Genomic DNA, 57,559 nt, shown 5'->3' with positions numbered 1-57,559 from the left:
ATACCTCTGGACAGTGGATCACTGATAGTCCAATATGGATGCTACCTTTCTTAACCCTTCTTCTCCTTTTCTTAATCCTACTAATTGCATCCATCCTTATAAACTTCTTGTCTAGATTTCTTTAACAATAGATACAGAAGATTTCTAGCCAGACTTTTAACCAGTTACTGTTACAGGATTACCGGCCCCTAGCTACAGAGTCAAAGGCCTGAGGTACCCAGTTTCACCCTGACTATGAAGATCAGGATTGCCCCAAGGACCTCAGCACCCCCAATCAATACAAAGTAGTCTAACAAATATGTCACTCCCTTTTCAACCCCATTGGTTTATTAATAAACCAAAAGGGGGAGATGTAGGTGAACAGGGCCAAGGAAAACACCCTGACCCTAATTTAGGAACAGGGCTTGAAATCCCACCAATCCCTGAGGTCCATGAGCACAGAATCCCACCAGTCCTTGATCACAAAAACACACCAATCTCAAAGCCACCCAAAAAAGCTCTGCCCACTCCCAGAACCCTATATAAGCTCTGTACCCTGTTCAGTTTGCTGCCACCTCACTCTAGAGGCAGTCACCCTACCTGGATTTTTTCCCTCCCAATAATCTCTTGAATGAGGTTTGGGTGATTATCTTCCTTTGCTGAAGCAGAGCAGAACTGTAAGACTTTCACTGGGGAAACCTTCCCCAGTGGGGACAGAGTTGATACACTGGGGAAACCGTCCCCAGTGGGGACAGAGTTGATACACTGGGGAAACCGTCCCCAGTGGGGACAGAGTTGATACACTGGGGAAACCGTCCCCAGTGGGGACAGAGTTGATACACTGGGGAAACCTTTCCCTGGAGCAGGGCCGCAAGTTGCTCTGCTTACAGGGGTTCTGCGGTATTCCTTGGCTCCTGACTGCCAGGATCCTTCTCCATCCCAGTTGCAATGCTTACATGATCTGCATGATAATATTCACCTCTACTTTCTCTTTTCCTCTTCCTGCCCATCCCCTCCCTCTTTCCAACTACAACCTTATACTTTCATGGTAATTTTTGTGTGTGTATGCAAGCACATTCATGTTTGTGTGTCCCAAAGAGTTTCATGGGGTTTGCTTACAGAAGAAGCAATGGCAAGAATTTATTTACAAGAGCATGGGAAATCTTACCAGTGGCTACACCAGTGAAGAAAACATCTCTCCCTCACTAATATTTAACTGTATGCTCATGGATGGACACACACATGCACACATACACACACACACACACACACACACGGGGAGAGAGAGAGAGAGAGAGAGAGAGAGAGAGAGAGAGAGAGAGAGAGAGAGACATGATGACTTAGTCCTGGCTCCCCAGTCAGTAGTGTTCTCTCACTGGCCTAGAACCCACTGAGTGATATGGGATTCCCCTCTGTATGCTGTGAATGTGTTTTATTACCATTGATTAATAAAGAAGCTACTTTGGCCTATGGCAGGGTCGAATATATCTAGGTGGGAAAACTAAACTGAATGCAGGGAGAAAGAAGGCAAATCAGGCAGATGCCAGCAACCACCAAGAAAGCAAGATGTGAGGTAACAAACCATGAGCCTCATGGTAAAATATAAAATAATAAAAATGGGTTAATTTAAGATGTAAGAGTTAGTTAATAAGAAGTCTGAGATAACAGGCCAAAGAGTATGTAACTAATATTAAGTCATATTTTATAAACTGCTTCAGAAACAGTCAAGCCAAGAAAACCCTGTCCAGGGGGGACCAGTGGGTCCTAGGAATTTACTGATCTCTTCCTTCTCAGCACTAGGATTACAAACCAATGTCATAACACCTGACTTTTTTTTTTTTTCAAATGCGGTTTTGAATTTAGAATTTCATGATTCGGAGGTAAGCATTTTATTTTTTTACTGAGCCTTTTCTCTAGCTCTAAAGTTCCATTTAATTTCTTCTTTGTCAGTGACAAAGATGGGGTTCGCAATGTCTCCAATGTTCCCAGAAAACTCTGCCCTCTGACACCAAGTTACGCTGGTGCCATAAATCATGGTGATTTCTGCTAACTGGGAAGCTGAAAGGATCCACCACTGTATTCATTAACATATTATTAATGGGTAGGTGAGATGGCTCAGTGGATAAAGGTGCTTACCACTAAGCCTGATGACTTGTGTTCAATTGCGGAGACCCCTATGCTAGAAGGAGAGAACCAACTCCCATAAGTTGTCTTCTGACCTCCTAAAACTAAATAAATGTAGTAACAATTAAAACATTGCAATAGCATACGAATATATTTTAAAACCCAATTAGCTTTTTATTGATTCTCCTATCTCTTCTTCCCCGCTCCCTTCCCCTCCCACCTCTTCTTCCCCGCTCTGTTCTCTGATTTCAGGTCACATGCTCTAGTTGTCACACTCCCTCGGCACTTCTCTCTCTCCTTTCCTGGTCCCAGTCCTAGTGTCGCAGTCTATACCACACTCATAGTCACATGTGCATATTAAATGTTGGGTTTCACATGTATAGGAGAACCTACAGTGTTTGTGTTTCTGAGTCCGAGGGAACAGCAATCTTTTCCAGACCCATGCATTATCCTGCAAATTTCATTTCTTACAGCTGAGTAAGATCCCACTGTGTATATAAAGTACATTGTCATTCATATTTACTGCTACATTTCTCACAGTAGCAAGGAGTTGGAATCGGTTTAAATGCCATCAACAGAGGAAAGAGGACCAGCGGGTGGGTTGATTCGGAAAGGAGCTGGCACAAAGTTGCCCTTCAGGAATGAGCTTTATTATAGAAGGTTACCATGTGATGGGAGCCATGAATCACACTCTAGGGAGGGGCCATTAAGAAAGTAACAGCTCATTGTATCTGAGAAAGCAGGAGTGGAGTCTTCAAAGGAGGAGTGACTGTCTGTCAAACCTGGAGAGGAACTGCATTAAGAAAGATAGCATAAAGTAAGAGATGGACAGCCATCATGGACAGGATGGTGGGGAGGCCCAGAGCACGAGAGCCACCTTTGAGTCTGCCATTCCCATCATCTTAATGGACATCTAGGAAGATGGAAGGAAGTTTGGGGGTGCTTGAATGAATGCCAGCAGCACGGGGAAAGTCTGAAGGTACAGTGGTCCTCTGGGGACCTAGTAGCATTGGGGACTCCCAAGGAACCATGTGGTCATCTTGGCTTGGTCAGTGGTCCAAGCAAGCATGGGTCAGTTCATTGTGTGGATGGAAGCTCCCAGAAGGAAAAGGATGGGTGCCTCAGTCTGCAGAATGGGCTACACCTACCAGGGAAGGTTCCCCGCTGTGGTGGTTACTCCTCAACACGCTAACATCTAAAAGTCCCTGAGAAGATGTCCTTCTGGAAGGGAGCTTCCAGATTTTGTTATCTAGGGTGGGAAGACACATCCCAAATATAGACAGCACCATTTCATGATCTGTAGTCCCAGACCGAGGAGAAAGGAGAGAGGGAGCTGAGTACCTACATTCATCTCTGCTCTCTGAGTGCAGTTGCAATGTGAGCTGCCTTGCTCTCCTGCGCCGTTGCCTTCACCTCTGCGATGGAGCTGCACGTTCAGACTGGGAACCCAAGCATAACCCTCCCTCCCGAAGTTGTTTCTGACAGGTGTTTTGTCAGAGCCAGAAAAGTATGATACCAGTCAAAGGGCTCAGCGGAGGTTGGGAGGAACTGAGCAGATGCACGGGAAGTGTGCAGGGATGGGACCGAGGCTTAGGGAACACAGCAGCTGTGACACCACAATGAAAAGGAAGCTGTGACATCACAATGAAAATGCTATGATTTTTTTTCTTTGCAAGGAGGGCAGAGTTGATTAAGGGGAAGCTCCCAGGTCCGGAATGTATCCTATATCTGGTAACAATATTAAGTTACCCAGATAGAGGGCAACCATGAAACCTGAGCAACAGGAAACCTGAACCGCTCCCCATCCTGGAAGCAGAATTAGAAGGAAGAAGTGACACGAATCTATAGAGGGTGAGGAATCTAACCAAGAAGCATGGGTGTTTTTATTAACACCTCAAGGCCAACAAACAAGGAGAAAGGACATGGACACAAGTCAAGTTCATCCTCCTGATACTGGAATTTGGGATGCTGAGGCTGAGATGAGCTGGCTTTCATTTGGTGGTGCATGATGAAGTTAAAGCTTTCTTATAGATCCAGAAATTTAGGGCATCACATCTGAGATCATCCCAGCCATCCCTAGAGAACTCTGTGCCATCTTTGTCCTTGACATTGTTGGGCTCCCCTTTATTCCAACACTGTGCAGGGAGTAAGTGTCTGTGGGGTGTGAACCTCCAAATGGGACATCTGTATGGTACCTACTGTCAAGGCTCTGGGAGCATCATGGAAGAAGGGGCAGAAAGACTGTATGAGCCAGAGGCTGGAGGAGGACATCTGGACACAGCTGAACTCAGGGCAGTCATGGTTGCTTGCACAAGATTGAGCTTGTTAACATTGCAGCATGGATGGGGGCTGTTCATGAGGTACTAGGATGGTTGATGGTTTCAGGGGAGGAAGGAAAGTCAGTTTTCTTTAAAACCGATATGATGAGCAAGCTCTAGCAGATGGCCTCATGCACATGAGTAGCAACATAATTGTACTCAGTGGGTTACAGAAAAAGGGAGGGGGCATGACATTGGGAGGGGATGAGAGATGGATTCAGTAGGAGTTAAAGAGAGAAGTGGGTGTGTGTGAATAGGTTCAAAATGCATTGTTTGCATGCATTAAAAATCAAATAACAAAACAGTATATAATTTTTAAATGTGGGCATGATACCTGGCTCTCTCTGTGTGTGAGTGTGTGTGTGTGTGGTGTATGTGCATATGTGTGTGCAAGTGTTTGCAACTGTGAGTGCACATGCAGAGCCACAGGAAGATATCAGGGATCCTGATGTACTATTTTCCACTTAGTCCTCTTGAATAAGGATTTCTTACTGGCCTTAGAGCTAGGCTAACAGTCAGCAAGCCCCAGGGACTCTCCTGTCTGCAGGCCTCATGCCCAATATTGGGGTTTTAGGCACATGTGACCATGCTTGTATTCTTTACTCATGGATGCTGAGGCACCTAAGTCAGGTCTTCACGCCTAAGCAGCAAGCACTCTTATTCCATGAGATGTTGCCTCAAACCCCATGACCAGCTTTCAAAATGTGCTTTCAAACTCAAGGCAATCATGTCTCTGACAGGCATTTCTCTACTCTAGCAGGTCACCTATCCCTTGGTGAGGAAGGTATTTAATACTGCCCAGCACATAGGATAGCAATTGTGCTTCAGGCAATCTATAAATCATTCAGAAATGTTCAAGCCTCAGAGAGTATGTGCGACCCCTCATTCCTATCCTTCTCTATTCAAATAGAAAAAACAGCATCTTACTCATAGTTTTGTCTGGCAAATGGTCTCAATTTGAGGTGACCATGCCAGATGTGTGTTCCAGACAAGGGTGGTGCCCCACCAACGGACCTGCTCCCCCTCAGTCTCTATGATGACCATTTGGGCCCCCACTTCCTGGCAGGCAGTGTTGGAGTTGTACCATTTTCATTGGGACTTGGAGAAGAAGTAACAGTTTCCATGGAAGAACACATATTCCCTGGGGCAGGGTTGACACAAATCATCTGTCGGGAGAAACACATCAGAAGGACATACTTAGAAGCCTACGTTCCCATTTCTCTTCAGCCTTTGAGGTCTCCAGAGCCAGGACCCTTCCTCACCATAGCACTCTAGGGAGTCCTTCCCCTCTGTGTTCCTTATCCTCTTCTCCACCCAGAAGAACCTAGAAGTCCTGAGCCCATCTTCTTCAGACATGGAGAAGTAGAGGCCTGGAGTTCAGGACAGAGGCCAGGACCAGCTTGACTGAGAGCACTGTGTGCACAATTTCTGTGAACTTACAGAGCCTACGGTGTGTATGGATGGCCCTTGTTAACACTAATGGCCCTGTGTAAGACTCCTGTTCGGATAGTGCTTGCTGTATGGATAACCCCTGTGAACATTGTATGCCTACTGTGTACACAACCCCTGAACACTGAATGCCTGTTGCATGAACGGCTCCTGGGAACGTGGATTCTGCACAGAATTCCTTTGAAAATTGAGTGCCTACTGTGTGCATGGTTCTGTAATCACCAAGCTCCATTCTCTATGTTGTATTATGATCTCAATTCACAGAGAAGGAAGTTGAGGCTCAAAGGGGTCTGATGATGAAAAGAGATTGGCTCCTCTCCTGTGGAGACCTGAAGCAGTGGATCCCATGTTTCTGGTTACTCACCGTGTACTTCAGTCTTCAGCTGCGTGAGCTCCTGGTAGATTTTGTCTTGACTCTGGGAGCTGGGGACCTTTGAGACTTAGCCAAGAAAGAAAAAGAAAGAAAGAAAGAAAGAAAGAAAGAAAGAAAGAAAGAAAGAAAGAAAGAAAGAAAGAAAGAAAGAAAAATCTATGTAGTTATTAAATCCTGCTTTTTGCCATGGCCTGCTCTGGGACCCTTGGGGTGTTGTGTCACTTTTAAAAGAAGGGTCCCATGTTGTCAGTGATTTCTCCCAGGTCCACATCCTAATCCCACCTCAGTTTCACAAGCAGTTAAGGTTTCAGACACATGTTTCTACCTGTGTCTAGAATACTTTCTGCCCCATGTCTTTAAACAATTTTTGATTTATTTTTATTCTATGTGTATGAGTGTTTTGTCTGCATGTGTGTATTTATATACAGCAGGTGCTTGTCTGATGCCTGAGGTAGTCAGAACAGGGTGCTGGATACCCTGGAACTGGAGTTATAGATAATTGTGAGCCACTGTGTGGATGCTGTGGATGCTGGGAATCAAACCCAGGTCCTCTGGAAGAACAACAAGTGTTCTTAACTGCTGAGCCAACTCTCCAGTCTTTGGTTAATAACATTCAAAGGCCAGGAAATAGACACCCAGAGAAGGGTGAACCACTAGGAAAATGGAACTGGAGCTCTTCTCTCTGTCTTTCATCTCCCCTCTCTTATAACAGAGATGAGGGAGGTGTCTCTGAGAAGTTCCTGGAAGCCATTGAAGGTTATATTACCAACATACATTCCCTACCTTTCTCATACAGATCCTAAGGCTGGATCAGAGAGCTGAGGGGCCCACTGTGACTGACCTAGGGCAAGAATGATCAGCAGAAGCCCAGCCAAGAACAGGAAGTTGGAGAGCAACTGCAGGACCAAGGGGTTGCAGCTGTGCTTACGATATTCTGTAGGAGAGACGGTTATTAGAGTGTTATTAGAGTCAGAGTGGCCCCTGCCTCAGCCTGGCCCCAGGACAGACTTACTGCCACCATCCTCCTACAGGGCACATGCGTCTGGACTCTCAGCCTCCATCTCCTTATGGCCCAGGATTCCACTCCAGCATCTACGTCCCCAGGACTGAGAAGTCTAATTACTCCAATTACCAAGAACCCATTTCTGGGAAGGGCTGTCTACTTTTCCTCAGTCCCTCACCATTATTATAGCTGCCAAGCTTTTGGTGGCAAAGTTTGGCTGTCATCCAGAGGCGACAGCAGAATCCCTGGTGCCACCGATCAAGCACTCTTCATCCTCTGGGGGAACAGAGAGTCAGTCAGAGCCTTGGGCAACTTTGAGCTGCTCCTCAGGACTCGCTTGCCGAGATCCCATAGTCCCAGCCCATACTCACCTGGGCTGCCCACTTGCTGTACCCTTGGTTCCATAGTGTCGTGTACAGTCACTGCTCTTGCTTCATGTCCGGAACAACTGAAGAGCACATCTTGTATTTGTTGTCCCCTGATGCCTGCTTCCTAGACATTCTGATGGGAAGAGGAAAAGGAACCGGATGTGAGTGTGGAAGAGCTAGAGGGAGGGTCTGCACCCCTGACTCAGCACATCTGGTGCTGGATAATCCAGGAAATTTTAGGAAGAGGTCTGGGGAGTTTGGGGTGCGGAGCAGAAAGATCATGCTGTGACAAACTGTGAGGTGCCTTTATCAATGCTAATAGCCTGTGGAGACCATCTTTGCTAACGCCCTTTCCTCTTGTGCTGAGAGCCTTAACCCACATTCCCGGTAGCTCAGCCCCCACTGACTTACACTTACATGCTTTCCTGGCATCTGACTCACTGTGGTTCCTCCTGACTTGGCTGTTCTGGTGGAATCACCATACTCTTGTTCCTGTAATGCCCGCTGCAGATGTGCCCACTTTACCCTCTGGGCTGTAGCACATGATCTGCTTTCCAGTGTTGCACAGCCAGATTATATGACAGGCCCACAGTCACACAGCTATTTGACGGCGATCTGCATTTGAACATAGGTGATCTGACTCTACAGCCCTCGGTGTAAACCAAGGAAAATAAAATGGTCCCAAAGGGGGGAAATTTCCTAAAGGTCAACACTTACTGAGTGAAAAAAGGCCACATATTTTTGTTGTTCTCCCAAACTGGAATAGTCTTCATAGGTAGCAAAGAAATCCATGGAACCTGGGAGTTTATTTTCTCCTTTCACTATGTGGGATCTGGGGGTCAGATTTGGGCCAGTAGGATTAGAGGCAAGTGCCTTTATCCAGTGACCATTTAGCTGACCCATTTCACTTTGTTTTTGAGACAGGTTGTTACTGAGCCTTGAACTCACTGATTCAGCTAGATTGGCTGTCCAGTGAGCCCCAAGCATCCTCCTGTTTCTGTCTCCCCAATATTGGGATTATAGATGTAATCCCGCCATGCCTGGAATTTTACTCTGGGGTCCAAATTCCATTCGTCATGCTGTGTGGCAAGCACAGCAACTGAGCCATCTTCCCAGTCCCTGATCTTTGCTCTTAATTTGAAATGGAGATGACTTTAATGGGTAGGACAGAGATTGACCCAGTGGCTGAGGTTTAAAAAGACTTCAATGTTGTGGGAATATTTGACATTTTGATTGGAGGGGTGTAGCGTATGAGTTTAGGTGGGCATGAAAGCCTCTACACTGAACTACCAGTGTGAGATAATCTCAGCATCAGATCAACCACGATCAGTGAGTATAGCTTCTGGTCTTTACTTATTTTATGAACTTAGAATTTTACGCTAACTTTTATTGGCTCAAAAACATAGCTCTCACCTTGAAGGGAATGAAATCTAGAATAAACTATCTGGAGTCAAATATGAGTGACCAGGTCCCAGGAGCACACATTCAGGTTGCCCTAAATACCACGTTCTACTGTAGAAATGTCACAAGAGATTTTATCAGTTGTAGAGCAAAGATGAGGTAGAGAACCACAACTGAAACAGGGAAGCCTCTGCTGCAAATTTAAGAAGTTACCCAGTGGTGCTCTTAGTTCTTGGACTGAAGGAAGCTAGAGGTCTTCTAAGAATGCGTTTTAAAACCTTGGTAGCCATAAGGCTGGTAGATCAGATACAGAGGTGAGAAGCAATGGTTTTCAGAGGAACTAAACATGGTTCAATTTTTTTTTGGCTCTAGTCTGTAACATCTTAACTCTTCACAATTTTGAAGTTATTTATTATTTGTTCTAGATTTGATTCTGTCATTTTGATAGAAAAGACCTGGACAAAAAGCAGTTCAGGGGAGAAAGGGTTAATTTCATCTTACACTTCCATATTATAGTTCATCATTGCAAGGAACTCACTGGGCAGGGCTCGAGACAACTATCACATCATGGTCAAGAGGGGAGGTGAATAAATTATGCTGGATTGCCTGTCTGTACTCAGCTCAGTTTTCACAGTCTTATAGAGGGTAGGATTCCTGACTAGGGAATGTGCCACCCACAATAAACTGGGTTTTTCCAAATCAATTACTTAAATAAGACAATCTCCCACAGACAAACCCACAGACCAATGCCATGTAGACAGTCTCTTGTTGAGATTCTCTTCTTATGTGCTTCTAGGTTAGTCAAGTTATGGTTAAATCTAAACATTATAGCTTTGTGTGCAGTTTTCTCCCTCCTGAGAACTGTAGTTCCCATTTTGTACCAGTTACAGATTTATAGCATTATGCCAAGGTAAAATGCAGATTTCTTTGACCCACGATCCTCTAATGTTGATCTTCTACATAGTAAAATGTGATAACAGTGTCATATGTGTCAATGCTGACTTTTTAAGAGGTAGCTATGTCTTGCGGCTAGAGAGATGCTCAGTGGTTAAGAATGTATACTGTTTATTTTTTCAGAGGATTCATAGGAGAATTCAACTCCTATACCAGGCAGCTCATGATTGCCTGGAAGTCCAGCTCCATGGGACCCGACACTTCTGACCACCACAGCACCTGAACTCACTTGTACATACCCCAACACATACAACATTAAAAATAAAATAAGTGTCTTCTTTTTAAAAGATATGCCCGCTGGTGTAAGAGCTGCATAACTGTTATGGGAGTAACCAACTATTTCTTACTGTATTGAAGCCTCCTCTTCAGGAAGGTACTGTAAATCTTGCTAAAAATCCAGAGCTAGGGAGGTCATAGACTCTGGGGAAAATCTACTATTGCTGTTTTGTTAAATGGTCATATAGTCAAACTACCTTCTAAATATGATTTTCAACAGGTTTAAGGGACTGGTCACCAACACTGCAACTTATGAAGCCACAACCACAGTCATAGCTGGGAATAATCACATAGCTTGTCAATAGGGACCTTCGAGATGGGGTCTCAGTAACTGCTGCCCCAGACATAGTAATAAAAACACTGGGGTACTGGCACACACACACAAACAGATCAGTGCAATAGAATAGAGGACCGAGATATAATTCCACACTCCTACAGCCATTTGAGTTCTTGACAAAAGGCCAACAACAGCTTCTTCATCAAATGGTACCAGTCAAACTCGGTATGCACATGCAGGAGAAGGAAACTCAGTCCTTAGTTCTCATTCTACACAAAATCAAATTTAAATGGACCATGAGCCTCAGCATAAGACATGAAACTCTAAAACTGCCCGAGGGAAAAGTAGAGAGTGCTCTTAAGAACACGGGTATAGGGAGAGATATACCTATATCTATATACCAGGACTCAGGTCACAGGAATAGGGAGGGGTACACCTATACCTTTATACCAGGACTCAGGTAGGTCATGGGTATAGGGAGGGGTACATCTATATCTGTATACTGGGACTCACATACGTCAGGAAATTAGGCCAACAGCTGCAAAATGAGACTTCACGAAATTCAAAAGCTTCCACGTGTCATAGGAAGCTGTTACAGAATGAACTAGCAGATTACAGTAGACAAAATCTTCACCAGATATACACATTCTATAGATTAATATCCAGAATATACAAAAAATTAAAAGAATAAACCTTAAGAAAACAAACCAATAAAAATGAACTATAGAACTAAACTGTCTTAAGAAACAAACAAATAGAACTCCCAAAACAAACAAACAAAAACAAAGACAAATGAACAATTTAGAAAGTGTCTCATTTCTTTGCCCACAAGAGAAATAAACTCTGAGATCCCATCTTACCTCAGTCAGAACTGCAAAGATCAAGAAAACAAACGACAAGAGAAGTATTGATGGGGATGGGGGGAAGGAAGACTTAGTCACTGCCGGTGGGAATGTAAACTGGTGCAACCACTGTGGCTTCCAGTAGGGAGGGTCCTCAAACAACTGACCATAGAGCTACTGTAGAGCCCAGGCACACCATTGCTGTGCCCAAAGGGCTCTCCTAACGCAGAGATACCGTGCATTCATCTTCATTGCTGCTCTGCTCACAAAAGTCACGAAGCAGAATCAGCTTAGATGTTCATTGACTGATGGATAGGTAAGTCAAATACGATGAAAATACACAGTGGAGTTTGTGTCGTTTGTATAGAACACGGTAGTTAGGAAATTCACAGGTAAATGGATGGAACTGGAAGATAGTGTACTGAATAAGGTGATCCAGCTCCAAAAAGACAGACAGCACATTTTGCTTCTCATATGCAGATCTTAGCTTCAGTTTTTAGATGTCTGTGTTTAACTCGTGACTGTAAAGACCAGGAAGCTAGGAAGGAGCTATTGGGTGGGGAAAGGGCACTAAAGGATGGGGATTAGAAGAACTCCCCATTAAAGTGTGTGGAGAGGGTATTGGTGGTAGGAAGGTTCACATAAGGGTCAGAGCGGAGGAGTAGAAGGTTAGTAGGGGTGGTGAAGTTTAGCCTAAGCAAAAGGAGGGTGGGAATGCCATATGGAATTGTAAAGGTTTGTAAGCTGATTAAAAATATAATGCAGAATGAGTTTGAAGGGGGATATCCAGCATGGGCATGTAATGGTGTTCCCAGACGTCATCGGTTGCTAAACAAAATTCAGTCCCAGGGATGGGACATGGAAATGGGAGTGGTGGGCCGGAAAGGTGGCTCAGGCACACTACCAAGCCTGACTACCCGAGTTCAGTACTTGGGAAGAAGAGAACATATTGAAGTCTTTTTAAACTTCAACCACTGGGTCAATCTCTGTCCTACCCATTAAAGTCATCTCCATTTCAAATTAAGAGCAAATATCGGGGACTGGAAAGATGGCTCAGTCACTGGTGCTTGCCACATAGCATGATGAATGGAGTTTGGACCCCAGAGTAAAAATCCAGGCATGGCAGGATTACATCTATAATCCCAATATTGGGGAGACAGAAACAGGAGGATGCTTGGGGCTCACTGGACAGCCAATCTAGCTGAATCAGTGAGTTCAAGGCTCAGTAAAAACCTGTCTCAAAAACAAAGTGAAATGGGTCAGCTAAATGGTCACTGGATAAAGGCACTTGCCTCTAATCCTACTGGCCCAAATCTGACCCCCAGATCCCACATAGTGAAAGGAGAAAATGAACTCCCAGGTTCCATGGATTTCTTTGCTACCTATGAAGACTATTCCAGTTTGGGAGAACAACAAAAATATGTAGCCTTTTTTCACTCAATAAGTGTTGACCTTTAGGAAATTTCCCCCCTTTGGGACCATTTTATTTTCCTTGGTTTACACCGAGGGCTGTAGAGTCAGATCACCTATGTTCAAAGGCAGATCACCATCAAATAGCTGTGTGACTGTGGGCCTGTCATATAATCTGGCTGTGCAACACTGGAAAGCAGATCATGTGCTACAGCCCAGAGGGTAAAGTGGGCACATCTGCAGCAGGCATTACAGGAACAGGAGTATGGAGATTCCACCAGAACAGCCAAGTCAGGAGGAACCACAGTGAGTCAGATGCCAGGAAAGCATGAAAGTCAGTGGGGGCTGAGCTACCGGGAATGTGGGTTAAGGCTCTCAGCAGGGAGAGAGTGAGAATGAGAGTGAGAGAATATAAAGTTGGGTGGGTAGGAAAGTGGAGATATTCTGGGAGGAGTTGTGGGGAGGGGAAACACGATTAAAATACAGTGTATGAAAAAATTTGGATTTTTTTTCAGGGGATGGCGAATACATGGTTTGTCAGTATCAGAAGTCTGGTCATCACTCAAGCTCAGGGCTGCAGAGGTAGGGAGGCACTTTGTTTATAGGCTCTGCCAGTTCCAAAGACCTTAGGGATACCCCAGAGCACCAACCCTGCTTCAGATAAGGCATGACTAGGTCTCCTTTGTTTTGGGATTGCTTCTTTGCTCTGAGACTTGCAGTTTCCATCTTCCCAGCAGAGCTGGATAGCTTTAGGAGGGTTAATGGCCTGCTTTCCTCAGGCTGTTAGACTTTAACGCATCTTAAAGATGGAGGTCCATGGTCTCACACAAGCCAGTCCCATGCATGATACCAGAAGGACTACCTGGAACTGACGAGAAAGAAAAGTACATCCAAGGTAACACATGGAAAAAGTGATGCTAATACGTTTGTTAAAAATAAAAAAGAGGAACCATGATGCTAAAAAGACCACAGCACTGTCTCATACCTGAGCTGTCCCAGGTGAGGAGTCTCATGTTGAAGAAGGCAGTTAGGCATTAATAGACGGACAGGTAACAGCTGCTTTCAACAGAATGCCTACAGCAGGAGAAACACATTCTCTGAGGAGAATTCTAGGAGATCCGCTCAGTAACCACCATGGCATCTCTAAAGAGTGGGGAGAGCTGGTGTTTTAATACTTTATTTAATTGTTATTTGTGTGTGTGTGTGCATATTCACACACACTCTCATGCCTGTGCACATGCATATGCAGTGGCATGGGTACCCCGTGTAAGTGCAAATGCCCAAAGAGGCCATATAAGCGTGATAGATTCCCCTGGAGCTGGAGTGCCATCATATTCAGGTGCTGGGAGCTGGACTCCACTGGAGAGAGCGACTGCTCTTAACTGCTGAGCTGTTTCTCCTGCTTGTAAGAGGATGTATTTGTATTCTAGTGCCTGGAAGTTAGGAATGACTCAGGAGCATTATCTGCTTCATGCTTCCGTGTGCATGATGAGCTTCAGAGACCAGGGAAGGCTCCCAGCCAAAGGGTTTCAAGCAGGTTGATGGAAATTGAGCAGATGGAAAGAAAGTATACAGGGATAGGTCAAGCCTCAGGGGACAGGCAGAGATGACACATTGTAATGGTTAGCTTTAATTGTCAATTTGACACAATGTAGAAGAAGAGCCTTAACAAGGGACTGTCTGTTTTGAGTGGGCTTGAAGGAATATCTTGGGGGTAATGCCAGTTGAGGAGAGGAGTAGAAGCTAGGCACCTGTGCATTTATTCTCTCCACTTTAGGATGTGATGTAACTACCTGCCTCAAGTTCCTGCCATGATTTCCCTGTAGTGATGAACTATAAGCCAGAAATGTAAGCCAATGAATCTGCTCCCACCTCCCACCTTGCATTTTGTCAGGATGTTTCCTTACAGTAAGGGGAAATAAGAGTACCTGGTAAGGGACCAAGGCCAGAGGAGATGCTCAGTGGATAAGAGTACAGCCATGCAAGCAAGAGGGCCTGAACTTGCACCCCTAGAACTTGTGAAAAGTGAGGTATGGCCACCTATGCCTGTAGCCCCATTTTAGGAGGTGACCGGAGACAGGAGGATGTGGAATTTTCAGGTTGCCCACCTTGCTGAAAAACAGTGAACTCTAAGTTCTGTTTCAAAGGAATAAAGTGGAGAGCTCTGGGGATACCAGTGTCTTCCTCCGGCCTCCAAGTGTATGCATCAGCACATATGTGTGTATACATAACACACACACACACACACACACACACACACACTCCTCTGATCTCAGCAAGGAAGACAGAGCAAATTAGTGGAAAACGCCCAGGTTCTGAATGCATCCCACATCTGGTAACTATACTGAAGTGTTAAGGTGGAGGACAACCATGAGCCCTAAGCCTGGTGACTCCTGAAAGCCAGAGAGCCAGTCCCATTGTGACAGTTAACTTTAGTTGTTAACCTGACATGACCTAGAGTCACCTGGCAAGAGAGTCTGAATGAGGTATTCCCTACATTGGGTTGGCCTGTGAGCATGTGTGTGTGTAGGGGTGGAGGGGTTGTCTTAACTGACTAGCAGATGTGGGAATATCCAGCCCATTGTGGATGCTGCCATTCCCTAGACATGAGTCCTAAATCGAATGAATGGGAAAATTGAGCTGAGCACAAGCGAGTGAGCGAGCATACACACACACATTTCCGTCTATTCCTGACTGTTGATGTGACAGTTGTCTCAAGTTCCCGTCATCCTGACAGCCTGGAATATAAGGTGCTTTTTGTCAGAGCATTTTATCACAGCAACAAAAATGAAACCAGGATACATGCAGAGGATGAATAATTTTATAAAAAAGAAGCTCAGTGCTTTGGTCAACATACTGAGGCCAACGGGCACGGAGAGGAAGGTGAGACATGTCTATCCACCTGGCAGACCAGCATGGAAGCAGAAGCTGAGAAGAGCTGGCTCTCAGCTGGCAGTGCATGGAGTTGCAGACTTCTTGCAGACCCAGAACTTTTGGAGGTCACATTTGGCGTCATTCCAGCCATCCCCAGTGAATTCTACACAGTCTTCTTCCCCAATATTGTTGGGCTCCCCTCTACTCCAATACTTCTGGAATCTGGAGAGTCAGTCAACAAAACGTTAGTCTGCTCCAGGGGCATGCTGCGAACCACGTTCTTAGCTTCCCAGAACTCAATGTCTCACATCCCCCTAGAATGCATATGGTGGATGGGCCTTGTTCTGAATCCAGGGACATGCCTGGGTTAGATGGCTTTGGATTCTGACTCTGGTTATGTCATATACTGAGAGAGTGTGATTTTTCAGATCTGGACTCCACCTTTCTTACTTGGTTCTTGCATTCCGGAATACAGTTCACCTGCCCCCATGCCAAGCCCTGGACAGCTAGGAGTCAGAACCCTGAAATGTCAAACTAATAGACACTAAGCCTGCCTCTCTTGTTCCTCTGCATGGAAACAAAGTAAAGGCTCTTTCCACTGTTTGTCCTTCCCTTATATTCTCATTGATTGTGGTTCTTCCCCACGATCTCTGTGCCATGCTGTGGGATCTGGGAGCATCTTTATAAACTATATTTAAGATATATTTGTCCTTCTCTTCCCCTTCCATTTCCTCCCATACCCCCTTTCCCCTTCTTCCCCTTTCCTTCCTTTTCACTTTTCCTTTTCAAAAACTTTTTTGAGACAGGGTCTCATGTAGCCCAGGCTGGCTCAGAACTCAGTATGTAACAGAAGATAACGTTGAACTTCCAATCATTCTCCCATTACCTCCCAAGTACTAGGATTACAGGCATGGGCTATCACACTAGATTATGCAGTGTTGGGGGAATCGAATCCATGGGTCCATCATGCTATTGTATAAACATATTTATATATCCAACCCAACATGACATCTTCCTATGGTAATAGTCCCCTCAATGGTGGCCTTATTTTATTTTGCATTTTCTATTAATACCCTACATTAACATCCACATTCCTCGGGGGAAACATCTCTTGCTTTGATGGTGGGATTTGCTGCTATTCTGTCTGTTCATGAGTAGGAAGACCTCCTTCTATCAGCAAATGTGGGCAGCTCTTATTCCTAAGGGGCCAGGAAGAGGGAGACGAACCACACAGACACCTCAAGTCAGAGCATCAAAGACCTGTTTACATTCCACTCTGCACGTTGTTCCCTTTTTCTGGCTGTACCTGGATGACAGAGGTGAGTCATCCACCCAGAGCCACGAGCCTTCCTTCTTCAGGTCTGACAGCCCCATCCAGGTTGCTCCTTTAGCTTTGGAAGTCTGCTGCAGGAAGCTCTAGAGAAGAAGAGGAGAGTAGGGAGTATCTCCCTCTCTCCCACCACTTCCAGCTTGTGCCTTCCCACACTCTTGATGGAAGTTCTGCTTGCAATCTGATCTTTCCCCCTTCTCTCTATCAGGCCATGAGCACTCATGTGTGCTTAGATGATATCAGCTATTTTCATATCTGGAGACTACGGGCACATGCACTCTGGCATAGCGTGCTACCCAGCTGGCTGGACATGGATGCACACAGTAATCTCAGAACTCCACAGGATCTCTGTGAGTTCCAGGAAGTACACAGATGGCCTCTCCACACACACCTGCTAATGTTGCATGATCTCTCTTAAGAATTTTGGGTAAGTCTACAGAATTTCCTTATGACTGCCTTTAATGTGCTGGGAGCAGGTCATACTAATTCATGGTTGCTTAAGATGTATACCCCTTATTTTCTGTTCTTCAGTGACCTCCCATTATAAATTTGATATTTCACATGATGAGAATATTTACGCCTGGGGAATTGGCAAGCACACTGTGAGTGAGAGCTGTGTGTCTATGTATGTATGTGTGTGCCTATGTGTGTGTGTGCCTATGTATATGCAGGTATGCAAGCCATAGCATGTATATAGAGGTCAAGGGGCAACTTGTGGGGGTTAGTTCTCTTCTGAGCTATCTTATCAGGCTGCACACCAAGACTTTTGTCTCTCAGAGAGCAGGTGGCTAAATACTGACCAGCACAGAGCTGATATTTCCTGCATTTCAGGAAACCCCCAAACACTCACAAACATTCAGTACATGATTCTATGCCGAGGGCTTGGGATCCCCTCATTTCTACTCCTCTCTTTCCTCCCCCCTCATATAACTGTGGCAAATTGTCCTAATCCCAGGTGATCAGGAGCCAGGTGCTCCGACCAAATCTGGCTGGTGTCCCACCAGATATACCTGCTCTTCATCCCTTTGGATGATGACCAGCTGAGCCTCCACTTCTTGGCAAGCCTTGACAGCACTGCTCCAGTTCTGCTGGTACTTGGAGATGAAGTAACAGTTTCCTAGGAGGAACGTCCAGTCCCAGGGGCAGGGGCGACACAGGCGGACTGTTGGGGAAGTGGGTTAGGATGGACTCACATCTGGATGCCTGTGTTCCGGTGCTTGCTTAGCCTCAGGCTCTCCAGAGTCAGAGCCCTCCCTTGACACAGCATGTTGGCAAACCATTCCCTTTCCAGTTTCTTTGCTCCTTTGCAACTCTAGGGGAACTCAGGAGTCCTAGTTACACCTCTGCCAGACTGGAGGAAGTAGGGACTTAGAGCTCAGAACTAAGGCCAGGAGATGGGCTCAGGGCCTTTGTGAGCACTGGGTGCCCGCTGTGTGCACAATTGCTATGAACACTCAGTGTCCACTGTGTGCACACCCCCGTGAACACTGAGTGCCTGCTTTGTAAATGATTCCTGTGAACATTTAGTGTTTGTTGTTTGCATGGCCCCTGTAAATACCAAGTGCTAAATCAGAGGATGGGACTGAGGTTTGAAGATGTGTGAGGACTCAAGCAAATTGACCCACAGTAAAGATCACCTGAGGCCCCGAGGCCTCTGGTCTCTGTTCACTCACAGAGTTCAGCCTTCATCTGTACCAGTTGCTGGTAGATCTTTTCCTGCTTAGAATGGTTCTGTACCTGGATGTTAAGGATACTGGAAACTGGGCCAGGAAAAAAGAGGGGGAGCTGCAGTTACTAAACAACTACTGTGTGCATCGACTTGAGCTGGGTCCCCAGGGACATTATGCCATTTCTTCTCTCTTTCCATCTTGAGATGGATCTCCCTCTGTGACCAAAACCTCTCAAAGCCCTGGGCATAAGGACTTCCCCGTGAAACTTGGACTTCGGGCATGTGCCACAACCCAATGTCAGGGAGCTCCTCTCCTGTGAAGCTTAGGACACCCAATACTCAGGAGTCTTGGCCTTTTTCTTCTAGATGGTGAGAAGTAGGGGCTTAGAGCTCAGAACAGAGGCCAGTAGACTGGTTTAACTGAGGGCCTACTGTGTGTGTGTAACTTCATGAATATTGTGTGACGACTCTTCACAGTCCCTGTGATCATTGTCTGCCTACTGTGTGCACAAATTCAGTGAAGATAGTGATCCTACTGTGGTCATGGCACAGCTGATGTGAATGTGATTGGACATGAAATGAGCCAAGAGACACAGCTTGGGACAGAGAGGTGAGGGTATTTCCAGGAAAGAGGAACAGGACAGGGAAGACGTGTACCTAGTGGGCAGCACCTCCCAATGCTGGCCCAGACATACAGAAGCCAAGGGAAAAACAGGGCTGCTGCTGTCTGTCCATCTTCCCATCTATCTGTTGTTGTCTCTGGACTTTTGCTGATGTTAATCTCTGCTCCTTTCAGTCTTTCACTGTGACCTGAAGGATGGTGGCTCTGTAGGAATCCTTCAGGGTCCCAAACTGGGACTCTGAGGCATCCAGTCTTGTGGTCTGAGTGGTTACCAGATTCTCAGACTTTTGATAAGCATTCTTTCTATAGTTTGTTCTTCCAAAGAACCTGACCGATGCAGGCTTTGTAAATGTTGAGTGCCTACCGTGTATATGGTCTCTATGAACACTAAGTGTCTACTGTGAACCATGAGTATTTATTGTGTATGTGGTCCCTAAAAACATTGACTGCCTAGTGGGTGCCCAAAGTTTCCATGAACATAGAATACCTAGTGTGTGCATGGTTCCTAAAGCACTTAGTACTTACTGTGTGCATGCCCCTTATGAACAGAACATTGAGTACCTACTGTATGAACAGTTCATGTGTCCTTAGGAACACCGAGTACCTGGTGTATGTATGTTCCCTATTGACATGGAATACCTATTGGATGCTTGCCTATGTAAACATCATGTGACATCCTTGTTGTCACCTGTGGCCCCGAGTCACAAATGAGGAAACTGAGGCATAAAGAGCTCTGAGGACTCAAGAAAATTGACCCTTATAGCAACCTGAGGCCTTGGAACCTCGGGAATCTGTTCACTTACGGAGTTCAGCTTTCATCCGCATCAGTTGCTCAGAGATCTGCGAGGACTCATTCCGCCCTTGGGAGATTGTGCCAAGAAAATAAAGAACTGCCATTATTAAATACCTACTGTTTGTCATGACCTGCATGGGGTCCCTGGGGATCTTCTGTTTTATGGACCCCACTGTGTAACAGATTGTCACAAATCCCCTGGCACAAAACAGCATTCCTTTTCCAGTTCCCTAATGGCTAGGATGCAGGCATAGGCCAGTCTCAGCTTCTGGGATGGTTTCTGATTGATGTCTTCTTTAATCTCCTTTGGAGACTGAGAAACTGAATACCTAGCAGAGTGTCTAGTCCCAGGGAGGGGGTGGGTCATGATGAACCCACACTTGGATACCCATGTTCTTTGTCTGCTCAACCTTCAGACCCTTCAGAGTGACAGAGCATCCTAGGGAACCATTCCCCTCTCCACACCCCCTCCCCCGACAGCGTAACCCTGGGAGACCCAAGTATTATCTTGCAGACTGGGAGAAATTGAGGCTTAGCAATCAGAACAGAGACCAAGAGAATAGTTTGAGTACCTACTATGTGCATGGCCCCTGTGGACATTAAATGTGTACATAGCCCCAGAGACCGGGGAGTGCCTGCTGTGTGTGCACTCTCTGTATGTATTATAAGCCAAGCACTGGCATGTCCTCTGGGCACATGGAATGCCTACTATGCACACGACCCTTATGAACACTGAATGTTGACTGTGTACACACCCCCTGTGGACACTGAGTTCCTATTGTGTGCACAACCCTTGTAAATATCAGGTATCATTTTATTACTGTTATCCTGTGGTCTCAATTCACAGAGGAGAAAACTGAGGTTCAAAGGGATCTGATAATTTAAGAAAACGAACTCCTTTCCCACGGAGCCCTCCCGAGGCTCTGACACTTCTGTTTTGAGGACACTCACAGAGTTGGTCTTTTAGCTGGGTCAGTTCCTGGACGATCTCTTCATGCTTAGAATCCTCTTGTTCCTGGGTATTTGGGGTCTTGGAAACTGAGGAGGGAAAAAAAGTTTTCATTAGCAAATACCTCCTGTGTGCCAAGTCCTATACTGAGTTCTCTGAGACATTGTGCCATTTTAAAATTTCTTATTCTGTTGCCCAGGCTTCTCTCATATTCTTTGGCACAAATGATCATTGTGCCTCAGCTTCCCCAGCAGCTGAGACTATAGGCACATGTCAGCGCCCCAGAGTCTAGGGCAGTTTCTCACTAATGTCTTCCTTAATCCTGATCAAAGACCAGAAAACTTACCACTCAGAGAAAGCTGAATCATAAGGAGAAATGGATGGAGGATCTAGGACCCACCCATGTCTCTTTTCTCATTCTGTCTTACACTAGAGATGGGGGCATCCTTAGAGGACATGCCATCCGCTTGCATTCCCCACTTCCCTTCTAGAACCCAGGAAGGCCCTAGCTGAAGAGCAGGGTCAGAAAGGCGAGGCCTCCATTGTGCCTGACCTTTGACAAGAATGATCAGCAGGAGTCCAGCCACGAACAGGAAGGAAAGCAAGTGTAGGACCAAGGGGATTTGGCCACGTCCCAGGCATCCTGCCAGAGAAAAAGTGGACTTTTAAGTATGATGAAGTTCCTTCCTTATGCTGATTCCAGGACAGATGACTGGCATCCTCCTCCCACCAGCCCATGAATCCAAACTCTCAGATTCTACCTCCACATGGCCCATGATTTCATTCCCTGCCCTCAATCTCCTCATAGCCTGTGATTTTCTGCTCCCTCTGCCACCTCTCCAAAGACCGGATTCCCTACCTCAGGTTCCACTTCCCTAAGACCCTTAATTTCCTGGTGTACCGTCCATCTTCCCAGGACCCTCAGTTCCCAACTTCCACCTTACCATGGTCCAAGTTTCCTTGTCCTAGCCTCTACTGCCCCATGGCCCATGACTACCTTCCCTGGCCTTCTCTTCCCATAGTCTGTTACCTTTCCCCTAGCCACCTACCCCAGCCTTCCCAGTGGCCCATGACTCCCTGCTCCAGCCTCTCTCTCCCCAGGAAACAGAAGTTTAGAGCACTAGCCTTCCTCTCTTTAAGACCCACTCTGGGGAAGATTGTCCACTCTTCCTCAGCCCCTCACCCGGCCGTACCTGCTAAACTCTTGGTTCCAGAATGTGGTCGTAGTCTGGAGCTTTTATTAGAACACCTGGTGTCACTGACCATCCACTCTTCATCCTCTGAGGGAACACAGAGCCAGTTAGAGCCTGGGCAGGCTCAACTCCGAGCTGCCCCCACTGGTTTCCCTCACCGTGCTCCCACAACCCCAGCCCGGCCTCACCAGCGGAACCCAGCTGCTGCATCCTTGCTTCTGTGGAGTCACTCATGGTCACCAGTGTGTCCTCGTGCTTGGGACTGCCGGAGACCACAGCATTTATCCCCCGGTGTTCTTTAAATGCCCTTTCACTCAGGAAGGAGAAAAAGGAAGCCCGTGAATTGCGGAAGAGCCGGAGGGAGGGACTACACCTTTCCCATGGCCTATCTTGTGCCAGATAACTAAAGGTCTAGATTTTTTTTTTTAAAGGAGGAGTTAGAAAGTTTGGGGTTCTGTAGCCAAAAAATCTGGTGTGTTGATGGTGTGACCAAGTTATGGGTATCTTTTTAAAGCCAATAGGTTATCTGATGAGTTCACTTTGCTATGCCCTTTCCACCTATGCTGAGTGTAGGAAAGCAACGCCCCATCTTCCAAGTTCCTCTCTCCTCTCTGACTCCCAACTGTATTGCTTTGCTTGCTCCTGATTCATGGACTTTTCTGCTGATTTTGTTGTTTTCATGCTCCTGTCAATTGAGTGCCTGCTGCCGTCATGACATCTGACTACTGGATGGACTTTCTCAAACCTTCCCACATTGCGGTAGCTGAGAAACTGCATAACCAGATTAGGTAACTGTCTAATAATAGCCACACAGCTGGTCCTTGGTGAAGCTGGGGACTTGAAGAGGGACAATCCACCTCTATGTTGGAACCAAGGAGAATCAAATAGTCCCAAGGAGGAAATATAAAGTTCCTTAGGTATGCCAGAATTGTAGAATTTTGAAAAACCAAGCTGGTGAGGTGGTTTAGGTACAGCGCTTGCGGCATAAGTACCAAGATCTGAGTTCAAATCTCAGCACTCATGTAAAAAACCAGAAGTTGCAGCACACACCTAACTCTAGTGTTGTGGGGGAATGGAGACGGGATGATCATGGAGCTCATTGTTCCACAAACCAAGTCAAATTTTTGAGTTCCAGGTTCAGAGAGACCCTATTTTAAAACATAAGATGGGTGAGGGGTTGAGGATGACACTGATGTAAGCCTTATGCATACAAATTATAGCAACATGTATATGCAACACATACACACAATAACCATAGCTAAAAGGACATATGGAATATTAAAGAAGAAAAGAGACAGAGAGGTTAGCATGGAGGATAAGTTATCAAAGGAACTGGAGAGGTAAGGGTGATATAGAAGAAAAAGTAATAGAACTGATTATTAAGGCTTTACAAATAGATTTACTTAGAAGATATTAAATCATGTAACCCAAAATTTGTCTAAGGGAAGCCACCTCCAAAATATCTCAGAGATGATAACATCTTAACCATGCCTGTTAGAGATAAGTTAAATTTTTGATTCTAAAAATGTTTGTTCCCCAGGATTATCAGCCATTGTACTCCATTCCCAGAACAAAGGCGGCAACCCTGACCTATGTTAGGCCCATCCTTATATCAATGCCTCTATGGTAGTAAAGCCATATTATGTCTAATGATTCCTGAGTGGTTTATATAGAAATAGCAATTTTCTATTAAGGCTGTAAAATTACTTCTCTGTTTTACATACAGCGGGTTGAGTGCTCTGTGTATAGCCCTATTTCAGCCAATAAATCTTCCTATTGATAGACCTGGGTGTATTTGGTTCTAACAGGTACCTTTTCTGGTATGCCAATAGGCACTATAAGGTAGCTGTTTTATCCCCTGTGACAGGGGGTTTTCTTTTGATCTAACATTCCAGCCTGTTAGCAAGACAAACCTACTTACCTTTTCTCTACTGGAGACCTAGTAGCTCTAGAAAAGGCAAGGCTTGATTTTTACATATGAAATAAACTAACAAGGTGGCTATAACCTTGGGGAAGAATCTGATTTCTTGCTGTTGCTAAACTGACAGAGTTATGGTTAGTCTAGTCATCAATACAATTAGAGATCTGAGAAGGATAAATTACAGCAGAAAATATAACAAATGGTCTGTGTATCAATTAAAATGACAAAGACTAGCCCATTACCTAGATAGCCATCCCATGCTTCTGCGGTCTCTAAAGCATTGGGGGCAGAGGTACCAGGACAACATCCATCTTTGGTTGCCAGGCCCAGAGGTGAGAGTTTTTCCTGTGAAGGAAGAACATAGGGAAGACTGACCTTACTTTGTCTAGGCAAAATGGGGCAACCAATTCTCCAGTGTCCTTCTTGTCCACATTTTGGACTGGGTCCTGGTAGTAGGTCCTGTGTTGAGTCATTCTTGCCCAGTAGTTAGCATTACCACAATCCAGATGGAGTCATTGTGGTACCCTGCCATCTTCCTTGGAAATCTTGGGATTACTGCTAGGAGCTGGGACTCTTTCTCTGTCCTAGTAAGCTTTTTCCATTAAACATTTTAAAAGCCATATTCATCAGATCTCTGAAAAGTTTGAGGACCATTATCTATTAATCATATCTGACGCAAACATATCTAGGCTTAACCTCGAAAACATATCTAACATGACTACAAGTTTGATTATTATAGATAATTATTAATCTGTATTTCTTAATTATATATTATATTTTTAAAGAAGTCATATAGGTACAATACCTTAAACAAGAGTAGAAACACATATATGTATATATATATATTAGCAAAAATAACTAAATTTGTATCATTATAGAAAAATTCATACCTATGTGAAATATTTGAGATTAGTAGTTGTTTTTTAAAATAAATTTAACAATCTACCTTTTTATCATATCATTTTATTTTAAAAGTAGATTCAATATATTTTTTAAAATTATCCCCCCTTTCGGAAAAAGATTCCTGAATCTAACCTCCTTTGTTCAGTTTCCTCCCTGATCATAACCAATAACAACTTGAAACTAACCCCACTAAACAATGACAAACACACCCGGAATGACCAGAAATCATCTACTCCATCTCTTGGGAATGTAAGCATCATGTTCTTTAGACTGTTTCCTATTGTCTGGAGAGATGGCATCTCCAGGGAATCCTGAGAAAATTGAGACCCTGGTCAAGTCCTGGGAAAACTATTTGTTGTCCAGTCTTAGAACTGTTACTGTTATCTGTCTTGTAGGTTTTCTTGGTTTGTTTCTTTATGTCTGTAGCCAAGATTTTCAAGTCTCCCCTGACCAAACCTGATTTTTATTAACCTTGAAGGAATCCATAGCCTTTCATTTATGGTGGAAACAAAAAGCATAACCTCTTCCCCAATGCACTACATTTTCTGACTTCCATTCTGAAGTCAAGACATCCCTAAAGTACATAGGCTGGTTTAATTTAGCAGTTCCTGTTATAATTCAATGTCTCTTAGCAGCTGCCATGCACTCACCCAACATTAAAAAAATTTTAAGTCAACAAAGCAACATGTAGGATCCATGTGCCCTCTGTATTGTCCATCCTTACCTGGCTTATTTTTTATATTACTCTTTTCTTTCTTTAAAGACTTTAGTCAAATTTTTCTTAATTATCTTTAACAGTTTAGAATAATTTATTAACTTTCATAAGACCAGGACTTGCTTTTGTAGGACTTGTGAGCAGGGATTGAGGGAACCTAGAGGCTAGTTTACACTTGACAAGTTACTAGGTACCACAGACACATGTTAATGGTAGGACTACAAGTTCCTTTTATCAGAGATAAGGTGAATGACTCCCTTTTTAGGAAGTAGGAAATTTCTTTAAGCCACTAAGGGAATGGGGAGTTTATCTAAATGACTGATCTTGGGAAAAGGACTTCATAACTTTTGTTTGTGTTGGAAGCATCACCCCAGCCCCTGACATTCATCCTTGGGGTGTCAACGGAGCAGAAAGTTCCATCTCAAGTCCCCTCCCCCTAGGAGTTGCCTTGGTCTGGATTCCACCTCTGGAAAAGCCCGCCAAGTGCTGACCTCTTCCAAGGGAAGGTCAGGACCATTCCCACAGGCTATTTAGGCCAATGCTAAGAAAAAGAACATGTTGTCTTTGGGTTTTGTGTGGGAAACCCCCCTTTCCCTGCCATGTTTTCCCAGCTACCCAGGAGTGCTGCAGTAAATAAACATGGGCATTGATTTGGTCTGTAACATGAAGGAAGGGCCTGCTTGCTGGGGTTTCTGTCATGCCCAGTTCCCACAGCCAGTGACCCCCCAAAGAAATTACACAGAGGTCTACATAACTTATAAACTGATTGGCCCATTAGCTCAGGCTTCATATTAGCTCTTATAACGTATACCAGCCCATTATTCTAGTATATGTTAGCCACATGGTTCGGTACCTTTTTCAGCAAGGTAGGTCACATCCTGCTTCTTTGGTGGTCTGAAAGGACTGCACAAAGAGCTTCGTTTTCCCCAGAGTACTCCTGTTCTCATTGCCCCGTCTCTACTTCCTGTCTGGTTAATCTGCCTATACTTCCTGCTTGACTACTGGTCAATCAGGGTTTACTTAAAACATAATTGACAGAATACAGAGTTGTCCCACATCATTGGTCTAATTTGGTCTGATTAAAATTATTTGCATCAGTGGAGAGACTTGTCTTAAGGATTATTCCTAATATGATGGAGGTCTTCCACTGAGGGGGTCTGTTTTTCCTACAGGCTCAGTGCCGTATGCTGGAAAATGCCCTTGCATTCTCTGCCAGGCTAAGATTGGCTTCAAGTGGGTGAGTTTCCCTTCTGGAGTACATGGCTGGTAGGGTCCTCAGGGGGACCCACTTTTCAGGATTTCTGTTGAAGTCATGGCTGCACAAAAAGCATGACACATGTAGCTAAGGTGGGCTTAGCTAAGATGAGATCCAGGTGTTTGGAGACAACCCCACTCATTTCTCATGCACCGCTGTTTTGACTCAAGAGTACTATGCGGTGGACACATTGCCACAGACTTGAGTTCCAATAGGCATGGGCTTCTGATGGGTCCTTGCGATTCCAAGCTGATTACTCAAAACACCGTTGGGTGGCCTTTTACAAAAATCCTTTTAAATTGGGGCTGTCTAACATCTAATGTAAAGCAAACAAGGCTCCGTAGCCCACGGTTTGTAGATGCGTGCTCCTGCCTGCTACCCCACTCCCCTCCCTGCTTCTCTAAGCTGTTTGCTGTTTGTCTCACTATCAGCCCCCTCCCCCTGCCCCCAGCTGTTTGTTGTTTGTCTCACTCTGTGATTTTAAAACAAATTTATTTCCCCTGTCCTTCCATTCTCCTGGCTTCTGCCACCTAACTATGCTGGGATTTTAAGTAGGTCAGCTGACACAGGTTTCTAAAAGTGTTATATTTGTCTGTCTGTTAGAATGATGTGGCCATAGTATGTCTGTGGATTTATGTTTCTGTGTGCTTGTGTACTTGTTTTAAGATAACTCCTGACTAAAACAGCTCTAGAAAAATACAAATATGTGGGTAATAACCATTTTGATCTCATCACCATCTTGGGTAAGAATACCCACATGTGCTAATATTTTTTGACTTATTAAAATATTCATTTTAATCTTATATTTACTAGCATTTGTAAACTGTAACTAATTGGATAAAATACACGTCAAAATTTAGCTTATATGCCCAATTTAAATAACAGGAAATGGTACCTAATACTCAAGTGCCTTTACAGATCTGAGGGTATGGCATTTAATAAAAGAGCTCCAAAGACAGGGACATGCCAGCTCCCGCAACACCCTTTAGCTCCTCCAAAAAGATGCGTGGTTGTGCTTGCTTCAGCAGCACATATATTAAAATTGGAATGATACAGAGAAGATTAGCATGGCCCCAGCGCAAGGATGACACGCAAATTCATGAAGCATTTCATATTTTTTTTAAAAAAATCCCCTCGCCATATAATAGTCAAAACACAAAATATACAGATTAAAGAAAGAATATTAAGAGCTGCAAAGGAGAAAGGTCAAGTAACTTATAAAGGTAAACCGAAAAGACTTACACCTGACTTCTCTATGGAAACCATGAAAGCCAGAAGGTCCTGGATAGAGGTACTGCAGAAACTAAGAGACCATGGATGCAAACCCAGACTACTATACCCAGCCAAGCTATCGTTCACTATCAATGGAGAAAACAAGACATTCAAGGATAAGAACAAATTTAAACGATACATAGCCTCAAATCCAGTCCTACAGAAAGTAATAGAAGGAAAATCACAACCCAAGGAATCCAACATTGCCAACACTGCCTACAATAACTCAGGCATCTAGTGACCCTTCACCAGCACAACTCAAAGATGGGAGACACACAAATCTACTACCAAAAACAATAGGAATAACCGGAGTAAACAACCACTGGTCATTAATATCACTTAATATTAATGGTCTCAATCCACCTATAAAAAGGCACAGGCTAAGAGATTGGATACAAAAACAGGATCCAACATTCTGCTGTTTACAAAAACACATCTCAACCACAAAGACAGGCATCTACTCAGAGTAAAGGGTTGGGAAAAGGTTTTTCAAGCAAATGGTCCTAAGAAAAAAGCAGGTGTGGCCATACTAATTTCTAACAAAACTGACTTCAAACTAAAATCAATCAGAAGAGATCAAGATGGATACTTTATATTCATAACAGGAACAATTCATCAGGATGAAGTCTCAATCCTGAATATCTATGCCCCTAATATAAAAGCACCCACTTATGTAAAAGAAATATTACTAGAACTCAAGGCAGACATCAAACCACACACACTAGTAGTAGGAGACTTCAACACACCTCTCTCACCAATGGACAGGTCACTCAAACAGAAACCTAATAGAGAATTAAGAGAATTATTGGAGGTAATGAAGCAAATGGACTTAACAGACATCTATAGAACATTCCACCCAAATAGGAAAGAATATACCTTCTTCTCTGCAGCTCATGGAACTTTCTCAAACCTGACCACATACTCGGTAACAGAGAAAACCTCCACAGATACAAAAAAAATCAGTGTCCCCCTGTGTCTTATCAGATCACCACGAACTAAAGTTAGAAGGCAACAACAATGCTACCCCCAGAAAGGTGACAAACTCATGGAAACTGAACAGTGAACTACTGAACCACACCTGGGTCAAGGAAGAAATTAAGAAAGAAATTAAAGTCTTCCTTGAATTTAATGAAAATAAAGAGTCAACATACTCAAATCTATGGGACACTATGAAAGCAGTGCTCAGAGGAAAGTTCATAGCACTAAGTGCCCACTTAAAGAAAACGGAGAAAGCATCATTGGGGACTTAACAGCACATGAAAGCTCTAGAAAAAAAAGAAGCGGACGCGCCCAGGAGGAGAAGAAGACTGGAAATAATCAAACTGAGGGTGGAAATCAACAAAATAGAAACACAGAAAACAGTCCAAAGAATTAATGAAACAAAAAGTTGGTTCTTGGAGAAAATCAACAAGATCGACAAACCCCTATCCAAACTAATTAAATGACAGAGAGAGAACAAGCAAATAAATAAGATCAGAAATGAAAAGGGGGACATAACCACAGACACAGAAGAAATTCAGAGAATCGTTAGATCTTACTACAAAAGCCTGTATGTCACAAAACTGGAAAATGCAAAAGAAATGGACATTTTTTTTAGATAAGTACCATATACGAAAGATAAACCAAGACCAGGTGAACAATCTAAATAGACCCGTTAGTCGTGAAGAATTAGAAAGTGTTATCAAAAAATCTCCCTTCCAAAAAAAGCCCAGGACCAGATGGTTTCAATGCAGAATTCTACCAGAACTTCCAAGAAGAGCTAATACCTATACTCCTTAATGTATTTCACAATATAGAAACAGAAGAGTCATTGCCTAATTCCTTTTATGAAGCTACAGTTACCCTGATACCAAAACCACACAAAGACCCAACCAAGAAAGAGAATTACAGGCCTATCTCACTCATGAACATCGACACAAAAATTCTCAATAAAATACTAGCAAACCGAATCCAAGAACACATTAGAAAAATTATCCATTATGATCAAGTAGGCTTCATCCCAGAGATGCAGGGCTGGTTCAACATACGCAAATCTCTCAATGTAATCCACCATATAAATAAACTGAAAGAAAAAAACCATATGATCATTCCATTAGATGCTGAAAAAGTATTTGACAAAATTCAACAACTCTTTATGATAAAGGTCTTGGAGAGATTAGGGATACAAGGGTCATACCTAAATATAATAAAAGCTATTTACAGCAAGCCAACATCTAACATTAATTTAAACGGAGAAAAATTCAAAGCCATCCCACTAAAATCAAGAACACGACAAGGCTGTCCACTCTCTCCATACTTCTTCAATATTGTGCTTGATGTTCTAGCAATAGCAATAAGACAACATAAGGAGATTAAGGGGATTCGTATTGAAAAGGAAGAAGTTAAGCTTTCGTTATTTGCAGTATCTGTTCAACTATGTTCATAGCAGCATTGTTTGTAATAGCCAAAACCTGGAAACAACCTAGATGCCCTTCAATGGAGGAATGGATGAAGAAAGTGTGGAATATATACATATTAGAGTACTACTCAGCAGTAAAAAACAATGACTTCTCGAATTTTGCGTGCAAATGGATGGAAATAGAAAACACTATCCTGAGTGAGGTATCCCAGACTCAAAAAGAGGAACATGGGATGTACTCACTCATAATCGGTTTCTAGCCATAAAATAAAAGACATTAAGCATATAATGTGTGATCCTATAGAAGCTAAATAAGAAAGTGAACCCAAAGAAAATCATATAGTCATCCGCATGGAGAGGGGGAAGTAGACAAGATTGCAGGGCAAAAACTGGGAACTTGCGGGTGAGGTGGCATGGGGCAAAGGGGAAATGGGATGAGAAATATGAGAAGGGGAGGATGGGAGGAGCTCGGAGGATTGGGATGGTTGGGATATAGGAAGGATGGATACGGGAGCAGCGAAGTATATATCCTATCTAAGGGAGCCATCTTAGGGTTGGCAAGAGACTTGACTCTTGAGGGGTTCGCAGGTGTCCAGGAATATGTCCCCAGCTGGTACCTTGGGCAACTAAGGAGAGGGAACCTGAAATGACCCTATCCTATACTGATGAATATCTTGCATATCACCTTAGAACCTTCATCTGGCGATGGATCGAGGTAGAGACAGAGTCTCAATTTGGAGCAACGGTCTGAGCTCTTAAGGTCCAAATGAGGAGCAGAAGGAGGGAGAACATGAGCAAAAAATCAGGACCACGAGGGATGCACCCACCCACTGTGACAGTGGAACTGATTTATTGGGAGCCCACCAAGGCCAGCTGGTCTGGGACTGAATAAGCATGGGTTGATTCCGGACTCTCTGAGCATGGCGGTCAATGAAGACTGATGAGAAGCCAAGGACAATGGCACTAGGTTTCGATCCTAATACATGAACTGGCTTTGTGGGAGCTTAGCCTGTTTGGACGCTCACCTTTCTGGACGTAGATAGAAGGACCTTGGTCTTCCCACAGGGCAGGGAATTTGGACTGCTCTTCAGTATCGAGAGGGAGGGGGAATGGAGTGGGGGGGAGGAGAAGAGGAGTGGGGATAGGGGGAGGGAAGTGGGGGGAGGGCAATATTTGGGAGGAGGGGAGGGAAATGGGAAATGGGGAGCAGGTGGAAATTTTAATTAAAAAAGAATAAAAATAAATAAATAAGTAAAAAAAAAAAAAAGAAAAAAAAGAAAATGGAGAAAGCATACATTGGGGACATAACAGCCCACCTGAAAGCTCTAGAAAAAAAAAGAAGCAGACACACCCAGGAGGAGTAGAAGACTGGAAATAATCAAACTGAGGGCTGAAATCAACAAAATAGAAACACAGAAAACAGTCCAAAGAATCAATGAAACAAAAAGTTGGTTCTTGGAGAAAATCAACAAGATCGACAAACCCCTATCCAAACTGATTAAATGACAGAAAGACAACACACAAATAAATAAGATCAGAAATAAAAAGGGGGACATAACCACAGACACAGAGGAAATTCAGAGAATCGTTAGATCTTACTACAAAAGCCTGTATGTCACAAAACTGGAAAATGTAAAAGAAATGGACATTTTTTTTAGATAAGTACCATATCCCAAAGTTAAACTAAGACCAGGTGAACGATCTAAATAGACCTGTTAGTCGCAAAGAATTAGAAACTGTAATCAAAAATCTCCCTTCCAAAAAAAGCCCAGGACCAGATGGTTTCAATGCAGAATTCTACCAGAACTTCCAAGAAGAGCTAATACCTATACTTCCTTTTATGAAGCTACAGTTACCCTGATACCAAACCACACAAAGACCCAACCAAGAAAGAGAATTACAGGCCTATCTCACTCATGAACATCGACGCAAAAATTCTCAATAAAATACTGGCAAACCGAATCCAAGAACACATTAGAAAAATTATCCATTATGATCAAGTAGGCTTCATCCCAGAGATGCAGGGCTGGTTCAACATACGCAAATCTCTCAATGTAATCCACCATATAAATAAACTGAAAGAAAAAAACCATATGATCATTCCATTAGATGCTGAAAAAGTATTTGACAAAATTCAACAACTCTTTATGATAAAGGTCTTGGAGAGATTAGGGATACAAGGGTCATACCTAAATATAATAAAAGCTATTTACAGCAAGCCAACATCTAACATTAATTTAAACGGAGAAAAATTCAAAGCCATCCCACTAAAATCAAGAACACGACAAGGCTGTCCACTCTCTCCATACTTCTTCAATATTGTGCTTGATGTTCTAGCAATAGCAATAAGACAACATAAGGAGATTAAGGGGATTCGTATTGAAAAGGAAGAAGTTAAGCTTTCGTTATTTGCAGATGATATGATAGTAGACATAAGCGACCCCAAAAACTCTACCAAAGAACTCCTACAGCTGATAAACATCTTTGGGAATGTGGCAGGATACAAGATCAACTCCAAAACATCAGTTGCCTTCCTATACACTAAGGATAAGGAAGCAGAGAGGGAAATCAGAGAAGCATCACCTTTCACGATAGCCACAAATAGCATAAAATATCTTGGGGTAACTCTGACCAAGGAAGTGAAAGATCTATTTGACAAAAATTTTAAGTCTTTGAAGAAAGAAATTGAAGAGGACACCAGAATATTGAAGGATCTCCCTTGGTCTTGGATTGGGAGGAACAACATAGTAAAAATGGCAATTCTACCAAAAGCAATCTATAGATTCAATGCAATCCCCATCAATATCCCATCAAAATTCTTTACAGATCTGGAGAAGACAATAATCAACTTTATATGGAAAAACAAAAAACCCAGAATAGCCAAAACAATCTTATACAATAAAGGACTGTCTGGAGGCATTACCATCCCTGACTTCAAACTCTATTACAGAGCTACAGTATTGAAAACAGCTTGGTACTCACATAAAAACAGAGAAGTCGACCATTGGAATTGAATAGAAGACCCTGACTTTTTCCCACAAACCTATGAACACCTGATTTTCGATAAAGGAGTTAAAAGTATACAATGGAAAAAAGAGAACATCTTCAACAAATTGTGCTGGCAAAACTGGAGGTCAATCTGTAGAAGAATGAAAATAGATCCATATCTATCACCATGCACAAAAATCAAGTCCAAATGCATTAAAGACCTCAATATCAGTCGGAACACACTAAACCTGATTGAAGAGAAAGTGGGAAGTACTTTACAACACATGGGCACAGGAGACCACTTCCTACATATAACCCCAGCAGCACAGACACTAAGGGCAACATTGAATAAATGGGACCTCCTGAGACTGAGAAGCTTCTCTAAAGCAAAGGACACTGTCACTAAGACAAAAAGGCAACCCACTGACTGGGAGAAGATATTCACCAACCCTGCAACTGACAAAGTTCTGATCTCCAAAATATATGAAGAACTCAAAAAACTAGACCGTAAAGGGCTAATCAACCCAATTATAAAATGGGGCACTGAGCTGAACAGAAAATTATCAACAGAAGAATTTCAAATGGCCAAAAGACACTTAAGATCATGCTCAACTTCCTTAGCGATCAGGGAAATGCAAATCAAGACAACTTTAAGATACCATCTTACACCTGTCAGAATGGCTAAAATAAACACCAATGATAGCCTTTGCTGGAGAGGTTGTGGAGTAAGGGGTACACTCATCCATTGCTGGTGGGAATGCAAACTTGTGCAATCACTTTGGAGAGCAGTGTGGTGGTTTCTCAGGAAATGCGGGATCAACCTACCCCTGGACCCAGCAATACCACTCTTGGGAATATTCCCAAGAGATGCCCTATCATACAACAAAAGTATATGCTCAACTATGTTCATAGCAGCGTTGTTTGTAATAGCCAGAACCTGGAAACAACCTAGATGCCCTTCAATGGAAGAATGGATGAAGAAAGTATGGAGTATATACATATTAGAGTACTACTCAGCAGTAAAAAACAATGACTTCTTAAATTTTGCATACAAATGGACGGAAATAGAAAACACTATCCTGAGTGAGGTAAGCCAGACCCAAAAAGAGGAACATGGGATGTACCCATTCATATTTGGTTTCTAGCCATAAATAAAGGACATTGAGCCTTTAATTCGTGATCCTAGAGAACCTAAATAAGAAGGTAAACCCAAAGAAAAATATATAGTCATCCTCCTGAATATTAACCTTCATCAGGGGATGAAAGGAGACAGAGACAGAGACCCACATTGGAGCACTGGACTGAAATCTCAAGGTCCAAATCAGGAGCAGAAGGAGAGAGAGCACGAGCAAGGAACTCAGGACCACGAGGGGTGCACCCACACACTGAGACAATGGGGATGTTCTATCGGGAACTTACCAAGGCCAGCTGGCCCGGGTCTGAAAAAGCATGGGATAAAACCGGACTCGCAGAACATAGCAGACATTGAGGACTACTGAGAAGTCAAGAACAATGGCAATGGGTTTTTGATCCTACTGCACGTACTGGCTTTGTGGGATCCTAGGCAGTTTGGATGCTCACCTTACTAGACCTCAATGTAGGTGGGTAGTCCTTGGTCTTCGCACAGGGCAGGGAACCCTGATTGTTCTTTGGGCTAACGAGGGAGGGGGACATGATTGGGGGAGGGGGAGGGAAATGGGAGGCGATGGCGGGGAGGAGGCAGAAATTGTTAATAAATAAATAAAATATAAATAAAATAAAAAAGGAATATATAAAAAGTTAGTTATGGAGAATTAAATGTTCAATAACTTGTACACTTACATGGCAGGACTTCTCCAGGCTCAAGGACAACCTCTTCATTGAAAGGGACATGGACCCCATCAGTAAATTTGCATGCATACGGGTCAAGTGTACACAGGAAATAAGACTACTAGAGTCTCCTGGTTTGTCTTCTGTTGTGTAGACAAGATCAGAGAAACTTCCTCCCTCCATATAAGGAGACCAGGACTTTGAAAGTCCACTTAGACTAGCCTATATGAGTCACTTTTCAGAGATGCAGAGACCAGCTTTTGAACCCTGCTCAATTTGTAAACCTGGATGCCAACAGGTCTAATCACCACAGAGGGTTGAGGAGTTCAGCAGGGGACATTTGGAGATGGGGATCATTGATGTGGGATTCTCCTCTATATGCTGCGAATACCATTGGTCTTAGGCCTGCACAAGGCAGAATAGGGTAGGCAGGGAAAACTAAACTGAATGCGAGGAGAAAGAAGATGGAGTGAAGGAGAAGCCATGTAGCCCTGCCAGAGACAGATGCTGGATCTTTACCCAGTAAGCCACAGCCTCATGGTGATACACAGATTAATGGAGATGGGTTAAATTAATATGTAAGAGCTAGCCAATAAGAAGTTAGAGCTAATATTCCAAACAGTGATTTAAATAATATAGTTACTGTGTGATTATTTTGGGAGTCTGGGTGGCTGGGAAATGAACAAGAAGGCTCATACTACAGATCATGATAGTTCTTCCTCCCTTTTGACTCATGGTAATGGTTGTCATAATGCTTTCTATAGGGCTAGAAGTGATGGCTCCTAAGAATTGGACTCTGATATGAAGAATTTTATTAACTCTGATATATCTAGAAATAATAGGTTTCCAAATAATTTATCTGAAAACTTTAAAAAGCTATGCCTGGATACCAACCCAAATAATAGGTGGTTCTTGTAGATGATATATATTTTTTGAAGTTGAATAGAGCCTTGAAACCCTGGAGCAAGGATTATGTGCCGGTTTGAAGGAAGAGGGCTGTTACTATGCTAGTAAGTCAGTAATGGTTAGAAACATGGTGAAACAGCCAAAGGAAAGGGAAGTCCTAGAGAGCTCCTGGTATTTTTGGAATGACTTCTGGGATTAAAAAGTTTAGTTAATGTTTCTAGCAGGACCCTTCCTTTTGACTGTATTATGATGGTCATTCAGACCATGCATTCTGAGCTGTTTGGCACAGTTTAATCACCACTTGGAGAGAGGCTGAGAAGCTACAAAAGGTTCTGATCTTGGAGTCAGTGTGGTGATAAAACAGGAGGACCCTGAGTATTCAGTTTCCTATGGCACAAATTTTTAATAGCTTTAACAGGTGAGAATGATGTAAAAGAAACTTGAAGTGATTGATGTTATAAAGAATTTACCAATAGATTTGCCTAGAAGACATTAAATCACACAATGTAGAATTTAGCTAAGGGAGAGCTGCCTGGTGCCCATGGAGGTCAGAAGAGAGCAGTGGCTTCCCTGGAAAGTATCTTGTAAAACTTATTCTGTTAGAAAATTTCTAATATCTAGTATGCTAATTTAAATGAAAAAATGTCAAGATACCTTTGAGCCTCTTATATTCCTATCAGTAATCCAAGAATCATTACTGTTTCCTTACCTGGGATGAATAAAAGACCCCCAGGTCTATTGCCATTCTTTATTGCCACCACTACTACTGCTATTGTTGCTAGAGTGTCGAGGGCACCACAGCATGCACTCAAAGGTCAGAAGATAGCTTTGTGGAGTTAGTTCTCACTTTCTACCTTTATGTGAGTTCCAAGAATCAAATTCAGGCCTTCAGCCTTCCAAGGCAAGCTCTTTACCCACTGAGCCATCTCACTGCAACCTGTCTCCCAGTGCTGTTCTTATCCTGACTTTCTATTGGGAGTCCACGCTCCTGAGTGACTTATAGACAAGGAAGCAAAGCTCAATGCCCTGACTGAGGTGAGATGCTGTGTTTCTCCATGTACATACATCCTGAACAAACAGTCAGTCTTCAATTTGTTCTTCGGTAATTTCTTAAACATGTGCAATATATTTAGATCATATCCACACTCCTATCCCTTCCACAACTCCTCCTGGACTTTCTCAACTTTATCTCCTTCTTCTCTTTTTGTAACCCACTGACAGCTGACATTAACTAGGAAACTGGGTGTGACCATCTAATACCAGTGCTGGGATGGGAGTGGAGACAGGAGGATTGCTGGACATCTTGGCTGCCAGTCTAGCTGAAAAGGAGGTGTTCTATGTTTAGTCAGAGGAGACCTTGCTCCAAAGGAGTAAAGCAGGCCATGGTAGGGGGAATGCTGGTCTCCACATGCACGTGCACGGGTATGTGCACTCGCACACACAGGTCCACACATGTATCAACCCCCCTCACAGAAACCATGGTGAGCTTCATTCATATTTGAAAAAAATTAATCAGTATTCTCCTTGAAATCAGGAAGAAGAATAAAAAGAAGCTCACAGATGGGAGAAAATGCTTACACATCATGAATTCTGTAAAGACCCAAATCCTCAGGCTGGGGATACTGCTTAGCTGGTAAAGTGTTTGCCATGTGAGCATAAGGAGTCAAGTTCAATCCTCAGAGCTCATGAAAAAAGCTAGGCATGGTAGTTCATGCTTGTGATCCCAGACCTGGAGATAGGAGGGTGGCTGTGGCCCTGGCCAGCCTTATGCAGTTTACACGGCCTACGTGACAAATTCCAGAGTCAGTGAGAGATGCTTGGTCTTAATTAATTTTCCTGTTGCTGTGATAAACTACTCCAACAAAAGTGTTTAGAGGAGGAAGGGTTTATTTAGCTTGCAATTCCATGTTGTAGTCTATTATTGCTGGAACTTGACCAGAAGAGAGAGTATGTCTGTACCTTTCCACTGCCATAACAATCAGACTCCCCTTACTGCCAAAACATAGCCTCATGGTGGTCTCAAGGTAAAAATGAGACCCTGTTTCAAAAAAAAAACCAAGATGGAGGACAAAGGTGACCCTTGGTATGAACACACACACACACACACACACACACACACACACACACACAGAGGCACAGAGGGGAGGGCAAACAAGGAAACAGCTGCAATTAAGTCCTTCATGTTCACAGGGGAAGGAACTGGCATACATTGTGGGGTTTGTGGGTTAAGTTCAGTCACCCCGCAGGGTCATTTTGGCAACAGGTGCTACAGACAGATGAGACATCAGTTTTTGGTGCAGGACATAGCAGACTTCTTGCAGATCCAGTATTTCTCCACTGCACATGGAGCATCATTCCAGCCGTCATCTCTGAATTCTGCACAGTCTTCTTCTCCTTCATTGTTGGGCTCTCCTTTGTTCCAATATTTCATGAAACTGCAAAACCAATTGAGGTTTGAATGAGACTGGCTCCCACGGCTCACATATTTGAATGCTTGGTCTCCAGTAGGTGGAACTGTCGGGCAAGGATTAGATGTGGCCATGTTGGAGGAGGGAGTGTCATTGGGGGTGGGCTTTGCGGTTTTAAAAGTTCACAACTTTCCTACTTAGCTTTCTCTGTCTTGTGCTTATGGATTGAGGTGTGGAGTATTAGCTGCTTCTTCAGCACCATGCCTGCTTTCCTGCCGCCAGGCTCCCTGGCATGATGTTCAGGAACTCTAACTCCCTGGAGCCATGAACCCCAATTAAATGCTATTCGTTCATAAATTTCCTTGACCAATACCCATAAAAGTATGAGAATTAGTTCCACGTCCTCTTTATCAACTATGTTTCCCCCTCCTCATCTCTCCTTTGTGTGAGCTTATTTGTGTGTGTGTATGTGTGTTTATGTGCAGAAACATGTACACATTTATGGTTGTATATGTAGAGGCCATAGGTCAACCCCAGGCATCTTTAATCACTTTCCACCTTGATTTTAGAGGCATGGTCTCTCACTGGCCTAGAGTTCACTAATTCAGCTAAACTGTCTGTTTAATGAGCATCAGGGATCTATTGTTTCTGGCTTTCCAGTGCTGAGATGACAAGCCCATGCCAAAACACTTGGCTTTCTTATATGGTTTCAGAGGATAGAACTCAGGTCCTCATGCTTGTATTGTATGATGGTGAGTTATCACTGTCAACTTGATACAACTTAAAGTCACCTACAAAGACAGTCTTAGGGATTGTCTATATTGGACTGGTCTGTGGCAGTGTCTGTGGAGGATTTTCTAAATTATGTTAAGAGATGTGGGAAGATCCAGCCCACTGTGAGCAGCACCACTACCTAGGCAGGGGCCCTGAACTGTGTAAGAGTGGAGAAATCCAGCACGCACGTGAGCATGTACGCTTTCATCTCTTTTTCATCTCAACTATGGATGTGATGTCAGTAACTGCCTCAGCTTCTCCCAATGACAGACTGGAACCTCAGATTATAAAAGGTGAACTAAACCATTTCTCCCCTAACTTGCTTTAGTTGGTGTTTTATCATAGCAACAGAAACGAAACTAGATCACACAACAAGCAGTTTATCAACTCATCCATTGCCTGCCCCTCAAAATGTTTCTGTAATTGGAATGGGATGCTTTCACTTCTGCCCCACGTGCATTGCAGCAGATATGACTTGTTCTGGGTCAATGAGGACCCAAGTCCTTTGACCTTGGCCCATGATCCTTGTGATCTTTTTTTGTTTGAAGAGGGTCGTTTTACTGAAGGTTTCTTCTTCAAATATAACCAACCAACTCAAATTCCACAGATTTAACTATCTCCATCCCCAAGATTCGGTACATTCAGCTCCTATATACCCTACTCAGGCCAAAATCGAGGAACAGCATCTATGCCCCTGAACCCATGGACACGTCACACTGGCCAGTCTAAAGCCTGGTATTCGACATTAGTTATTCATTCCCACGGGCACCAGAATAAGACTTCAATGTCTTCAATGCCCCCCCCACATGTACATGTGCAACAACCCCACAGATATGCACATGCACCTACCCCACACTTGTGTCCATGCCCCTGCCCCACACATGTGTGTACACATAGCGGAGAAAGTATTCTGGGGTTGGTTTTGTTTTGCTTGTTTGTTTTTAACCAGCATTCATATCTCCCCCCCACACTCGCTTTCTGACTATGGGTGTTATAGAACTAGTTTCCCGAAGCTCCTGCAAGCATGCCTTCACCATTATGGTGAACTGTTCCCTCAAACTCTGAGCTAAATCAATCATTCCTTACATTCATTTTATCAGGCATTTAGTTATAGCAACAAAAACTCACTATCCTATAGATTTTCTGTTAATATATTCATTTAAATGCCTCATGCAGACCACAGACCTCCTCCTCCATATCTGCTGGTGGATAAGATGCACTTGGCATCTTATTAGCACATGGTTATGAAGAGTTTCTTCCTTCATGAATTATGTCTTTTATGCCAAGAGGGCTAGGGTACGGAGACATATCCAAAAGAGAACTCTAGCCAGCATTTGCTGGTGCCATTGTGGTTTGAGTGTGAAATGTCTCCCGCAGGCTCAGTGTTTGAACACCCAGCCCCCAGCTGGCATTGTCTGAGAAGGTTGTAGAACCTTCAGGCACTGGGGGAAGCAGATCACTGGCGTGGGCCTCAAGCTCTTACAGCCTGACCACTTGTTTCCTCTCAGCTTCCTGACTGCCATTGCCATATGACCAGCCACCTCCAACTCCTACTGCCATGCCACACCCACCATGAATATGTCCCCTGGATCTCTGAGCCAGGAAAATCCTTTCCCTCTTAAGCCATCCTTATCACAGCGACAGAAGTAAGTAACACACCACCCAATGCTATAAGCTATTCCTCTTTCCCAGACTTGCCTGAACAGCAAATGTGAACCATCCAGCCAGTGCCACATGCCTTCATGCTTCAGGTCTGACAGACCCATCCAGGCATAGCCTTTCTCTTTAGACATCCCCTGCAGGAAGCCCTGGAGGGCAGAGAGGTAGTCAGCTAGAGGCTACTGACCATGTAGTCTCCCTATTGTTTTCCTGCCCCAACTCTAAGCAGGAAGTTCTGCTTGCAGTCTGATATTCATCTTTCCAGGGTCCCACAGGTCTCAGGATTCCCACCTCTGTATCCTGTTTGTTCTGAGTTGCCTTTCATGGTACGTGCTAATATCGCCTGCCTGCCTGTCTTATGAGTTCTGAGCATGCTCAGATGGATTAACTTACCACAAGGTACAAAGGCTAAAGCCAGCTTGTGCCAGTTCTTCATTTCTGATCTTGCATATGATCTCTTTTGAGCTCCGCATTGCGGGATGACCCATTGGTAACATGAATTCGGTCAGTATGGCAACATTTACAACAGGGGAGTTGGCAAATGGTAGACACTGGACTTTCCTTTAAAGTTCAGTAAAGGAAGTCATTCAGTGCTTCCCAGTGTACCAACAGAAGCCACTTGCATTTTGTGTTACCCAAAGCACCCACTCATATTTAGACACTGTACGATGGTGGTGGTTGTGGTGGGTTGTGTGTATGAAACATGGTGTTTGGGACATTTTTCTTTCTGCTCTTCCTTTCCCAAGTGGAGTAAGCAGCGCTCACCCATAATCCAAACTAGCAAACTTGTATCTCCTCACATGCCTGTGGTCAGTCAGACACATGCACCAGAGCTGTTTGGATCCTACCAGACATACCTGCTCCTCATCACTTTTGATAACCACTAGTTGGGCTCCTACTTCCCTACAGGCGGTGACAGAATCATGCCAGTTCTGCTGGAACTTAGAGAAGTAGTAACAGTTTCCTTGGAAGAGGGTCCAGTCCCAGCGGCAGGGGCGGCACAGGTGGTCTGTTGGGGGAGATTGGTCAGGATGGGCATGTGCTTGGATGCCCATTTCCATGCCCACCCAGCCTTCAAGCCCTGCAGGATCTCCTCAGACACAGCATCCTGGGCTGCCATTCCTCTCTACTCTCTGAGAATTTACCTCACCAAGAGAGAACCTGGAAGTCCTGGCTTCCCCTCAAGCCTGGGAGAAGTATGAACTTAGAGCTCAGCACAGACCTTTGGAGATTGGCTAACTGAATTTCAGTCATGTTCACTGTTCTTTTTAAGTACTAACTTCCATTGACCCTAATTTCAACCAACCAGTGAATAAATTAACTAGTGTGTGTGTGTGTGTGTGTGTGTGTGTGTGTGTGTGTGTAGTCATGCCCATGCCATGGCATGGACGTGGAGGGCAGATGACAACTTCAGGGAGTGAGTTCTCTCCTTCCATCTTAGGAGTCCCAGGAACCAAACTTAAGTCATCAGGTTTGATGGCAAGTGGTTTTAACTGCTGAGCAATACTGCCACCCGCTCATCATCTCCTTTTTATAAAGTTATCGAATCAAATGAGAAGACGTGGAGGCTCAGAAGTGGATGGTGGCTGAAGCCAAGCCATGTACCATGGAGACCCTTTGAGTGCCCAGGGCCTTTTGCCTTCCAGTCACTCACTTATTTGAGGCTTCAGTTGGCTCATCTCCTTGTAAACCTTCTCCTTCTTTGCCTGTTCTTGTCCCTGGGTGTTGGCAATACTGGAGACTGTGACAAGAAAAAAAAGTCTGCAATTATTAAACACTTTATAAGTCATGGCCTGCACTCATTCCCCAGGGAGATTTAAACAAACAAACAAACAAGTATCTTGTTTAATGCCTCTCTTTACAATTGCAGGGGGGTGTGCGTGTGCACGCGCATGTGTGACTGGGGACATGCTGTCACACACCTGAGGAGCCAGAGGATAGACAACTCCGGGTGTTAGTCTTCACCTTCCACTTTGTTTGATATGGGGTCTCTTATTCACCACCATGTAAATCAGATTAGCTGGCCTACCAGCTTCCAGGGTTACAGAAACATGCCTTACCATGTCCTGCTTCACATGTGTTCTGGGATCCAAACTCTCAGGTCCTCATGTTTCTTTGACAAGTGCTTTTAACCAGGAGGCTATCTAGCTGCTGGTTTAATATCTCTTGAGGATGAGGAAATCTGATATTCAGAGGAGACTGAATGGCCAGGGTAAGTGGAGCCCGGACCCTCTTCTACTCTAGAGAGGAGAAGAGCTCTGAGAAGTCCCTAACCGTTACCCTACCTCCCCCATCCCCCATTCCTGCCTGACCTTTGATGAGGACAGCCAGAAGGAGAACAGCAGAGAGTGTGAGGCATAGCAGCTGCAGCACAACGGGGATGTGGCCATGGCACAGGTGCCCTGCAGGAGAGAAGGTGTGAGTTCCATCACAGCAGTGTCCCTGACTCGCTATGACACCAGCGTCCTCTTCCCAGGACTATGGCTTCCACTGCCCCGGGAGCCATTGTGCCTGTGTTTCAGCTTTCACTTCCCTAAGATACAAGATTCTTTTCTAAGTCAACCATTCCATAATTGAATAGTCCAGTCCTCATTTTCCTTCTTTCTAGGACTCAAGATTCTAAAAACCTGTGTCTATCTCTCTAGAATCCCAGAACTTTAATTCCTCTCCACTGTCTCTGAAGAATGCCCAGAATGTCCAGGAGTTCAATGCCCAGACTCACCCTCACCACTCTAGGTTTTCAGCTGTCATCACCCCCAGGGCCCCAGAGTCCAGAGTCGCATGTTCTACCTTTCAAAGACCCAGGAGGACAAATTTCTTCAGAATATAGTTCAGTCCCTTTAGACTCAACCACACCAGCATTTAAGAACCCAGGTTTGCATCCTTGAATATTTCAGGGCGCATATGAGCCTCTGTCTGCCTCGGACCCCGGAGTTGAGTCTCCCAGATAGCCACCCAAAGACTCAGGACTCTAAAAACTCAGCTTCCACTTGCAGAAGACACAATCTTTGCTTAGTAGAAGGGAGGAGTCTAGTTCTAGCCTCTGCTTCTACAGGACCCCAGAAGTCCAGCCCTCAGGCTCTACACCTCAGGATCCAGTTGTGAGTCCCCTCTACTGGACTGAGAAGAAGAGTTTTCAGCCTCCAACTCCACAGCACACACAGTGTTCCTTTCCCTAAAACTCGAGTGCCATCCTCAGCCTCCACCCTATAGAAACCAGGAGTCCAGTCCTTAGCCCATACCTCCACACTACCTAGAGGTCCAGTCTCCATCTTCCTCTTTTCTCAGTCTTAGAGATCCAGATTTCCATTCTCCCCCTCCCCAGGACACAGATGGCTGAAGAAACCTGTCTTTTCCCTTCTCCTTTTACCTGCAGCTCTTTTGAGGACATAGGGTGGTTCGAATCTGAAGCCTTTGATGGAGTATCTGGTGCCGCTGGTTATCAGGTGTTCCTCATCTGAGTGGACAGAGCATCAGTCACATCCTTGGCAAACTGAGACTCGAGGTGGCCCCACTGAGACCCCTCTCTAAGTCCCCAGAATCTAGAACTATTCTTACCCAGGGAGCACAGCTGCTGCACCCTCCCGTCCTCGGAGTCATTCATGTTTCACTGATGTCCTACTGTGCTGGCGACGGATGGGGACAATAACATCTATTTACCATGCACTGTTACTCACTCCTTGAATCTATTCCGAGTCAGGAAGTGAAACAAGGAACTGTGAGACAGGAAGATGCTAGAGGGAGGTGGCTGAACCTCTGACACACCATTCCATGTAACTACCATTTCTGGAATGGAAGGGCATGCAGCAGCTCTATCGTTCTTAGAAACACAGTCCTCTCTGATCTGGTGACATGCTGTCTCGTTTTGAAGATGCCATCACTTCCAGTCCATTTGTGCTGACTTGGGAGAGGGGTTTTGTACTGATTGACTGTGAACTTAACTCAATCTAGAACACCCTGAGTCTTGGTGATGGGTTGTCTACACTAAGCTAAGTTAACTGATGTGGGAAGACCCAGCCCATTATTAGCCGCACCATTCCCTAGGCAGGGAGGGGGTAAAGCACTAAAATGCAGCTGAGTGAAAGGAACCATGGATTCATTTGCTCTTGACTGTGGATGTGACCATCTGTCTCCAGCTCTTGCTGCTGGGACTCCCCGCAATGATAGAATGAGATTTTGGAACTGTGAGCTAAAATAAATGCTTTCTCAAAGTTGTTTTTTGTCCGAGCCTTTTATTACAGCAACAGAAATGAAACTAGGCCCAGGTTAAATCATAGCTGTCCTTATTTGTTTAATGCATTGTATAGTCAGGCGCTTTCCTGATTCATGCACTGATCTACCTAACGACCCAGGCTGTAGCAAGTGCTACTGCCGTTTTACTATTAGATCTGTTCGAAGCACAGAATATTCACATAGCTGGCCCAAGGTTATACAGCTGTTAATTAGTGGAGCTGGAAATAGAACCCAAACAGTGTCTTTTACAGCTCACATTGCAGCCCAAAAATAGTCACAGAGGTTCAAGGAGGAAACAAAATGATTCTTAGCAGCTTGGTGCAAAACCCGTCCCAACCTGTAAAAACTCAGGTCACCAGTACTAGATGAATAAATAAGAATAGCTTTTGTTTCGTTTTGTTTTTTGTCAAAGGAAAGACTATGCCACAATAAAAAGAAATTTACTTTTTCGGGTGTGGGGGGCTGGTGGTGTTAGGATTCAGGCATTATGCTGACTTACCCTGTCATCTGGCAAGGATGCACCCAGGCAGTACCCTGGTCAGCCCAGGGTCCTAGTCTGTGCGCAGGTGCAAAGGTCCCTTTAAGAGACAAGGTCCATCTACTCCTTGCAAGTTCTCTTTCCCTGCTGTTCTTCTTTCTCTCTTTTTTCCCTCGTTCCTTCTCTCCCTTTCCCCCACTCCCTTCCCTTCCTCCAATAAAACTCCTGACTTAGGCTCTGTCTGAATGGTGCATTTGTCACCTGCCATGGTTTATACCCACCTGCCTGGGGACCCACTGCAAAGGTCTCTGTCTCATGGTCCTCACCCACCATAGTGCCCTCAAGGGTCCACCTGCACCATAAACAACAATAAGTGGGGGTGAGCAAATGGGTGTGGAAGCAAGGGGTCAACCTGGGCTGCCATTTCTCAGGTGCTTCCATATTGCCTAAAATTATTACCATTATTATTACTACTACTACTATTATTATTAGTGTGTGTGTATGTATGTGTGGTGTGGTGTGAGTACTGTGAGTGGTGTGTGTGTGTCAGTGCTAGTTTTTGAAAAAGGGCTTCTTATTGGCTAGGATTTACCACATGCCACTATGCCCAGCTTTCTTACATGGGTTGTGGGGGTCAAACTTAGGTCTTTACCAACAAAGTGAGCTCATGCATGAATGTTCTAAACCAATGGAAACATTCAGACATAGAGAAAATATACTAAGGGGCTACTGATGACACATGTATACTTTAGAACTTGCATACACATGCATGTACACACTCACGTGTCACATGCACACCACACACCACACACATGTGTGCACACCTACACACACATGAGCATGCATATACATGTATACATGTGTGCATACCACAGTCTTAACTAGGGTTTCTATTTCTGTGATTAAAACACCATGACTAAAAGCAATTTGAGAAGGCAAGGGTTTGTTTTGCCTTATAGCTTATGTAATCAATTACTGAAGGAAGTCTGGGCAGGAACCTGGAGGCAGGAACTGAAGCAGAAGCCATGGAGGAACACTGATCACTGACTTGCTCCTCATGGCTTGCTCAGTCTGCTTTCTTATATACTCCAGGGTCATCTGCCCAGGGGTAGCATCACCCATAGTGAGATGGGTCCTCTCACTTCAGTCACCAATCAAGAAAATGCACCACAGACTTGCTTACAGGCCAGCCTTGGGGGTATTTTCTCAGTTGAGGTTCCCTCTATCAAAATGACTGTAGCTTGTGTCAAACTGATATAAAACTAGTCCAGAGAGGGTTGGGGTGTAGGAACTGATTTGGTTGCGACTTAGGTACAGACTCAAGGGTGTATGTCTGCTTGAGAAGAAAATAAGAAACTGGGATTGATACCAATGTCAACACCCCCCACACACACACCGGCTCTCACCTTAAAAGGAACAAGAGTTTATTCTGTGTAGTTGGATGTTTCCTGTTCCAAATGCCCAGTCCCAAATAATCACTCAGAGGTTTGCATTAATTATAAAGGCTCAGCCAACAGCTCAGGCTCATTATCAGCTAGCTCTTTCATTTTAAGTTAATCCATATTCCTTTTTTACGTTCTACCATGTGGTGATGCCTTTGTTAGAATGGCATGTTCATGTTCTACTTCCTCTTCATATGGATGATGACTCATGACTCTGCCCTGCTCCTTCCTATAATCCTTAGTTTGCCCCCCCATACTTTCTATCTACTGGCCAATCAACATTTTATTAAACCAATTTGAATAACAAATCTTTATAGTGTACAAGAGAATTATTCCACAGCAATTCTGGAACCAAATATGAGTGACCATGGCCCAGGAACACAGATTCAGATACCACATTCCAGTGCAGTAAGCACTGCATGAAGCTTTTGAGAGTTCCAGAACATGCAATAAGTCACACACTAAGAGGATTACAGTACAGTTGGGACATCAATGGTCACTATCATAGGTCTCAGGGACTGGCTGATGAGGTCTTAGCCTTTGGGTTGGTATAAGGTGGGTATCTTTTATGTACATTCCAAAAGAATTTGTCTTTTAGTCATGAGGGTGTTAGGTCACACACAGATAAGAAATACATGTCAATTAAGAGGGCTAAATATAGTTCACAATGATTTGGCTCCTCACTTGTAGTATTCCAACGCTCCACAAATCATTCAAATTCGAATCAGTCAATCAGATCTCTAGAATATGCAACTTATGTGTGGGGTTTCTTCCTTCCATTTTTCTTCAGTTCACATCTGAGTGGTCTGTGCACTCAATATCACGTAGCACCTGCACCTCCTCCCCTCCCCCATTCCAAGTGGCCTTGCCTGTCACCTGCTGTGCTTTCTTAGCAGCCCAAAGACATTTGGTGGTACCAGGTGTCTATTCAGCAATTTTCTGTGCCTAAGCTGTGCTGGTAGTGCGTCTCTGATATGAGGAGACTTCAAGTAGGCAGTCCCTGTGATGCACTGAAAGGAACAGCTTAAGCATCTTTGTTTCCTCCTGTCAGAATGGTCAGAGACCCAGAGCCAGCCTAGGAACTAGCCCTTCCAACTAGCCCTTCCTGCATCTTTTCTCAAGCTCTCAAGAGTCTCACCCTCTCCAGGTCTGGTCTGCTGATTGCAGGAATTCAACACAAAGTAGTTTGCCGAGGCTATGAACCCGACCTTTGAACAGTCCTTTGGTATAGGTCGTCTTAATTGGACTTGTGGGCAAAAATGACTCACTACCTCTCCCTGCTGTTCATTAGGAAAATTGCAAAAATGATAAGCCTGGGGGAAAATCCAGCTTTAACCTCACCTCTGCTGGGTCTTCTAGACCAGCCACTTACAGATCCCCAACTCACCATGTTTGTTGATGGAAGTTCCCTTATAGGTAAATCAGGAAACCACCAGGCAGAGTATGCAGTGGTCACTTCCATGGGAACCTCCTCACAAAAGGCTGAATTAGTTGCCTTGACTAGGGCACTCCAAATAGCCAAGGGCCAATGGGTTAATATCTATACTGACTCTATGCCTTCTTAATAGTCCACACCCATTCTACACTCTGGAAGGAAAGGGGCTTCCTTACTACCTAGGGCACTCCCATAGTTAACAGACCCCTTATAACCAACCTTTTGGAGGCCCTCCAGCTCCCTGCAGAAGTAGCCATTTTTCACTGTCAGAGACACCAATCCTCCAAGGACCCAGTGGCCTTAGGCAATGCCAAGGCTGACTCAGTGGCCCTGAGGCTGGCCTCCAGCTCCTTGGACTTCGCAGAACATATTTTCTTCTTAAGTCCCTCCTATTAGCCCTGTTACCAATCAAAAGAGAGGGATGAGCTCATAAAAATAGAGGGCCACAAAAACAAAGGATGGATGGTTCTATTTAATAACTGCCTCATCCTTCCTCAAGACCAGGCATCATGGGTCATTCAGACATAGGCCCCAAAACTTTGTTCCACTTCTTGGAGCCCCTCTTTGACTCCACCCATCTCCAAGATCATATTTCACGTGTTTACTCCTGCCAGATGTGTGCCCAGGCCAATCCACAGGGAGCTCTCCATATACGTCAGTCCTGAAATCTCAAGGTCCAAATCAGGAGCAGAAGGAGAGAGAGCACGAGGAAGGAACTCAGGACCGCGAGGGGTGCACCCACACACTGAGACAATGGGGATGTTCTATCGGGAACTCACCAAGGCCAGCTGGCCTGGGTCTGAAAAAGCATGGGATAAAACCGGACTCGCTGAACATAGCGGACAATGAGGACTACTGGGAACTCAAGAACTCAGAAATCTTTAATAAAGAAATAAATAAATATTAAAAAAATACATATACGTCAGTCTCTGCATCAGCTTCGTGGACATCAACTGGGCAAAGATTGGCAGGTTGATTTTACCCACATGCCTATTCATAAACAACTCCATTATCTCTTAACACTTGTGGACACCCTCACAAGATGGATAGAAACGTTTCTGGCCTCCAAGGAAACAGCAGACGTAGTGACTCAGGTACTCCTGGTCCACATCATTCCTTGATTTGGTGTCCCACAAACCATCCAGATGGACAATGGGCCAGCCTTCACTTCCAGGGTCATGGAGCTGTGTTGGAAACTCTCAACATTCTCCTGGAAATTCTATATCCCCTACCATCCACAATCCTTGGGAAAGGTGGAGAGGGCCAATGGACTCATTAAACAACAGCTAACCAATCTCTCCATAGAACTCAGGTTATCTTGACCCTTCTTTCTTCCCATTGCCCTTACTCTCCTCAGGGCCACCCCATGTTACCCTATGAGTCTGAGCCCTTCTGAGTTGCTTTATGGCAGGCCCTTTCTCCTCAACCATCACTTCCCAGCCCAAACTCCTCCACTGGCTGGGTATCTACCCTACCTCTCCCTTCTGAGGTCCCTTCTCCCTTCACACGCTGACAGTTGTCTCCCTGCCTCCACACCAGTGGACCCTAATGCCCCTAAACCTGCCCCGCTCTCCCCAGGGGACAGAATGCTCCTCAAACAGCTAGCTCCTAGGTCTCTTGAACCTTGATGAATAAGATCTCCCACTGTAATCCTCACCACCCTTTCGGCTGCTAAGCTCCTGAGACATCCATGCTGGTACCATCTCTCCAGGCTCAAGCGTCACCTACTCAGGACACTTGGATTTAGTGTGTTTTTAAAATTTTAGAAAAAAAAAAGAGAGCTGAAAGGGAGGCGTAGCAGGAGGTCGAGAACAGCTGGAAAGGAGTAGCTGTGACCTAAGTACATTACATACAGGTATGAAATTATCGAAGAACTTGGGAAAATGCTCACTAGGAAGATGCCACTGCAAAACAAGAAACTTCCGGGATAAAGTACAGCGGAATCTATAAAGTCCATGAGCCAAGGAGCCAGGTCTGAAGAGTGATACCTCTGGTGTTGATGGGAGGGGACAAGACAACATTCAAGAGTTAAGCCAGCCAAGGAGTTTACAGGCTCAGGCAAGAGCCACAGCCCTTCACTGCCCCCTGCAGGAACCAGAAGAGTTCTCAGAGACTTCCACTCAAATGGACCTGGAAATCTTTTTTTTTTTTTTTTTAGGGAGGGTGGGGTGGAGGAGTATATGTTTCCAGTTTCTTTTTTTTAAGTTTTATTTTTATTCCTCTCTCATATATTGCATCCTGACCAAAGTTTTTCCTCCTTCCCCTTTCTTCAGTCTCTCCTCTTTCCTCCAGATCTCCATCTCCATCTGCCCTCACAAAAGGGCAGTTCCCCCACCCCCCACCCCAGGAACATCAACCAAACATGGTATACTAAGCCACCATAAGACCAGGCACATACCATCACATGAAGGCTGGATGAGGCAAACCAGTAGGAGGAGAAGATCATGCAAGCAGGCAAAAGAGTCAGAGACCACCACTGCTTCTACTGTTAGGAATCCCTCCAGAACACCAAGCTACTCAGCCATAACATATATGCAGAGGACCTAGGTCAGATCCTAGAGGCTCCCTGATCTCTCATCAATTGATTCTGTGGACTGTATTCTCATGGCCCTGACCCCACTGTTTCCTCCTGTCCTTCCTTCCCCTCCTCACAGAACTTCCCAAGCTCCACCTCTGGCTGTGGCACTCTGTACCTGCTCCCATCAGTTGTTGAATGAAGTCTCTCTGGTCTCTTTGATGACGATTCTGCTAGGCTACAGTCTCAGAACACTCTGCAGGCAGGACAGACAGGTCAAAGGTTCTGTGGCTAGATTGGTGTCCCAATCTCTCCACTTAAAACCTTGCCTGAACCTGGAATTCTTGATTTGGTTGCAGAAAGGAAAGTCAGGATGAAGCAGTTGAAGTAGAGTACGTGTGTGTGTGTGCGTGTGTCTGTGTGTGTGTCTGTGTGTGTGAAAAGCTTAGCTTTAATTATCAACTTAATACAACCTAGAGTCTCCTAGAGAGTTTCAGTGAGAAACTGTCCACATTGGGTTGACACTGGGTATGCTTGTGGTTTTTTTTTAATTATTTATTTATTTTTAATTTTTTTTTGCTTGTTTTACTTACTGATCACAGTTTCCTCTCCCTCCTCTCCTCATGTTCCTTCTCCCCACCTGACATCTACCCCCCATCAATTCCTCCTCCTTCTCCATTAAGAAAGGGACAGACCTCCCATGGGCATGAACAAAGCATGGCACATCAAATTGAGGCAGGACCAAGCTTCTCCTCCTGCATCATGGCTGGTCTAGGTAATCCAAGATGGGGACTAGGTTCCCAAAAGGCAGCTCAAGTGCCAGGGACACTCAAGTGATCTCACTGCTAGGAGCCCTATAAACAGACCAAGTTACACACCTGTCATACACATACAGAGGGCCTAGGTCGGTACCATGCAGGCTCTCTAACTGTGGGTCCAGAATCCACGATTTCCCACAAGCTTAGGTCAGCTGTCTCTGTGGGTTCCCCAGTCATGACTTTGACACCCCCCCCCCCCGCTCTACAATCCCTCCTTCTTTTCTTCAGTGGGACTCTTAAATCTCAGTCTACTGCTTGACTATGGCTTTCTGCATCTGCTTCCATTAGTTACTAGACAAAGACTCTCTAGTGACAATTAGGGTTGTCACCAATATGATTACAGTAGATGGCCAGTCCAGGCACCCTTTCCACTACTGCTAGGAGTCTTAGCTGGGGTCATCCTTGTGGATTACTGGGAGTTTTCCTGACACCAGTTTTCACCTTAACCCCAAAATATCCCCCCATCAAGACATCGCTTTCATTACTCTCCCTCTCCATTACTCTCCAACTCACATCTCACACCCAGCCTGTCCAACCGGATTCCTCATATTCCCATCCTCCAGTCCCCACCCCCAGTTTGTTTTAATTATGTTAATTGATCTGAGAAGACCCAGCCAATTGTGGGCAGCAGTATTTTTTACAGGTAACCGTCAATTGTGTAAGAAAGGAGAAATCAAGGCTGGAGAGATTGGTTGGGAATACTTGTTGCCATGCATAGGGCCCAGATTCAGTTCTTAGCATCCACATGGTGGATGGACTAATAAATATCCTCAACTCCATTTTCATGGGGATTTGGTGTCCTTTTCTGGCCATACAGGGTATCAGGAACATACATACATACATACATACATACATACATACATACATACATACATAAACATACATACATACATACATAAACATACATACATACAGGCCAAAAGCTCATACACATAAAATAAAAATTTTGAAAGAGTGGAGAAATCAAACAGAACACAAATGAGCAAGCTCCAAGTCTGCATGCATTCATTTCTCTCTTGCTCTTGACTATGGATGCAATGCGACCAGAGTGCTGAGGTTCCTGCCTTGACTTCCCCACAATGATGAACTTCAACCTTGGGAGGGGTTGTTAGCTGAAATAAACTCCTTTCTAACCTAAGTTGATTTTTTTAAAGAAAAAACCAACCCAAGTTCCCACTCCATCTCATCTTCCCATTCCCTCCACACACCCTGCCACCACCATCTAGTCATTGCTTTGTGGAAGGTCCAAGGCCCTCCCTACTATATCTAGGCTGAGCAAGGTATCATTCAAAGAGAATAGGATTCCAAAAAGCCAGTACATGTAGTAGGGATAAATCCTGGTGCCACTGCCAGTGGCCCCTCAGTCTGCCCCAGCAATTGAACTATCAACCACATTCAGAGAAACTAGTTTGGCCCTATGCTTGCTCCTTCCCAGTCCAGGTGGAGTTGGGGAGCTCCCATTAGCTCAGGTAAACTGTTCCAGTGGGTGAACCCATGATGGTCATGACCTCTTTGCTCATATTCTCAGTCCTTCCACTCTTCAGTTGGACTTTGGGAGCTCAGTTCAGTGCTCTGATGTGGGTCTCTGCCTCTTTCCATCAGTTGCTGGATGAAGGTTTTATGGTGATATTTAAGATATTCATCAGTCTGACTACAGGGCAAGTCAAGATTGGGCTCTCTCTCCTGTTATTGTTTAGGGTCTTAACTGGGGGTTATCCTTGTTGATTCCTGGGAGTTTCTCTAGTGCCAGGTTTCTGCTAACCCTGTAATGGCTCCCCCAATCAAAATATCTCTTTCCTTGCTCTCATCTCTGTCCTTCTGCCATCTTGACTATCCCATTTACTCAAGTTCTTCTCAACCCTCCCCTTCTCCCCTCTTCTTCCCCTTCTACTCTCCCTTCTCCCCCCACCCCCATGCTCCCAATTTTATCAGGCACTCTATCTGTTTTCATTTTCCAGGTGAATCTATATATTTTTTCTTTGGGTTTACCTTATTACTTAGCTTCTCTAGGATCATGAACTACAGGCTCACTGTCCTTTGTTTATAGCTAATATTCACTTAGAGTGAGTACATACTGTATTCATCATTTTGGGTCTGGGTTAACTTACTCAGAATAGTGTTTTCTAATTCCATCAATTTACATGCAAAATTAAAGATGTCATTTTTTTGTTTGTTTTCTACCTAGAAGTACTCTAATGTATACATGTGCCACATTTTCTTTATCCATTCTTTGGTTTGGTTGAGGGGCATCTAGATTGTTTCCAGGTTCTGGCTATTACAAATAATGCTTCTTTAAACAAATGCTTTTGTAGTATGATTGAGCATCTTTTGGGTATGTGCCCAAGAGTGGTATTGCTGGATCCTGAGGTAGGTTGATTCCCAATTTTCTGAGAAACTGCTGTACTGATTTCTTGCATTTCCACCAGTAATGGATGAGTATTCCCCTTACTCCACATCCTCTCCAGCATAAGCTATCATTTGTGTTTTTGATCTTAGGCATTTTGATGGGTGTAAGATGGTATCTCAAAGTTGTTTTAATTTGCATTTCCCTGATGGCTAAGAAAATTGAACATGTCCTTAACTATCTTTTGTCCATTTGAGATTCTTCTGTTGAGAATTCTCTATTTAATTCAGTACCCTATTTTTAAATTGGGTTATTTAGAATTTTCATGTCTTGAGTTCTTCATATATTTTGGAGATCAGTCCTTTATCTGATGTGGGGTTGGTGAAGATCTTTTCTCATTCATTGGGCTGTCTTTTTGTCTTATTGACTGTGTCCTTTGCTTTACAGAAGCTTCTCATTTTCAGGAGGTTCCATTTATTTATTGTTGCTCTCAGTGTCTATGCTACTGGGGTTATATTTAGGAAGTGGTCTCCTGTGCCCATGCATGAAGACTACTTTTCATTTCCTCTTCTATCAGGTTCAGTGTGGTCAGATTTATATTAAGGTCTTTAATCCATTTGGACTTGAGGTCTGTGCACGGCAATAGATATGGATCTATTTTCATTCTTCTACATGTTGACATTCAGTTATAACAGCACCACTTGTTGAAGATGCTTTCTTTTTTTCAATTTTATAATTTTAGCTTTTTTTTTTTTTTGTCAAAAACAAGGTGTTCATAGGTATGTGGATTAAGGTCCAGGTCTTTGATTCAATTCCACTGGTCAAATTTCTCTGTTTTTATGCCAATACCAAGCTGTTTTCATTACTGTAGCTCTGTAATAGAGCTTGATGTCAGGGATGGTGATGCCTCTGGCAGTTCCTTTATTGTACAGGATTGTTTTGGATATCCTGGGTTTTTTGTTTGTTTTTCCATATGTAGTTGATTATTGTTCTTTCAAGGTCTGTGAAGAATTGTGTTGGCCCTAATTTGATTTTTTTCAGAACATTTTATAATAGCAACATACATAAAATTAGAACAGTACGTGTGTGTGTGTGTGAATGTGTGTGTAATATGTGTGTGCATGTACATGTGTGTTTGTGTGGGGCAGATGATTATTCTTCAAGCAGATTCCACCTTTTGTTTGAGACAAGGTTTCTCACAGGCATGGATGTACACATCATCTATTGATGGGCACCTACAATGATTTTATGACTTGTCTATAAATAGCCACAATAGACACAACTGTGCCAGTGTTTCTATAGTATGCCATCTCTATTGCTTTGCATACTTACCAGGACTCATGTATCTGGATCATGAGATAGCTTTTAAATAGAACCTCCATTCTGATTGTCATGGTGACTCCTTGTGATAAAGGGACAACATCAGCAAATCTTGGAAAATTTTCTTGTTATTTTGATGTTATCTGAAGACCATCAAATGTTTCATGTGCAAAAAGAAAATAAAGCCCACAAAAAAAATGACAGATAGGAAGTCTTGGGACCAGTGTTTATCTAGAACCTAACTCTCAGCTCTAGCAGTCAGTATGTTAGTCATTCAATGGTGGTTTCCTTTAGAATTTGTAATTGTAGGAAAGGGTGCATGTATGACAATAACTTTTGTAAAAAAATTTATTTTTTATTATGCATATGCATGTATGTCTGTTTGGAAGTATGTGTACATGAATGCAGATGTGTTTAGAATCCAGAAGTGGGCAGTGGATCCTCTAGAGCTGGAATTACAAGGGAATGAGAAGTTGCTTTTGTGTGCTTACTATGGAAACATTTCTCAGAAGATTTCACCTCAGTGATGCTGGTCTTTTCTTAATTACCACTAACTTCTCAGCTCGAACTGAGCAGCATCGAGTATCCCAGGAAAGCAGAGGCTTCACTTTAGTAGTTCTGGTATCTTGTTAATCACACTTGATTCTTCAACCTCAGCTAACCAGAATTGTAGACTCTTCATGCAAAAAGTCTAGTAAAGTCTTTGCTTCCTTCTGAAATTTTACAAGCCTGGGCTCCATCAGTGTAGATGGAGCTCCTTTAGATCAGTTCACTGAGGTCTCAACACTCAATAATCAGGAATAGGGATCATCCCACATATATAACTTACATCCAATCAAATCCCATATGGGTCTCCTAAGCCCTCTATCACAAGGTAATGAAGAAATTGATCAACTATTGATTGGAAATGTGCTGGAGGCCTCAGGATTTCAAAAAAATAGCATGTCAATAGCAAAAGTTTAAAGAACATTTTCACCACATGACAATAAGCCAAAGAAATTACAAGGAAATATCCTACTTGTCCTTTATACAACCAAACTATACGACCTGCGGAAGTAACCCAAAGGATACTCACAGGAATGAAATCTGGCAGATGAATGCACTCCATTTTGGAAAACTAAAATATGTATGTCATACCATTCATTGATACATATTCAGTATTTCAATGGACAAGTTCTTTGATTTCTGAAAAGACTGATTCAGTAATCACATATTTGCTAGAAATTGTGGCCACCATGGGTATACCTGTACAAATAAAGACAGGCAATATTCCAGTGTATGTCTCGAAGAAAATGAAACAGTGTTTTGCTTATTATACTATAAAGCATATTACAGGCATGTCACACTATCCTACAGGGCAAGCAGTTATAGAAAGATCGAATTGAACTCTAAAGGATATGCCAAATAAGCAGAAAGGGGTAATAAAGACACCCAGAAATAGATTGCATAATGCTTTATTAACTTTGAATTTTCTAAATGCTAATGAGAAAGTAGCAACAGCTACAGAGAGACATTGTACAATAGAAAAATCTACAGAATTAAATCATCCAGTATACTTTAAAAATGTGTTGACCTCAAAATGGAAACCAGGGCATGTGTTATGTTGTGGAAAGGGTTTTGCTTTTGTTTCCACAGGAGAATAAAAGCTATGGATACCATCAAAATTCACAAAGATTCCCTTTGAACAAGAGACATTTCTTAGTTAGAAGAGATGATAGTTCATCAAACAGCATGGTTGTTTAATCTAAACTAATCTATAATG

At 43.9% G+C, this 57,559-nt stretch overlaps 2 protein-coding genes, 1 non-coding gene and 1 pseudogene across 4 annotated transcripts; 1 reads left to right on the top strand and 3 right to left on the bottom strand.

Annotated features, from left to right (window-relative positions):
• Nucleotides 1–4,094: 4,094 nt before the first annotated feature.
• Nucleotides 4,095–7,651, bottom strand: LOC130871341 (CD209 antigen-like protein D; annotated as a pseudogene).
• Nucleotides 7,652–15,719: 8,068 nt separating this feature from the next.
• On the bottom strand, nt 15,720–22,451 carry LOC130871605 (CD209 antigen-like protein B). Of its 2 annotated transcripts, XM_057765092.1 has the most exons (9): nt 22,393–22,451; nt 22,205–22,291; nt 21,565–21,654; nt 20,993–21,100; nt 20,073–20,234; nt 18,652–18,738; nt 17,989–18,140; nt 16,955–17,064; nt 15,720–15,870 (listed from the first exon to the last, which is right to left on the bottom strand). In XM_057765092.1, the coding sequence occupies exons 1-9, from the start codon at nt 22,436–22,438 to the stop codon at nt 15,720–15,722; spliced, it is 993 nt and encodes a 330-aa protein (XP_057621075.1). In that variant the 5' UTR covers nt 22,439–22,451. The 2 variants fall into 2 exon arrangements, with proteins under 2 accessions (XP_057621075.1, XP_057621076.1); XM_057765093.1 differs by lacking the exon at nt 21,565–21,654.
• Nucleotides 22,452–28,010: 5,559 nt separating this feature from the next.
• On the top strand, nt 28,011–28,117 carry LOC130872341 (U6 spliceosomal RNA). Its single transcript, XR_009056942.1, has one exon. It is a non-coding gene; the product is annotated as a U6 spliceosomal RNA (small nuclear RNA).
• Nucleotides 28,118–38,502: 10,385 nt separating this feature from the next.
• LOC130871733 (CD209 antigen-like protein C) lies at nt 38,503–44,845 on the bottom strand. Its single transcript, XM_057765312.1, has 7 exons — nt 44,771–44,845; nt 44,583–44,669; nt 43,525–43,614; nt 42,867–42,953; nt 42,070–42,221; nt 41,252–41,361; nt 38,503–38,806 (listed from the first exon to the last, which is right to left on the bottom strand). Exons 1-7 carry the CDS (start codon nt 44,814–44,816, stop codon nt 38,656–38,658), a joined length of 723 nt encoding a protein of 240 aa, XP_057621295.1. The 5' UTR covers nt 44,817–44,845; the 3' UTR covers nt 38,503–38,655.
• Between the last annotated feature and the right edge of the window lie 12,714 nt (nt 44,846–57,559).

Source organism: Chionomys nivalis, chromosome 3, assembly GCF_950005125.1.
Source record: "Chionomys nivalis chromosome 3, mChiNiv1.1, whole genome shotgun sequence".
Lineage (NCBI taxonomy): Eukaryota > Metazoa > Chordata > Mammalia > Rodentia > Cricetidae > Chionomys > Chionomys nivalis.
The sequence above is the reverse complement of the archived record's forward strand: the minus strand, read 5'-3'. Positions and strand labels throughout refer to the sequence as shown.

Bases quoted from the DNA above. Each gene is read 5' to 3' on its own strand.
- LOC130871605 (XM_057765092.1), bottom strand. From the start codon at position 22,438: ATGAGTGACTCCACAGAAGCAAGGATGCAGCAGCTGGGTTCCGCTG. The intron at 21,101-21,564 runs GTCAGGCACAAT...TTCCCTCCTCAG, and splicing joins GCTGATCATTCTTGTCAAAG to TTTCCAAGACCCCAAATACC. The intron at 15,871-16,954 runs GTACAGCCAGAA...CTGACTCTCCAG, and splicing joins GACTCACCTCTGTCATCCAG to ATTCCAGAAGTATTGGAGTA.
- LOC130871733 (XM_057765312.1), bottom strand. From the start codon at position 44,816: ATGAATGACTCCGAGGACGGGAGGGTGCAGCAGCTGTGCTCCCTGG. The intron at 44,670-44,770 runs GTAAGAATAGTT...CTGTCCACTCAG, and splicing joins GCAGCAGCTGTGCTCCCTGG to ATGAGGAACACCTGATAACC. The intron at 38,807-41,251 runs GCAAGTCTGGGA...TTGGTTTTGCAG, and splicing joins GGTTCACATTTGCTGTTCAG to TTTCATGAAATATTGGAACA.